Consider the following 63155-nt stretch of genomic DNA (forward strand, 5'->3'; position numbering starts at 1 on the left):
GATCCCAAAGTGTACATTAAGGATTGTGCGAGTCCCCAACGGAAGGTTTGCGGGGGGGTAGGATGTCATGGACTGACCTAAGGACGATGGAAAGTCTGATGGAGTCAAACTTCCAGATGTTCTCCCAGGTCAATTACCTGTCTAGTGTATTGAATGTTGCCCATGCTGCATGTGTTCCCTTTTGTACTGATATAGCTTGTCACTTATTTTCTTCTGCCCTCCTGACTTCTTCCTGGATTATGGCGCGCCTCTCTTTCTTGTCTGCTCGGCTCCAGAAAGGGGTTTTGACGCTCCAATCCTCGGACGTCCGGCAGCAGTAAATCCTAAAATGTCTCTTTGCTTGAACGAATGCTCAGCTTGACTCAGTCTGTGTAACCGACCGTATCCTGCTTCTCGGATCTGCTCATCGGGGAGTCTCTTAGGGTGAGTACCATATCGTCTTGGCTTGCTTGAATTGCTCCACCAGTGAGGACAGTGGGAGTCGATGCTTTTTGCTTTTTCGTTAAGCCTTACGATGAAGAAACTTGGGGGCATTCCTAGCCACTTCCTTCGGTGTCGGCAGGTGATCCGATCCATGGCTTCTATTACTGAGCTCGATACCTCATACAGTATCATTGGTCAAATAAGCCTTAATAGTTAGGCATGCTAGTATAGCCAGGCTTAGAACTTTCCAGGAAGGCTGATGCGGTTTTCTTGAGTCCCGTTTCTACCTTGGGTTCAAGCTTTTTGACGTTGTCGCAGTCCTGGTGGCTTGCGTCAAACCATTTCCCCAGACAATGGATAGGGCTCTTTATTATCGATGGTTCTGTACTCGGAGGGTGAATCTATATGTCGGTTTGCCCTTCTTGATAATCAGAGATCAATACTTTACTGCCTTGAATATTATACTGACCCATGAACCGTCCATCTCGCCTGCACGTGGGTAGTAGTTGTGAGAGTAAAGTCATCCATGAAGCGTCGATTGGATGGCTGGTAGATAAAAAGATCCACTCCATAATAAAGTGTACCACAAAAACTGCGCATCTGGTGACAATTACTTTCTCCAACTTCTGCCAGTCCGTCAGCTGGTTACCTACGGAGAACCGGAGTTTGATACCGTCCAGGTAGCTCGTGAGGATTTTCTGGGTACTGGCTGAAACATATAAACCCCTTCTTTATGGGTAGTAAATACGTACACTTAATGTAAAAGCGCAAAATATCAAAGAAAACGTATTAAAATGTTCAAATGGTTAGAATATATATAACAAGGAATCATAATTCTAATAAAATAGCTCTAATATTAAGGTCAGCAACTGTAAAGATATAACAACTGGAATTCTGGCGAGCCTTGACTGACTACACGCGAAACACAAACAAAATAAATAAACGTTTCCGGTGCTAGCTACAATGAAGTATTTTTTGACAAAATATTTTGTAACTTTAATAACGACCATTCCGATAAAAAATATCATGATTGGCGGAGACTCTAATACTGTGGTAAATCAAATATTAGGCAAGAATGTCAATCTATATGCACATCTAAAAAGGAACATTTTGAATAATATAATTGAATCCTGTAAATTATCAAATATTTGGCGTACATCAAACACATCAGAGTGCAAACTTATAAGGCATTAACACTCAAAACCAACAGAATTTTGTAGGTTTGAATATTTTTTTATATCAGAATCAATATGCAATATTATCAAAGAAGATTTCATGACCGATCATTCTCTTGTCGCACTTAACAACTTAGCAGTGTCCAGCCTGAATGAAAAATGGGATATTTTAATTAAATAGCATAATTTTATTAGATATATTACACAAGCCCAAAACAAACAGCAGATAACGCATACAGTACAAAATAACTCGGAGACAAACCCAAATACTTAATGGAAGATCATAAAAGGAAACGCAAAAAACAATAAGATACACCTCATTTAAACAACAACAAAAGTAAACCCGAATAAAAAATACTACATGATATAGAAATATAAGAAAGAAAAGAATATAACTCAAATACCATCGACACAACAACCATTTAATGTGAAATAATAATTTTTTATAAAAAGTTGTATAAGACATTTACCATGAACATCTTAATGGCATAACCCTATGATCTAGAGCAAAGCATATAGAACACAGTGACACAACAGCAAAATATTTTGCAAACCTTAATAACTATTGACAAAATAAGAAAATAAGGTGAGAAACGATTATCTAATGAAAACCTCTATAAGCTCAAGCGAATTGAAACGAAAAGAATAGCAATACTTCTAAATCTTATATAAATGATAACGAAAACATGTTCATTAAATATGAATGTTCGATAGCAATCAGAGAAATTCAAAATAATAAAAGCCCGGGGTCAGATGGTATGACAATGGAACATATATAATTTATTTTGCAATGATATTAAGACATATTTAATTAATTATCTGGATTACTCTTAAAATAATAGAAATTAAACTGTCCTGCAAAAACAAAGTGTTATATCACTTATCTATTTACTAAGCAAAAAACGTAGAAACCTTGCATAATATGCGCCCTATTTTCTGATTAAACAACAACTACGAAAATGCAAAACAAAACGTATAACGAATAGAATATTATAACATATTACCCTAAATTAGTTAACAATCCGGATAGTAAAGGTCATTATAACGATTGAAACAAGAATGCATTAGTTATCTGTATAACACACATACATCGGGTCTTATATTATTTTAATTTCAATTGGACATTCGCAAACAATGAAAATGAAAAATCTGAAATAAGTACCACTACAGAAATAAATCTCCGTACTAACTGTTCTCCCAAACACAGTTTTTTAAATCATTGATTACATAAAACGGCTTTGTGACTTCTTATGGGGTGTCGAACCCGACAAAATTAAACGAAGAAAATAATACAACCAGTTGAGCTTGAGGGTATCCAACTGACAATATATTCGCTCATAAACTCTATCAAATGCAATTGGGTCAAATGTATGTTAGATATCACAAATCATAGTAAAATTTGTTTTGTCAGAAAAGACTAGATATGATGTCTCATTATTTTTTTAATGTAATATTAGTGATTTTCTAATACTTGATATAGCAAAAGAAACTATGTTTATATCTAATATACTCCCCGCGTGCAGTCAAGCCACGAATAAGTTAGAAGAAAACAACAACAGTTAAGCAATTTTATTGAACAATAAACAGATAAACACCAAAAATAACACATTTTATATTGGCTGGTTTAAAAAAAGCATACAGTATGTCGATCTAATGTTTGAACGCCCAATAACAGATTTTTATTCCTTCGATAACATAATTATGCTACTTGTATAAAATACCTGCAAGAAAATTCCAGCTGTACTATAAATTAATACCATCATATATAAAATGTTATTTAAACGAAATTAACATACCAACTATAAGAACAAAATTTCTGAAAATATCTCAATCAAACGAACTTTTATACAAAAAACAAAAACAAAAAATCGAACCATCCAAATTTCAAAAAAATCGAAAAATATATTTAAAGCGAGACTATACGATTTTTATATGTGTTAAATTGTAATATATTGAAAAAAGTTACAATAACACATAATAGGAATGAAGAATTATACATTGTAGACGAATTTCATATAATGCAGCAAAGACAAATTAGCGCCCAGAGCCGATTGTGACGAAGATATAACCGAAGCATTCATCTTTTTATTACGATCGGATTTAGTGTTCGTGTGTCGTATGAATAGATATCGTTGCAGGAAATTAAAATGATCCGTAAAACTAAATTTAGATTCACATCTTACACGCATGATATACATGCTGGCGAATTCGACTGTACAGACATTTTCGATTTCAGAATTAAATATCTGGCTTATTTCGCATTTTTCGACACATGTTTTTCTTAGCTTTTATTTTAATTTATATTGAAATATATGTATAATAAGTTTTTAATATATTTTACATGGAATATAAATTCATAAATATTTGACAAAATCGTAAAGTCTCGCTTTAAGAGCATGAACTCAATTAGAAAGGCCTACTTAATATGTCTTACAAAACAAAATTCGACATAAAACAAAGGAACTTCCGGTAGAATTCATACAGTAATTTATCGGAATCAATCAGTATCTTTTTAAATGCAAATTATCCCACTCTAACTTAAGTTTCATCTGTGGTAAAAAAATCGAAAGTACAGAACATTTATCTTTAGAATGCAAACACATTCAAACTATCTGGATTCAGTCGACATCATTTCTTGAACAACAACTGCTACGGGTTAAACCATCCTTCGTTAACGTCACATTTGGAATTTACTCATTAATACCAAAATACGGTTATTATATTGTGAATTATGTTATTATATTTATGAAATGTTTTATCTCAAACATGAAATACAGTTAACAAATAGCGAAGTTTAATTGTTTTATATGCCTGAAACTAAACAATACGATTTAGAAAAAAACGCAAATGAAATGATTACAAAAGTAATATAAGGGTCTCTGTGGTTAGAAGAAACAATTTTAAACATATAATGGAATAGCACACCCTCCACAATGTAAATATTATTTAAAATGATTACAAAAGTAACATAACGGTCCCTGGAGTAAGAAGAAACAATGTTAAACATATAATAGAATAGAACACCTTTCATAATGTAACTATTATTTAATTTTGAAATGTAACTCATTTAGTTTTTACATAAATTATATTAAGTTTTCCGTTTAATCGTTTAAATTTATGTTTTTGACGATGCTGCTTCAGTGAAGCAGCTCGTCTGAGTTTTCATGCCATGACAAAATTCGTCACAATTGCGACCTATGTAAAAAACCGAGCCAGTCTGATTGAGTTAACTTAATTTTCTCAATCGGCATACCTCGCTGATTATCATTAATAAAGGTAAAGGCAGCTTGGTTCCCGTCCTCTTTCAAATTTATCGAGAGGTTCGGGACAAGAACCAGACACGAAACTGCCAGTGGCACTTCAAACGATGTGCCGCAAGGAAAAGCTCAAACGCAGATATTTTACCCGCCTCCCAGTTTCGCTGAATGGGTCAAGTTTATCACGGGTACTACTTTCCCGTACCAAAAAAAAAAAAAAATTTACCCAAAATTGTTCGATTCCAATTTTTTTCGTACCCAATTTTATTTCGTACTCAATTTTTTTCGTACTCAAATTTTTTTGGTACCCAATTTTTTTTGTTCGTACCCAATCTTTTTTTCATACCCAATTTTTGTTCGTACCCAAATTTTTTTCAAACCCATATTTTTTTCTTAAACATTTTTTTTTAAATAATTGTTTCGTAATCAACATTTTAATACACACTTTTTTTCGTACCTAGCATTTTCATACCCTCATACACAATTTTGGTGATGTAGAGAAACTTAAATTGATTCTTTTATATCCATCCTCTTCTAAAGCATCGTCACATCAGTACTGTCAGTACTTTGATTTTAAATGTTTATGGTATGCAGCAAGGATAAATTTCATTTGAAAACTAGGAAACTATGCGAGAAGAGTAGGTATCTGAAAGAGTATTAAATAAAAACACATGTTAAATAACAGTGTTTATTAGATCATACGAAAGTTATTTAAACTAAATGTTTTACACACAACACCGATAACAACTGCGTCGTTATAAATGTAAACGGTGCATTCGAATCGGTTAAATTGGCATTTTAGCCATCTGATTGATAGATTCAACCCGTCATCTGATTGATATATTCAACCCGTTTAATGTACCTACAAACTTTCTATTTTGTCGTTTTAACACCGTTAAAAATAAATTTGAGTCAAATGAAGCGCATCAACATAATTGATATACAATTGCGATCACTTTGCTATGAGAGTGACTAGACCATTTAAGAATTATGTGCACAAAACACACAATAAAGGCATAATACAACGTCAATTGTTTATTTACATAATTAACATGATGAATTTGTGTTAAGTGGTTAAATACCTGATAATGATGATTATATGTTTTAAGTTACATGTAGTTGCATAAATAAGCTTCATACATTTTAAATAATAATTTTAATTTAAATAATAGTCAGATTCTGTGATCATAAGTTATGATTCATATGAACGGTATATTATACCGAAATTGGATTGCTAACACATTACATATTTGAATTGGATTTTTTTGTGTTTTTTTTTCAAAATCACAGCTGGCAGGGGGTGGATCGTACGCTAGTAATTGGCGTGGCGTAAGTGAGAAAAATAGTAACTGTTGTTCAAAATGGCGGTTAACGAATGATTTTTTTAATGTTTTCGTCGGGATTTTTGAAAGGTTTGTACATTTACCATACTTATTCGACATTATACTTACGCACAGGATGATCTACTGATATCCAATTAACCTCGGTATAAATTCTAATGATTCATTATCAATATTTAAAAAGTTATTGAAGACTTAATATGCAAGTGCCTCGTTGTTTACGATTGACACGATGAATTGTATGTGCATTTTTAGACTGTATATAAGGTTTTCTCAGCAGTTTTCATGGAAAGGTGGACTCAAGAACCATCATAGTTTACCTTGCATGTGCCACAGGATGCATCTAACAGGCAAACGCTATATATGCATCAAAATTCGAAAATAAACCCCCATTTCCATAACTATTGAGCACAGTAACCTCACTTTCAGTAACTGGTATTTATGCAAAAGTCACAATGATATTGACCGGGCACACAATTGTGAACAGACGTACCGACAGACGGTGTAAAAACTATATGCCTCCCTTCGGGAGAATTATAAAACAGTATTTTAATTTAATTCCAGTTTTGGGATTTAACGTAATGCTAAAAACACTTATGTTTCAGAAATTATGAGTTTGACGTAAGGACTCAGCACAAAAGAAAGGTGGGAACGATCAGCAACCTCGGTGGAATTCCGAAAGACGTTCAGTCCATTCGGGAACATTACAACGTTAATGAAGCAAAACTTCTACATTCTTTGAGGCTTGACATTACATCAATTAATGTTTATTTAATAATCAGAAGTGTTTTCTTTATACATCTGTGAAACAGGTTGTAATGGTATCGATAATTTAAAGGACATGCTGAAATTTAGATTTCATGATAAAACCTTCGTGCCATTAAACGTTCAAGATATCTTGCTCCTAATTTAGGATATTTGGTCAGACACATTGGCGTGAAAGGAAAAGATACCTACATGTCAACAGACATTAGACCGACGATAAAGCTCAAATAAAAATGAGTTTTGTCAATTAAACAAAAAAAACACCACAGTACTCAATTTTATTACAAACAATTCAAACAATAAAATAGAAAGAGTTGCAGAGTGGCAAAAAATGTAGTTTTGCAACAAAAGGTGTTAAAATCACTCTTGATGTATTCCCGCACCACATTCCTTTATATGATTTTCACGCATGCTTACATTTAAACATATTTCCACAGACGTGGCAAGACACTTTCGGAGCATCGTGTTTATTCATTGCTGTTTCAACAGCCTTCGTGTCTTAAACGTTTTGGTTCATGTTGCACATGTATCCTTTCCTTTTCCATGTTCCGGAAAGCTGCATCAGTGCGTTCGAAGAATGTAAGGTATATTTTTTTAATCAGAATGTGTACTTAAATGTTGTTGAAGAGCGTATTTAGACAGACATGGCTTCGCACACAGTTTACACGAATACTTCGATGGATTGCCTAGATGACGCTCATATTCATGCTTGTTTAACCAATACGTCGTAGTAAAAACCTTCCCACACTTATATTACTACAAACTTTTGGACTATCAGTGTGGGAATGGGTGTGACGCTGCAGTAACTTTTTACAATTAAATGGTTTCCACACCTTTGCAAATTGCACACGTAGGTGGATCTACTATGAAGCTGCATGTGACGCTTTAAAGAGTATGCGAACGATAAAGCGACACCGCACTCTTCGCATGAAGGTGATCTTCGTTGGACGATGACATCTGAAATAAGACATGAAATCATTAGCCTAATAGCCTGATAAAAGGCTCACCGGTTTCGAAAATGACTTTGTAAGACTGCGTTGATTACACATTCAATGAATCCCACTATATTTGACCATGAACAATAAGTGTATCGTATCTGTGTTTATTATTAAAGGTTATAAAAAAAATGCATGATATTGATTTATATTGTATAATTGTAAGATTTAAACCCTTTTACGGCGGCATAGTGGGGACATTGGCTTTTTTATTTTGAAATATTCCGAAATATTCAAAAGTGATGTTCTTGCACAATTCTCACACATTTAAGAGATACTCGTTCTCATGTCTAACTAATGATAAATGTATGTATTAGCAATAATTGAACCAAGTGATATATGCGTTGAAATCAATTTGCTATAGGAAAACAACGTTAACCGTTTAGACTTATGCAGTATATTTTGTCTAATTATTTGGACTCCAATGAATAATTGCGCACGGAGGTGAGTATTAATGTGTAGGCATTTTCTAATTTAAACATGCGCACGTAAAACCAATATGTGCGTAATTAAAAGCACATGTGTGCGCACAAGAAAGAAATTCAGGCGCTTTTGATAAATAGATCAATGAAAAGGTAAAACGTGCGCACGCAGAACATCAACACGTGCTTCGCACAAACACGTTTATGCGTGTGCACGTATAGGTGAATATGTAAGCACTTATTCACTATTTTGTGCGCACGTGAATGCCATTCACGAGTAATTCGTGCGCAAATAAAAGCAATACTTTGCGCGTGTATTTGAAAATATAATGTCCATGTCTGCTCTACGCCCCCGTACCATTTATTATGACTCCAGAAATTATAGTTACTCATCACTTATAAGAAAAGCGGATCTAAACATGCGTATTTTTATTTTGTTTTCCTTTTTTATATTTGTACTCTGACTTTTGCATAAATACCAGTTACTGAAAGTGGGGTTACTGTGCTAAACAGTTATTGAAATGGGAGTTAAATTTCGCATTTTGATGAATATATTGCGATTGCCTGTTGGAAGCATCCTGACACTCATGTAAGGTAAACTATGATGGCTCTTTAGTCCACCTTTCCATGAATACTGCTGAGAAAACCTTCTATATGGCGTAAAAATGCACATACAATTTACCTTGTAAATCGTAAACAACGAGACACTTGCGTATAAAGTCTTCAATAACTGTGTTAATATTGATAATGCATCAACAGGATTTATACCGAAGTTAAATGGATATCAGTAGATCATCCTGCGCGTAAGTATAATGTCTAATAAGTATGGTAAATTTACTAACCTTTCAAAAATTCCGACGAAAACATTCAAAAATTATTCGTTAACCGCCATTTTCAACAACAGTTACTATTTTTCTCACTTACGTCACGCCAGTTACTTGCATACGATTCACACCCTGAACAAGGATTACGCGCATACTAAAAATAGACGATGACGAGTAATATATCGAGACATATAAATAGAACCCTCATAATCTCTCAAAAGTTAAAACGTGTCGAAAGAAATCGGAAATTGTAAGTAAAAGACTTAAATTTGAACAGTTTAGTACATTATTAAACTATGTGTGCTATAAAAACGAGTGTAAGGGATTATTACGATCATACAAGAGGTGACGCGATGTGATTAAAGTGAGTTATATTTTCATAAGCATTAGCTGGTAAAAAATCTAAAGTGACGTGCCAATAAATGACATCAAGTTGTTATCCCAACCTTTTGTCAAATTATATATGTTACAGGAATTGAGAGACGAAAGCAACACAACTTGAACACATTTGATCTTAGTAAGTTACTTATGATACTATTAAAGGGATCTTTTCACGCTTTGGTAAATTGACAAAATTGAAAAACGTTGTCTCAGATTCGTAATTTTTCGTTTTAGTTATGATATTTGTGAGGAAACAGTAATACTGAACATTAGCCATGCTCTAATATAGCCATTATATGCAATTTTGGCGATTTTAAAACCTAAAAATTATAAAGCGTTGCAACGCGAAACGATTGAATAATTTGGAGAGTTCTGTTTTTGTCGTTAAATTTTGTGCAACTACGAAGATTGCTTATATAAGGTATAAAATACGTCATAAATGTGTAGTCGGCGGAATAGCTCAGTAGGCAAGAGCGTTTTTACTTCAGGACTCTGGCAGGACTCCAGGGGTCACTGGTTCGAAACCTGCTCCGGGCAATGTTCTTTTCCTTTTTTTAATTTTTTTCTTGATTTTTTACTGGAGCTTTTACGATCCAATGTTTACATTTATCAATATAAAGCATTTAATGAATAAGTTAAAAAAAATGCCAAAATCTGTGAAAAGGCCCCTTAAATGCTTGTTGTAAACACTTCAAATCATCAAAAAGAAAGATTCCGATATTATGTTAATTTTTGTGCTTCAAGACAAACATGAAATTCATTTTGTTAGTTTTTTACTGTTTAAGGGTCATGAGAAAATGTTTCTGTCAACTAAAACAGTTTGTAATTTGTATGGTAAGATTTATTGTTTAAAAGATATATATGTACATCTGTTGATTTGGTTAGGGCTTAGCGGGGGATTAAACGATGCGAACATTCTAAATTAAAGGGACCTTTTCACAGATTTTGGCATGTTTTGAAGTTTGTCATTAAATGCTTTATATAGATAAATGTTAACATTAGATCTAAAAAGCTCCAGTAAAAAAAATCAATAATAACATTTTTTTAAGGAAAGAAAAAAGCAACCCTCACCAGGGCTCGAATTACTCACCCCTGGAGTCCTGGAGTAAAAAGTCTACGAATTAGACCACTCGACCATCCTTCCTGATACAATTCCAGATGTATTTTATACTTATAAGCAATCCGCGTAACTTCAAAAAATATAACGACAACAACAAAACTCCCCAAATTAGTCATTCGTTTCGCATTGCAACGCTTTATAATTTTCAGGTTTGTAAATTGTCAAAAGATGCATATAATGGCTATTTTAGAGCATGGTAAAATAAATGTTCAGTATTACTGTTTCCTCACAAATACAATAACTAAAACGATAATTTGCGAATCGGAAACAACTTTTTTTTCAATTTTGTCAATTTACCCAAACGTGAAAAGGCCCCTTTAACTGGTGTAAATCTGATTGCGTTCAAAAAATGAAACATGTGAATGATTTTATGGTGTTTTATTTTCATGTATAAATTATAAACATTCGTCGAGTTTCGATTTAAGAGTAAAGTCATTGAGCTGTGGCGACCATAGGCGGTTCCAAGGGGGGCGTACGCCCCCCCCCTAAAATCGCCAAAGTAAAGTCAATTTATTTGATGTTTCACACTTAAAAAGATCCTAATCACCTATTTAAACTTATTTTTCTTTTTTTTTTCGTACACAACATTTCCCACTTATCACAGACAGTCGCTTAATGTTTTAACTTTAGACTAAGCCGGCCGGTTTTTCAAGTCGAATTTTGCGATTCTGATGTATCCCTCTTTTTGCACATTTATTATCTTGTCGCTGCATTAATCGTGCATTAATCGTGGAGCTTCCTTGGGGCTTCGCCCCCTTGGACCCCCAAGCAGAGCTTTGCCTGGCACCTAACAGGGGACCTATCGGCCCCCTGGATCCCACCCCAATCTTTCAGTATCCTGCCCAACCCCACCCCCTATCTAAAAATCATGGAACCGCCCCTGGCGACGGTATACATTGCTGTACCGCTAAACACATAAACCAGCCTTTTGATAACAAAATATGCAGAAATGCAGTGTTGGAAAAAGCGTTCGTCAAAAATATATCTGTAGTTTAAATACGATAGATTGGTGTACAGTCAGCGCAAGCCGGTTCGTTAAGAAGATTGAGACGAATATCTTTAGATGCATTATTAGGGATGGGAGTAGACCGTGTGGTATATCCTTTATGATTTAATTTCAAAGATTTCAGTGAGAAGTAGACATTTAGACATGTCTGTTTTACTTATTCATAGATTTAGCCGTATTGAAACGAGAGCTATATTATCGTTTAATTACTTACTTTGTAGAATTTTTTGTTCAGCTATTAATATTCTGCCATCCTGACATGTATATACTTCCAGGGCGTATGTCACATCATATTACCGTCTTGTTATTGTAGTGAAAAGTTCTCCCTGGAACTTCAGCAACGAAACGATTTGAACTGATGAGTGTACATAGGCCAATCAGTTTCGTGTTTATTGCTTAGATTATATGTGCGTGTATTATATGCAATGCTTTTATAATCATTGTCATCATCAGGTACTTATCATGTTTGAAAAAACGTAGACCGCTACTTTTGTTTACAAAAAACAACACAATTTTCTTCTATTCGCACCAATTAATGTTAAAACCTCACTGAACGTAATGAACGTATAATTTTCAAACATGTGTCAACCCGTATATGCACTATGTACTATGTAATTTTGTGCGAAGCTAGATACATACGGGTTCATGTCACCATCCTAAAGGCCTACCGACATCATCAGTGACGCCACAAGCGATAACATCAATTACGCTTCAAGTGACAACATCAATGACTCCCCAAGTGGCTCGAATGGTGGTTGACCTTGACGTATTAATGCTCTTACTGGCTACGACAGTGCTTCTAGCTGCCGTTGGGATATTCGCCTTAGGCTGGTATTGCAGACGACAGCAAACACAGAAAACAAAGGAGGGGATCTTGCTCTTCGTTATGTGCTGGTATTGCAGACGACGACAGACAATGACAGAAAACCAATGGATCTTGAATGATGACGTAGAAAGGCAAACTCGTAAGTAAACGTGCTAGATGACTCATCATTTTCAGTTCCCTTTTTAATGTAAATATACATAAATTAATAACAAGCAAACGTCGCTCGTTCCTACTCTTTATAAGACCTTTACCACATGAAATCAAAAGTCACAAGCCATATATTCTATATTATTGGACAAATCCGACATAATTCTCCTGTTTTGCAACTAACAATTCATACTTATGGATTGGGGCGTTAACGCGTCTGCACATATTAACTCATGTAATGTAACCAAACGTTGATCTTCAAACAGGAAGACACATTTGAGACCCAAATCATTCAGTGTTTATTCTTACACCACAATCTTTTACTTTATAATATTTTGTTTACTAAAATGTATTCCTAAAAGCAATTTACAATCAATCAATTTTGAAATCTACTTCTTCTGTATATATTCATTTTGAAAGAATTTTTTTTTAATGAACGGAAAATGTCAGCCACTATTTTGTAAGAAATTAAGTTTTATAAAAATGATACCTTCGCATTATATTGATCTTCTTTTTAGATGACCCCGGGGGACCATATTGAAATTCACAGGCCCACGTCTCGTGAGTAAATTAGGAAAGTTCGGTTGTTCGGTTGTTTGACAAATAGTTTGTACATGCACTCTTTTTTGTAAATATATAGTTCTAAAACGTGTGAGCATATTTCTTTATAGTTTAGCATTTTTTCGAAAACATACTTATTTCGCACCTTTCGTCTATAAACATTTCTTATTATGAGGCAAATTATCAACACATATTTTTATGTAGAAGTTTTGCTCAAACATTTCTTAATGAACATAGCTCTATTGACCTCTTCGACAAAAGGCTTTCTAGCAGCTTACCTACTTAGTATTTGAGCTGTGCTCTGGGAAATAGGGGTTTAATGCATGCGCGTAATGTGTCGCCCCTGATTAGCTTGTGCATTCCGCATAGGCTAATCAGGGACAAGGCTTTCCGTTGTTATGATTTGTTTTGTTTAAATAAAGTCTCTTCTTAGCAAAAAGCCAGTTAATGCGGAAAGTGTCCCTGATTAGCCTGTGGGTACTGCACAGGCTAATCTGGGACGACATTTTACGCGCAAGCATTAAATCCATTTTCACAGAACATGGTTCATTTTTATGAGTAGTTTTCGGTTCGCTATTCGCAAAAATATTGTGTTCAATTGCAGAGTTAAACAAATATTTCCATTCAGTTTCAGCATCGTATGTAAAGCTAAGTCAGATCTTCCCAGCAAAAGAATTCAAGATGTACTTCCGGCAGTTGAAAATAGGTACATTCTGTTACAGTGTCTTCAGTAAAGTATTTATTTTGCACTCATTGTATGAACGAAATATTTATAATGTCGTTGAAATTGTGGAAAATGTAAATATGTGTTTGTGTTGTGTTCATGGATAAATCCACAGAGCATGAAAATAGGTATATTCTGTTACAGTGTCTGTTAAGTAAAGAATTTATTTTGCACTAATTGTATGAACGAGATATTTATAATGTCGCTGAAATTATGGAAAATGTAAATATTTGTTTGTGTTGTGTTCATGGATAAATCCACAGAGCATTAACCATATTAATACGTAGAATGCGGATCTGGTGTAATTCAGTGAGACTTACAAAAGTGTGACATGTGTCTATTTAAAAAAAAAACACTGGTGGGAAATGTGCTCCCTTTTCTTTTTAATAGTTCACTGAATATGTTAAAATGTGTTTTCAAACTGTGCTTGCATGACTATTTCAGTCTCATTCATTTTGTAGATGAATGCACCATTCAACGAATTGAAACTGAACACCCAGGCAACGTTCGGGAGCAGTGTTACAAGCTGTTTATTGAATGGGAACACAGGCGCACAAACAAAACCAAGATGTCGCACCTTGAATGGTCATTTGAGTTAATTCGAAAACTTAAACACCACCTTGACGAGCGGTTAACAGAAATGCCTGAGTGTTTGAAACAGCAATCTTATTCCATTTTAGACGCTCACTCACAAGAAATAACGAAGAAGATACCGAAACTTGGTAGTTTATAGTGAGTCAAATAGTATATTATCTATGTTTAATGTTTAAATTGCCATATATTGTTGAACTTATGCAAAGCCTGTTTTTTAACATTCCAGTTCCATTTACAAGTTTCCCACTGCAACAAGACTAAAATATTCGGCCTTTGTGTTATCTAAGAACAATAAATGCATTTTTCAAAAAAGATTGTTGACACTGTATTCATAATGATTTTATATATCATAGCGCTTGCAGTACGGTTTATATATTTAAGAATGATATCACTGCCTTAATTTTGATGTTTACACGAACACAAATAGTCCAGCAACTGTAATTACATCGCTAAGGTAAATAGGGACTTTAACAGAGTAAATCGAAAGCATTTGTAATGTATCTAAGTAGAAGGCCACACATGTTTAAAAGTTTGAAAGCGACGATTTCAGTTTAGATCCTAATTAACTGTATGAATATTTTCTTTCTATTTAAATGTGCAATGTGTTCTTAATTGTGTTCATTGATTTGTCACCATCCCAAAGGCCTACCGATATCACCAGTGACGCCACAAGTGACAACACTAGTGACCCCACACGTTGCAACATCACTGACTCCCCAAGTTGCTCCAGTGGTAGCCATGACGTATTAATGCTCTTACTGGCTGTGACAGTACCTGTAGCTGTCGTTAGGGTATTCGCTTTAGGCTGGTATTGCAGACGACATCAAACAAAGAAAGCAAACCAAGGGATCTTGCTCTTCGTTATGTGCTGGTAATGCAGACGACGACAGACAATTTTATTTTGAACTCATTGTATGAACGTAATACATGTATTTATAATGTCGTTGAAATCGTGAAAAATGTGAATATTTGTTTGTGTTGTGTTCATGGAAAAATCCACAGAGCAATAACCATATTAACAAGTAATATGCGGATCTGGTGTAATTCAGTTCGACTGGCAAAATCATGTCATTTGTCTATTAAAAAGGAACACTGGTGGGAAATGTGATCCCTTTTCTTTTAAATAGCTCATTTAAAATGTTAGAATGTGTTTATAAAATTGGCTTGCATGACTTTTTCAGTCTCATTTATTTTGTAGATGAATGCACCATTCAACTCAGGAGCAGTGTTACCAGCTGTTTATTGAATGGGCGCAAAGGCTCACAAACAAAACAAAGATGACCGCCTTAAATGGTCATTGGATTTAATTCGAAAACATACACACCACCTTGACGAGCGGTTAACAGAAATGCCTGAGTGTTTAAAACAGCAATGTTATTCCATTTTAGACGCTCATTCACTAGAAAAAAAACTAAAAAAAATACCCAGAAAAAAACAACACGAGAGTGAGTCAAACGTAATATTCTCTGTGTTTAAGTTTCCATATATTGTTGAACTGATCCAATGCATGTATTTAACATTCTAGTTCCATTTAAAAGTTTTCCAATGCAACAAGACTGAATTATTCGGCCTTTTTCGGCGTAGCTGTCTAAGCCAGCTTTTCACCTTACCTGACCTTTATAAGTGTCCAATAAAATTCAAATAAAATTTCCCGCGACATGATACGAATAAATACACTTCATTTATTCCATTGGCTGATTTGAGCATAATCCCCCAGACTATTGGAAAGATGCCCGCGTCTTTGTAATATAGCGTGTAACAATGTTTTACTGCGTGTTCAGCATGAAACAATTTTATCTCTAATGAAAAGGCTTGATGGATAGAACAGCTTTACACTCACCTCTTGACATCAATACAGTTTTGTGTGCCCCTTTATATTCAGAGGATTGTCAGCACCAGAGCGTTTGTACTTAAAGGCTATGCTCTCATCTTGAGTAATTACTACCATATTGCTGCCTATGTACTAGTATATTTTAGTTAATTAAAGTATCGTTTTTCCCTATCCCGATATTCGTTTTGGCCTAACCATTTTTAATTATTTTTGAAAATGAACATTATACATGTAAAAGTATAAAGTTTTAAACAAGCCGTCGTTCCAGAAGTGGAATCGTGACCTCACTTTAATGCATTGCATTCCAACCCGCAAGGTATCAGGGTCAGTTCGCGGCCAGTAAACGGATCGTTATATAATATAGGCGCTGTCGCGTTGACTAGGTGAACAGGTATTGTATTTAGACCAGAAATATCTTAAAATAATGAAGATATTCGGCGATGTAACTATGGTAGGTCAATCATAGTCTTAATGTGTTTTCAAAAATACCATGATAAATATTATTTTTGATTAATTAAACAATCATTATTACACCATTTTGACCAATTTGTTAAGCGTGAGCTCGATGATTCCCGATACTGTTAATAATCGAATCAAATAGCAATGCCCGACACACCACTAAAACAGGTTTGTTCGAAGAACGCGCGTATAAATATTTAAAAAATGTACGGATACTTCGCGTGTGGCCGGTTGACTTATATGTTTTAAATTTTAATTTCTCTTCCATTCTTCTTTTGTTTTTCTGGTTTGTATCTATAGATATATGATAAGCAATATGTAATAATGTTAAATTAGCCGCAAAAACTATGCGTAACATCCCGTTATCCGTGGTATGCAGCTAAGAACTGCATATAAAAAGGCATTCGCTATCTTTGATCGCATTCATTAAACTCTTTACCTTTCACCAAATCCAACCACAATCAACGCCGTATATCTTTTTAAAGATATTTCTTGTTGTTTTCTAAGAACAATTTATGCATTTTTTTAAATACAAGTGTTTACACTGTGTTCTTAATGATTTTATATATCATAGCGCTTGCAGTATGGTAAATTTATTAAAGAAAGATATCACTGAATAATTAAACTATATATACTGTTCAACTGCTGTTTACACAAATACAACTGCTCCAACAACTTAAATAACATGACTAAGGTAAACAGGGACCTTAACAGAGTACATCTAAAGCATTTGTAATGCATGTAAGTAGAAGGCCTTACATGTTTCAAAATCTGTTATCGACAATTTCAGTTAAGATCCTAAATAATTGTCTGAAAATTTTCTTAATCAATTTACATTTTGTCTTTTGTGTCAGTTTGTTTATTACTTTTCAATGATTGTAAAAACCTTAACATTTGTATATGTGTCCTTTTGTCAAATCATGTGAAATATGCTTTACTTTTTATGACTTTATGTTATGTCCTGTGTTGACAAGTTTTCCATATGAAGATTGTTGTACAAAATATTTATGAAATACAAACTTAGTCAAAGGATTGGTCTATATACTGTAGTAACTAGCTATATGTTACCTTAAATGTGCAATGTGTTCTAAATTGTGTTCATTGATTTACGGGCCTTTGTCTGTTATGTTATACAGCTGATAAACTGATCTCAAGACGTCGCTTGATGTCAATGTTTTCAATGTTTTAACATCGAATATATGTTTATATCCTGTTGGAATGTTGTACCATTGTAATAAAAACGTACAAAAAAAGATTGTTCAGAAAATGATATTCATTTAAGGGCTTAAATCTCCTATATCATTTGAGGTGTACAGTTTTTTAGATGGTCGCTTTAGCGACCGTCTAATGTGCTTGATGTAAAATTCAGGTCGATACGGCCTGGGTATGATTAGCCCAATTCCCGCTTACACTACGCGCGAAGAAAGAGTTGTATAATTTATGCAAGAGGTTTGAGTTCTCCAATTATGTTTATTCACAAATGGAAACATTATATTAATATCGTGTTAAATGCAATAGTTTCGAATGGTGTTTTATAGAAAAGAATAAAAAAAACAATGATCGTATTGCACGTGTCGCGGAGGAGATTGTTTATGAATGATTAAAATAGTCCACTTTCTGCTGCGTCTGCGTGACGTAGTATTTTCGCTCATCTCATTCATAAATCTGAGGCTGGCGATAAACAAAGGGGAGTCCGGGTGAGAATTACGCACTAGTATAAGGTTACGCTTGTTTATATTCACAGGTCTCAATTAATAACACGTTGACCACGAGTTCAACAATTATTACCGGGATACGATAGACAACATAAAAATGATTCATTATCGCTGAAACTGTTAAAAAACATTTAAATATAACAGGAATATTCTCTAAAAAATGTAGTCTTGCTGTTTTGAAATAAGGTTTGGAATTTTGGTTTCTAAATAACTTTATTAAAAACAAAAGTTTAATTATAGTGTTTTTTACTTTTAGTCGCATATTTACCGCATTATAATGTGTGTTATAATAGGCAAACCGTACATTAGTAAAATTCAATCTGCCTTCGCTCATAGAAGGAATGGGTCAATTAGGTGCTGCGTTTCCTTTGCTTACTTCAGTTAGAGGTCAATTCTTTACGTAAAAGCAATCACAAGGCCCCGGCTTCAGAGGAATTGCGGAGCGTTCTTACATAATTAAAGTCGTAGTCGCATGGTATTTGCGTTTAGCGTCCTATTTGGTCACGTGGTTCTTTTTCGCGGATGTTTTGGCATTCATGATATGAGGCTATTAATAGATGCGCCTGTCGATAAACAAAGGAAAGTTTACTGGCGATAACAACGCAATAGGTTACGCTCTCACATACAACTCAATGACGTAGTACAGGTTGTAAATTGAGAGATTTGGGAAAAAGTTGACGCAAATTTATATTCTCAATTTATAAAACGTTGAACATAAGTTCAACAATAACTTCAGCGATACGATAGACTAAAAAAAATCATAATCGCTTAACCCGAATATAACAAATAATTTATAATAATAATACGAATGACCTGTTTCATAACCTCGTTGAAGCTGCTACATCGGGTATTTCTGGAAAGCGTTCTTGGTTCTAAACACATAGCGGCGATCTTTTGTATTTACGGGTGCTAGCAACGCAATAGTAGAAGCTTAGTAGAAGGGTTAGCTTGTTTATATTCACAGTTCTCAATACATTGACAGTTGGATATGAGTTCATCAATTACTCAGGCATACTATAGGCAACCTCGAAAATGCTTTATAATCGCTAAAACCGAAAACAACTAAATATATTATATTAAATATATTTATAACAATACATGTCTTTTAAAAATGTAGTCGGCGTATACGCCGACTTTAAAATAAAGTTAGCAATTTACTTTTCTAAATAATTGAATACAATTAAACAAAAGTTAAACTATTGTGTTGTGTTTTTCACTTGTAAGCTGCATATTCACCGCATGAAATGTGTGTTAGCATTGTCAAACCACACATTAGTGTGAGTAAATAAAAAATATACTACGGGAGAGCACTTCATATGTGTCCTCATATGCCTTGTTATGAGTATCTTTCTTCATTATCGAAATATATCGTATGTTTATATTTGATTTAAACGCAGTTTTCTTTCGTCACATTTAAATCACACGTCAATAGCGCCGTCATGCGAAAATGGGTCTTATGCGTTTCGGCAAGCGTTTGTTAAACCCAACATGTGCTCTTGCGCAGTCAGGCCATAGGCGACGCTGTTCGCTTTAAAATCACTCAATATGTTATGTTCTCCTTACCAGAAGGAGGGATAGCTGAGTGGGCTATTTATATGATGGGCGCATATGGAATAAGACCCATTTTCGCATGACGAGGGTCATTACAAATCTCATTGCGAATTGAAAATCCCACATTTAAAAACAATGCTTTTTGATACAAAATTTAATTCAAAATAGCAAACTTGTTTATAATGGCAGCCTATCGACGCATTAAGGAATGATTTCCAGACGTGCTGACCAAGTACGGCAAACATTGTGGTATGATAATTAAACGATTTTCTCTTATCGTGACACTATACTATTTCGCTAATGATTGTTTTCTCATCTTGGAGGCGAAATTGAAATTCTGCGAGATGGATTGTAACGCGTAATTGTAACAGGGCCACAATTTGTGTCGTTTGAGCATACAGAGAGTAGTCCGGAATTCCTTACACTGAACAGTGCTACATCCTTTGAATTGAGCACATACGCAGTGATGTAGCAAAAATTCAGAGGTTGTATCTCGAATCAGCTTATTAAATATTCGAAAATATTCATGCGTGTCTGTTGGCGTTATGTTAAAGTCACTAAGATGAAAACTGAAACAGCTTCGCCTAAAAGCGCATTAGTGCTCTATACCTATGTTTATGTTAGCGTTGTTGACACCGTGTGAACTGCTCGGGTAACAAGTAAAGCATAAACAGCAATGTTTATATACTTTTATTCCTCCATATACAAGATACGAAGATTATTGTATATTTTGAATTTGTATATGGTGTCAAAAATCAAAAGTTTTGTACACGGAACTTTCATTATGAATTTATATTCTTGGTGAGATAGTCATTTGATATTAGAAAAAATATTCCTTTAATATGATGGTGACTGCAAATTTTCTTTATATTAAGTTCTCACTACCATTTTCATCATACTTTCTTTGCTTTCAGAACTTCCAAAAAAGCATGCTGTTTTTATTTTGTCTTAGTTATTTCTATGAAATAATAAGGATGATAAAAAGTGCACACAAAACTCGACCCGTGCGCTATGACACACACTTTTTAAAGTTGAATGGCGTGTGTTCATTTCAAACTTGCGATTGATTTTGAAAAATGAATTGCGTGTTAAATTATGCAATAGCGAACATCTTCAGTGCCTTCAGCGCTTTGATTATATCATGAATACTAACATAATCTCTAGTGTATGATTTCTACAGATAAGATAATCTCAAGTAGCCGAAAATAATTTCCTAACTACTTATATTATACTCATTTGATTGTGTAATATATTTATGGTGTTATTTGGTAGAAAATTTGTTTTAAACCTGTAAATAATTACTTTATGAAAACTGTTGTTTTTGTTATTATTTTTGTATATGTATTTGAAAGAATGTTTAATTACCGTCGTTTTCTAAGCGTAAGTAAGTGCGTGACTTTGAGTGATTAAATTACGTTTGAATTTCCAGCTTGTATCACCTCACTAGAATATAATAATGCCCGATATACAACACATGCGTACAGTTTAAGGCAAGGCATAAATAAAACATCCATTTGTAACTGCGAAAATATATTATATCGGTCTCAAATTACAGTATATACATTAGAAAAAATACTAAACGTAAACCGAAATCAATACGACATCAGTGACCAGTTGTAAAATAACAAAAGTAATTATCCAGTATTATTTTCTTGACTTCCAGTATGTTTCAAGTTAACATTGAACTGAGCACTTTAAACATCCCTTTTTAATAAACAATAATGCATGTAAGATAATGTATGATAATAGTATTTATAATGTTTACTTAAATACTGCAGATTTGGGTGTATTGTCATGATTTTATCGCATAATCTGCATCATTATTAGTTGTTAAATATGATGGCATATATACATGTATTAGTTGTTTATTTTATTTTGCGTAAAGTTAAGAAAACGAATAAAAACATGACGTGTATTGTATTGTTTTTTTTTTAATCGCCGTATCATTATTTATTAGTAATAACACAATCTCCAATAGTCAACATTGAGCAATCAAAACATACCAACTCCTACGGATTGTCCGCGACGACATTTGGACTAAATCGAGATCACTCGCTGCATGCTCGATATTCCACATACATAGCTGTTCTGAATATAGCCATATAATGACAAACAAATCGGAAAACTACTTGACTCCTCTTGTAGTAATTTTAATTCATGTGATTTAAGTATTTTGTTATCCACTCCAAAAGTATTGGGTAAACGATGCAACAGTTTAAGGCTAATGCGCAACAAATGACAATGGTTTGTATACGCGAAGGTCTTTGATCACAATTAATTGCGTTATACACATATTCAAACAATCGGCTATTTTCCACGTTTGCAGTGTAAAATCTGATGTCCCTAGTGTTGATGCTGTGACCTATATCTGAGAGGCCGCTTGTGTTTATGTTTTGACTGATGACCTGTGTCTAAATGGTCGCTAGTGTAGGTGATGTGACTGATGACCTGTGTCTAAGTGGTCGCTAGTGCATGTGCTGTGACTGATGGCCTGTGTCTAGATGGTTCTATAGTGCATGTGCTGTTACTGATGACCTGTGTCTAAATGGTCGCTAGTGCAGGTACTGTGACTGATGACCTGAGTCTACATGGTCGCTAGTGCACGTGCTGTGACTGATGACCTGAGCTAAGATGGTCGCTAGTGCAAGTGCTGTGACTGATGACCTGAGTCTAGTTGGTCGCTGGTGTGAGTGATGTAACTGGTGGAAAGGATCTTGCTTTAGTTGGAACTGCGACTGATGACCTGTGTCCAACTGGTTGCAAGTAAAGGCGCTTTGACTGATGACCTATGTCTAAATGGTCGCTACTGTTTGTGCTGTTATTGACGACAATGTGATTGTGTTTATATGATCATTAGTGTATGTCTTGTGACTGATGACCTGCGTCAACCTGGTCACAACTGTAAGTGTTATGACTGATGACCTATGTCTAATTGGTCACTACTGAAGGTGTTCTGACTCATGACCTGTGTCTAAATTTTCACTAGTGTAGGGGCTGTTACAGGTGATCTGTGTCTAGCTGGCCGCTAATGAAGTTGCTGTGACTGATCATCAGTGACTAGATGGTCACTATTGTAGGTGCTGTGACTTATGACCTGTATCTAAATGGGCACTAGTGTAGGAGTTGTTGTTGATGATCTCCGTCTAACTGGTCGCTAGTGAAGGAACAGTGACATATAACTAGCGTCCAAATGGTAGCTAGTGCAGGTGATGTGACTGAAGACCTGTGTCTAAATGTTTGCTAGTGTTGCTGCTGAGATTGATGGTCAGTGTCAAACTGGTCACTAGTTGTGTGTTGTGACTGATGACCTGTGTCTAAATAGTCGCTAGTGAAAGTGTTGTGACTAATAGCATGTGTCTTAAAGTCGCTTGTGTAGTTGCAGTGACTGATGATCGTGTATAACTGGTCACTAGTGTAGGTATTGTGTCTGATGACTTGGGTCTTAATTGTCGCAATCGTAGTTGCAGTGACAGATGACCTGTGTCTAACTAGTCACCAGTGTAGGTATTGTGGCTGATGACCTTTATCTTAATGGTCGCTAGTGTAGTTTTTTGTAACTGATGACCTGTGTAAATCTTGTCACTAGTGTAGGTTTTGTGACTGATTACCTGTGTCTGAACGGTCGAAAGTGTCGTTGCTGTGACTGATGACCTGTGTCTAACTAGTCACTAGTGTAGGTATTGTGGCTGATGACCTGTGTCTAACTAGTCACTAGTGTATGTATTGTGGCTGATGACCTGTGTCTAACTAGTCACTAGTGTAGGTATTGTGACTGATGACCTGTGTCTTAATGGTCGCTGGAGTAGTTGCAGTGACTGCTGACCTGTGTATAACTGGTCAGTTGTGTAGGTGTTATGACTGTTGATATGTGTTAAACTGGTAAATAGTGTAGGTGTTGTGATTGTTGACCTGTGTCTTAATGGTCGCTAGTGTATTTGCAGTGACTGATGACCTGTTTCTAACTGATCACTAGTGTAGGTCTTGTGACTGTTGGCCTGTGTCTAACTAGTCACTAGTGTACGTATTGTGACTGATGACCTGTGTCTTAATGGTCACAAGAGTAGTTGCAGTGACTGATGAACTGTGTATAACTGGTCGCTACTGTAGGTATATTGACTGATGGTCTATGCCTTAATGGTCACAAGTGTTGTTGCAGTGACTGATGAACTGTATATAACTGGTCGCAAGTGTAGGTGCTGTGACTGATGATCTGTGTCTAAATGGTCGCTAGTGTAGGTGCTGTGACTGAGGATCTGTATCTAAATGGTCGCTAGTGTAGTAATTGTGACTGATTACCTGTGTCTAAATGGTTACTAGCGTAGGTGCAGTGACTGATGACCTGTGTATAACTGGTCGCTAGTGTAGGTGTTTCGACGACTGATGACCTGTGTCTAAATGGCCGCTAGTGTATTTGCTGTGACTGATTACCCGTGTCTAAATGATCGAAAGTGTAGGTGTTGTTACTGATTTCCTGTGTCTCAATGGTTGCTTGTGTAGATGCAGTGACTGATGACTTGTGTCAAAACTGTCGATAGTGTAGTTGCTGTGACTGGTGATCTGTTGTTAAATGGTCGACATTGTCGGTGCTATGACAAATGAATTGTGTCGGAATGGTTGCAAGTGTAGGTGCTTTGACTGATGACCTGTTTCTAAATGGTCGTTAGTGTTGGTGATGTGACTGATTACCTGTGTCTAACTTGTTACGAGTGTAGGTATTGTGACTGATGAACTATGGCTAAACGTTAACTAGTGATGGTGCTGTGACTGATGATCTGTTTCTAACTGGTAACTAGTGTAGTTGTTGTGACTGATGACCTGTGTCTAAATGGTCGCTAGTGTAGGTGATTGATGATTTATGATTAACTGGTCGCTAGTTTAAGTGTTGTGGCTGATGAGCTGTGTCTTAATGGTCGCAAGTGTAGGAGCAGTGACTGATGACCTGTGTATAACTGGTCGCTTATGTAGGTGCTGTGACTGATTACCTGTGTTTAAATGGTCACAATTGTAGGTGGTGTGACTGATGACTTGTGTCTAAATGGTCGCTAGTGTATGTGATGTGACTGATTCACTGTGCCTAAATGGCCGTTAGTGTTGGTAGTATGACTGAAGACCGGTGTATAACTGGTCGCTAGTGTTGGTAGTATGACTGAAGACCGGTGTATAACTGGTCGCTAGTGTTGTTACTATGACTGAAGACCGGTGTATAACTGGTCGCTAGTGTTGTTACTATGACTGAAGACCGGTGTATAACTGGTCGCTAGTGTTGTTACTATGACTGAAGACCGGTGTATAACTGGTCGCTAGTGTTGTTACTATGACTGAAGACCGGTGTATAACTGGTCGCTATTGTAGGTGTTAGTACTGATAACCTGGTTCTAAATGGTCGCTAATGTAGGTGTTATAACTGAAAACATGTGTATAAATGGTCTCAAGTGTAGGTGTTGTGACTTATTACCTGTGTCTAATTGGTTCTAGTGTTGTTGCTGTGACTGATGACCTGTGTTGAAATGGTTTAACTCGTCGCGTGTTCATTTTCATTAATTCTTGAAATGGATCATGTCGGTCACAGGTTTAGATAAGTTTACTGATTTTATTGTGTCTAATTAATCGACCGCTGATTAAATTATTTCGAGTAATTGAACGTGTAAATCAAATTCTGCGAAAGAATGGTTGCTAGCTCCAATGCCTCTATACTCACAGTCGTTCATTCAGTCGTAGTGTTATTGTTTGCTGTCTTGGATAATAATGGTCGACAGACATGGTGTGTACTTGATATGTCATATCAAATTTACGCACATTAACTTGTTCAGTTGTTGTCACTGTCAATACTTAGCTAGTATTCTATTCCTGTAACCAACTTAGAACTGATGTTAGTAATTTCAGAGACGTAGTTAACGTTACATAGCTTGCTAAGAAAAGTAATCAGGTTCTCCAAGAAGCGAACACGCCATATGCGTAATAAGTTATAATCTTAACTCGAACATGCTCTATTATTTCATAGTAAGTGTTTCGATTAGAAATAAACAACAAAACGTTTGGGAGGCACTTTAGAATATTCTAGTTGTTAATTCGTTAAAAAAATCCCTATCGAATATCAACCTTTTCTACAGACCAGAGTGTGAAATACAATTGTATTTCGTAAACTTGTATTTCGAAACATAATATATTTTCACTGATAATGTTTGTATAATACACTTACTCTAAATATAATGAACAAAAAATTATATTTACAAATTAAATATACTTGTTAGGTATTGGTATTGGTCAAGCAATCCGCTACACGCATTGGTCAAGCAATCCGCTACACGGTTCGTCGAAAAACATGACCGTCAAGGGGCGCGCAGTTTTCAGTATATGGTTATAGTTTTACTTTGAGAACACTTATCAGATCTCATTTAATGTCAAATCTTTCTGAAACTTTAACTTGATGAGAACATTTGATTTTGTTCTCGTGATACCTTTGCCGAGTTCGAAAGTGATTGTGGTTCATCGAAAAAACATTGCCACCAATGGGGACAGTTTTTCTTAAATGGCAATAGTGAAACCTTGTTAACAGTCTAGAAGTAACAGTTTATAACGACCAATCTTCATAAAACTTAATCAGAAGATTAACTCTAAATATATATCGGCCAAGTTTGACAATGGCAACATTCAATTCTAATCTTTATGGAACTTGGAAGGAATATTTGAACCAATGAAATATCGGCAGATTTGAAACTGAATCATGCGATATAAAAAAATTAGACCATAATGTCAATTAAAAAAAAAAGCTTATTGAAGTCGCATTTTTGTGTGTCCAATCTTCCTGAAATTTGGTTAAAGCATGTTTTGTTATAAAATATCAGCCGAGTTTGAAAATGGTTCCGACCCGTTGAAAAATGGCTGCCAGGAGGTGAGAAAGTTTTCCTTGTTGGCTATTGTGAAGACTTGTTGGCACTCAAGAAATCACAGTTAAGTCCAATCGTCATGCAACTTGGTTTGAACATATATCCTAATGATATCTCGGCATAGTTTTAAACCGGTTCAGGTTAGGTCATTTCGTCACCCGAAAACAAAAGATTGTTAACACTCTAGAAGTTAAATTTAAAGTCTAATCTTTCTGACACTTGTTCAGAGCATTTGTTCTTATGATATCTTAGCCAATTTGGAAAATTTAATGTGCCTAGAAATTAAATATTTATGTTTTTTAAAGTACTTTTATTATTCTGAACTCCGCCTCCTGAGAATTGTTTAGAATGTTCTGGTCTCAGGTTAGCGCCTTAGAGCCCATGTCCCTCTTGTTTACTAATGTCATAAACACTACACTGATGGCTTTTTAAACATCCATTATCCTTCCATAACATTAAGTTTCACCTTATATAATGTCCTTGAGTACTTTTATCCATTGATAGCACATGTTGTTCATCCCTTATGGGACCAAGAGGCCCTAGCTTATTAAAGTATTGGACTACAAATCTCTGTATTGCAGTTTAAACCCTCTGTTCACTCGACACAAAGTTAAAATGGCATCTGCAAACAGCACTGAATTTAGTATAAACAAGAAATATCTTTAAAAAAGATATACGGCGTAAATAGTTTAATGAATGAGATCAAGTATAGCGAATGTCTTTTTCTGTGCAGTTCTTAGCTGCATCACACGCAGTACGGGATGTTACGGGGAGTTTTCGCGGCTTATTTTACATTATAACATATTGCTGGTCATAAACCTATAGATACAAAACAGAAAACCAAAAGAAGAATGGAAGTGAAATTTAAACATATGAGTCAACCGGCCACACGAGAAGTATCCGTATTTATAGGCGTGTTCTTCGAACAAACCTGTTTAGTGGTTTGTCGGGCATTGCTATTTGATTCGATTATTAACAGTATCAATTATCATCGTGCTAATGCTTAAAGTGATATTATGGGCATTTTGCACTGTTGAATTGAGCTGAAAAGAATTAACAGGTCAAAATAGTTAGTTAAAATGTGGTTACTGATTAATTATCTGCAACTCACCTTGCTACCAGTTGTTTATAAAAAATATATTTTATATTCGATATTCTTACGTGACCCACCCAGTCCTGTAAGCTGAAATGATCCGTAAAACAATTTCGTGTCTTTGTGTCGTATGAACAAATCTGCACTAAAACTAAATTTAGGTTCAACTCGTAAACGCATGATCAGTTGTCAAACGAAAGTACGGTTGATATTCAAATGCATTATTTTTCTCTTTCTGGTATATTGTTTTAGTATGATGATGCTGCATTAATTAATATAAGTGTATATGAAGTAGAAACATCAAAAATAATCAACGGTTGCGATAGACACCTATAAACTGTTAAATGCTCATAATATCACTTTAGTACATTAGGCAATATGGACGAATAATTATTGTTAAATTTATCAACAATAATATTTATCATTGTATTGTTGAAAACACATTAAGAATCTATTATTTACATACCATAATTATATTGCTGAATATCTTCATTTAACATATTTCTGGTCTAAAGAAAATTCCAGGTCACCTAGTTCACGGATAGCGTCTTTATTATATAACGATTATTTTACTGGCCGCCAACTCCGGTGATGACCTGTATATAAACTCTGAATGTCCGCGAATTGACCCGATATACCTCGCGGGTTGAAATGCAATGCTTTAAAGTGAGGCCTCGCTTCCATTGCTCTTTATACTTTTACATGTTAACATGTTGACAGGAATAAGGAAGTAAGTACTAAATATGAGAACATAGCCTTTTAAGTATAAACGCTCTTGCGCTGGTAATACTCTGAAAATAAAAGGTGTACGCACAAACTGTATTGATGTCGAGAATTGAGTGTAAAACTGTTCTATCTATTAAGCCTTTTCATTCGAGATAAAATTGTTTCATACAGTAAAACAGTGTTACAAAGACGCGGATATGTTTCCAATGTTCTGGTGGTATACTCAAATCAGCCAATGGAATAAATGAAGTGTATTCATTCGTACCTAGCCGCGGGAAATTTTATTGGAATTTTATTGGACACTTACAAAGGTCAGGCTAAGGTGAAAAGCTGGCTTATGCAGCTTACGCCAAAAAAGGTATTTAATTAAATTAAAGCGTCAAAATATGCATCTAAGAGATAAAGGGTTAAACTCACTGACCACCCAAACAACGCATGTAATGTACTGGTCACCACATTGGTTCAATCTCCTATCATTCAAGTACTGCATTTGTCAAATGCTTGCATCCGTATTTTGTCATTTTAAACCAGCTTGCCTAGAAAAGCTCGGTTGAATCTCCTATCATTCTAGTACGGCATTTGTCAAATGCTTGCATCCGTATTTTGTCATTTTAAACCAGCTTGCCTAAAAAAGTTCAAATATCTTCACAGACTGCTATCATACTATGAAATATTTGATTTTAAAGGGCATCTTACTGGCAAAGCTTGTATCCATAATTTCATCTGTAATGCAGGTTATCACAACAGCAAATATACTGTGGGCATCCTATATGTTTGGTGGAGCAAGATTTGTCGTTTTCGGTCTGACTGGATAAATTTAAGTTATACCTTATACTATCTTCATACCAAGTGGCACAATTCAATAATAAATAAAGCATTTCTATGAAATTTACCGCAAAAAGATCCTCACTAGAGGGTAGCAACAGGTAGTCAGTGTAAGTGCACACTAAGATACATATCAACAATGACCTATAGAATGTATTATATAGGTCTTTGCTATCAACAATGATGCAAATGTTCAATCGCCAATATTTCGTACAAGTTCATTAAGTAATGATCTACTAAAAAAACAGGAACAATGATTGTATTACAAAGATCTTTCAACAAACTGAATACAAGTTCTAGATTTGAACTTCAATAAAAATTATACTGGTAAAATTGTTTCCTTTGAAAGTCTTTTAGAGATAACACTTGTGCTTACCGTGGAAGGCATGAGTAATGTTTATCTCCCTTGCATAAATAAACTAATAAGCAAGAAAAACACATATATGGTCCTTTCTTTATATAAATGGGTAGATCAAAGATGGTAATATAACATTAGTCAATGACAATTAATATAACATGTCACACAAATTAAATGCATTTATTAACAAGAAACATTATTATGTTCAGAGTAAATGATATCTCATTTCAAGGTGTACAATTCCAGACTATGAAAAATATAAAAAATGAACATAAACTCCATATTTCCAAACAATTATAAATACTTCTAGCGAAGTAAAAGTTGTAGATACATATGTAATATGAGACAATGCAAATGTGTCTAAAATGTTCCATTTGAAATAAGTATTACTATTAAACAAAGACTTAATACAGTGAAACAAATAAGTTTGAATCATATTATAGAATATTGAGCTGCATGCATTTGCATGAGATTTTACATATAAAAAAAACAATATTGAATGACCTTTAAGACACATGTCCAGCAGTAAGTGATGTTTAACATCCTTCCAGAGACAGTATTGAGACACAAAAATACTGTTTTAGATCATAAAACTAACACATAACAGTCCTTCAATAATATGTCAAAAATAGATCTACTGAATCATATAGTCTTGTACAGCATAGAAACTAGGTAATACATGTAAACAAGCATTGTTGGTCTCAGATATGTTATGACCTACATGTAATCATCATTTTAACACTGTTAACAATCGCACATGTTGTACCGAGCAATACCGCATGTCAATAAACAGGCATTTTCCACTCATATGTTGCAAAACACACTGAATCCTGTATTAAGATAACTTACCGGTACACAGTACTTATTCCTCACGCATGTTAACAAAGGGTCTTATAACATTTGACTCTAGCGTAGCTAGCTCCAGACCAACCTGCGCATCTGCGCAGTCTGGTTACCGGCTTCACTATCTGGTATAATTCTGTTATGGTCTCATAACAGATGAGCTGCTGACCAAACTGCACGATTGCCAAGCCTGTTCTTAAACTACAGAGGCTGCATTTGGTATAAGACCTATTTTCGCATGACGCAGCTCATATATCTGTTCACTGACATGTTAGCATTACTCCACATGGATTTGTTTGGTACATGATGTGTTAATCCACTAATAAAATTATACATGTAATACAGTAATGACATGTCATAACTTAACAAAGTACATTCAGGTTTCTGGCATTAAATTATACAAAAATAGATATTGATTTTCAGGTTTCCTCATTTTTCTTACTTCGGTTACTTTCTCAGTTATTCTATCACAATCACGAGATCAACACAAGTTATTTATACTTCATTATAACAAGGCACTTAGTGCTGATATAGCTCAGACATCCTTTAAACACCTCTACCATCTTTAGTATGGGGTCAATAATGAGTTTACTAATTATTGCAGGAGAATGATTTGTCATTAAAAAAACTCATTCAACATTTTTCATTTTTGCCCATATTCAAAGAGGTATCATAGAACAAAATTTTTGTGAATTTAAGTCTAAAAGAAAGACAAACAAACAATAAATCAGAATGTCAATTAAATTCCATAATTTAAAATATCTGTTCATTCCTTAAAGATCTCGTAAGAGTAAATATATATTTACATACATGTCAATTAAGTACTGTAGATGTATTTGATCTGTTTACAAAAACTCTCAAACTTATCTATTGGTCAATGAAACAATGGATTTAAAAATACTGGCCAATGAAAACTGTTTCGAGCTGGATTCAGCTTAATGTCCAATGATAATGAATGTTAGAGCATGATTTTGAAATTTGGACCAATCATTATAATCACAGTAATGATGACCAATACTTATGAATGAACAAAGCTAATTTGAACAACGAACTATTGATAATGAATATAATGGTTGGATTTGAAACAATGGCCAAGAATTTTGACGATTAAAAATTGAAAACATTGGTCAATCATAATGAACATTTAAGTAAAGCCTTCATTTTCATCATCATAGAGTAAGAAAACAAATATGAGTATATATGAGTGTTATGATGATTTAAGTCAGATCTCATTCTTGTCATTTTAAGATAGAAAGGAATATTGTTAACAGTAAGCTTCACTGCTTAAGCATTGCTCCTTATTCATTTAATGATGTGTAACCAGCTGCACACTAAAGAAGTAGTTCCCTTAACATAGATGTCAGAAAATCTTCTATGTTAATTTAACCTTTCCCACTCAGAAGCAAAGTCAAAATGGCAAACAGCATAAAACCAGAACAGCCTGCCAGTAACTCGCAATCTGTTCAGGTTTTATGCTGTTTCCTGTTCATCAGTATCAAAGGATTGATGATGAAGCCTTTAAAACTTGAATCTAGTAAGAAAGCTCTTTTATTAAATTTGATATCCTAAAGGGAATACAAATGTGTAAAAAAAAACGTATCTAAGTGGTAAAGGGTTAAATAAGTAATGTCAGCTCAGTGTTACCACATTCTGAACAGACTGAATAGCAGATAAATTGGTAGATTACATCAACATAAGATAATAAATTGCAATTTTTTTATTTGAAACTACCGAAGTCCTGTCCCGAGATAGATATGCATGGCAACTTGTCTTTCTGAAAATAACAGACAAAGCCATGTATATATCTCTGCAATATCCAAATTAGTTGGTAATCCATTCAGGAAATATTTGCAAGCCTCCTTAAAAAAACATTCCCCAGTTATGCTTCAAAAAGTTTCATAAAAGTGAGAATATGTAAAAATGTCATCTATGCTGTTAAAAGGCCAGATATTATTTCAATCAACACTTTCATAAAAACTATATAAAAACTTGAAAACAAAACACAACAAATAAAGCAGGTAAAAGCTCTAAATTGGATTAGAGCTAAAAATAATTATATTGATAGAAAACTTTGTAAAATAAATAAAATATTAAAAAATATTTTAAAATATCTTGTATTAAAACTGACTAGAAATATTAAAAAATCTAGCAAAGAAACTAATCATGAAAAAACTAAATTTGGCACTTTATAAGAATCTTTGAAAAACTAATTGTTCAAACAACAAACACTACAAAATTTCTTTATCAGTAATTCTATAATTTTGTGTCAGTTTTCCTATATCTTTAAATAACAAATAGATGCGAGTTTTTCACCACTAAAAATGCTGCATATTTTCAAATATATTTTTGGTAAAAAATGTTCGGAATAATATTTCAGTTTAAGCATTCGGTTAATATTAGATTTCATGGTTGAATGGATCCATTCAACCATGAAATCTAATATTAACCGAATGCTTAAATTAATTCACAATATTTCATTAATTAATACCTCTTGACTGTACATGACTACAAGAATATAGCATGTAGTCATAATAAAAAAAATACACAGGTTTACTTAGAAATATAATACATAATTATTTTTTAAATCAGTGTCATATAATAATTTAGACTCTACCATGACAACCTTAATGAACAAAGAATCCTGATTGTTTTATTGAGAAATGTATGTCTGTATCAACTACATATTTAGAAATAATTCTTGAACATCAAATCCAGAGTTTGTCTTTTGGATTTTCTACCATTGTTTGTAGCTGTTAGTCATGTCATGGCTGTCATTTTACCTTTTCACACTTTTCTGGGCATCACAGATACAAGAAGTTAACCAGTACAAATTGCAAATAGTTATTCTTTTCCAACTCAGAAACAAAAGGAAAATGGCTATCTGCAAACAGCCTAAAACCAGAAAAGCCTGTGAGTAACTCAAAGTCTGTGCAGGATTTATACAGTTTGCTGTGGCTGGGTTGGAAATGAAGCCTTTAAAACTTTAATCTAGTAATAAAGGTGTTTAATTAAATTAAATGTTCTCATGGACTACATAAACGTCAAAATACGTAAACAGGTAAGTTAGGTAACTGATGAATGCCCCACTGGAGTAAGATCCAGAGGGAGAATAGCCCAAGAAACAATATGAATCTTGTTCTGGAAAAACTGGGCTTGTGCGTGAATTCTTACCCAAGATTAGCCTGGACACTTTGCACAGGCTAATAAGAGACAAAACTATCAACTTTTATGGAATTTTTCGTTTATTGAGTAAAAAATCCAGTTTAGGCGGAAAGTGTTGTCCATGATCAGCCTGTGCGGACTTCACAGACTTATCAGGGAAGACACTTTACACACATGCATTACGATAAATTTTGAAAATTTTTCTCAGTTTGTGAATACTCGCAAGAATTATGTGGCCTAGCCGGGTATCGAATTCATTATTCCCTGATTAACAGCCTTGCACTTTAACAACTGAGGAAGCCAGACACCTTAGAAATCTAAGAGCACTGAAAATCTGCATTATGCTGCTTTATTCAAAATGAATTGTAAATATAACAAGACTATTGCCAAGCAACAAAAGTCCCCTACCGGTGAAACCCCACCATTTTCAGCAATATTTCTAGTCTATTTGTTGCAATAGCAACCAGAATTCTTGACGTAAGAACAAAATGAAATGACGTGCATAATCTCCATATTTCCATCTGTCCATGTTTAAAGTTTCATGAAGAAATATGAAGAACTTTTAAAGTTATCGCAGGATCCAGAAAAGTGTGACAGACTGACAGACTCACAGACGCACAGAGCGCAAACCGGTAGGGGACTAAAAAAAGAAACAATAAACAGAAGTGTTTTGCAATTAACCAGTACATGAAAATGTACTTCATGAAAGTTTTTGGGTTTTTTAGAGGAAAACATATAGGCTTAAATTATGGGGTGAAAGAAGATCTATTCCGGATCATTCATTTTGGAATATAATTTACATGCATTTTACAAAGTCACTATCACATACACTTAGTTCAAATACTGAGATTTCATTCATAATAAGATATGCTATGCAAATTATATGTGAAAACAGGCATTGGGAGATAATTACACATACCAAAAAACTATATACTTGTTGAAGATGATGAACATTAACAAAGGAATAAAATGAAGGATATAAAAAGAAATCATCAGATATGTATCAAGATTCTAATTTATATACAGAGAATTGAATTGAATGCATATTCATTTTTTATTTCCAAAAAAAATGCCATTTGGTCAAGGTTTAATACAAAAAATACACGATTTGGTCAAGGTTAAATACAAAACATACACATTAAGACATCAATTCAACAGTAATGAGAATAGAAGTTTACACTTTGCATTGAAAGGCCTAAATTGAATTGGTTCATTATGACAAGAAAAACTCAAAAATAAACACAAACAATATTTAGCTTAAACTTATCAAGAATAAAAAAGGTTTAAAGGGAATGAGCAAGTCAGATGCATTGACTAAATGAGCAGCCAAATGAGCAGCAAAATTGGAAAACTGGGCTTATTGCATGTGCCTAAGTTAAGTCTAAGATTAGCCTGTGCAAGGCTGCACAGACTAATCAGGGACAAATCTTTTGGCCTAGACTAGATTTTTGTTTAAAAGAGACTTCCTTTAAATAAAAAATTCTGCAAAAGTCGAAATTGTCAACCTGATTTGCCTGTTTGTACTCCACATACTATTCTGGAAAAACACTTTAAGAACATGCATTTAACCCTGTTATATCAAAGCAAGGTTCAAATATTCACTTACATTCATTGATTTGTAATTTGCAAGAATTAGGCCAATGAATGGATGACCCATGCTACATGTGGATGTATGGGATGTCAATCAATGAAACTAAGGCGATAAAATGAGAGTGGAAAAGACTACATATGTCAAAGCAAGGGTCAGGCCCCAGCCATCATGCCGACGTACAGCATTTCTTTTTGTGGTATTCTTCAATCTGGTCTGGGGTTTCCCCTGGACGTATAAGATCGTTTCTCAGCGTCATTTTCTTCGCGTTCTCCCTGTGTAACACGCGGGCCATGTCCGTGAACATTTCCGTGACGCCTGTCCGGTCTTTACACGAGACTTGGTAAGAGCCAGACAAAACATTACCGCACTCGCGTGTAAAATTCTCAATGTCTGTCTCGTTGACACGATCGCTGCTTTCACAGTCTGCAAAGTTCCCGCACAAGAATATCTTAGCACCTTCTGCGTTCATAACAATGTCAAGAATGTACTGTGATAAAATTGCGAACGTTTCCTTGTTGGTCATACTGTAACAGAGCAGGGCCGCGTGTGCACCCCGGTAATAGCTCTGTCCAATGAAACTCATGCGCTCCATCCCGCCAGTGTCCCATAACGTCAACTGAAAATACAGCATGTAACAGCATAAGAAGTATTCACTAAGTGCGCTAGCTAATTTTAGCTTAACGAAAGTATACAGAAAGTGCTCTGGATTATTTTAAGTTCTTACATAAGTGTACACAAAGTGACAAACATTATTTAGTGAATACCGCAAAACGCTGTGTATAACGCGCATTTATGTATAACGCGCATCTACTTTTAGAAGCAAAAAATCGGGAAAAAAGTTTTTGAAGCAAAAAAAAATTAAGGCAAAATTTCCGTACCGTAGGCTCACTGAAAATCATTTTATTTATATTGAAGATCTCACGTGTTATTTTATTTTTCAATAATTAATTATCATAAAGACGATAACGATAAAGATACAACTTGTTTGTGGGAGTTTTTTTAATTATAATATTACGCGTAAATGTTTCCATTTAAATGAATAATGCATGAAATGCACAATTTCCACAAGGATACCATCGAGGTTTTCATCATAGGTCTCCGAAGTAACTGTCCACGATTTTATCGTGGAGGAGTACACATTGCGGACCGATTAGTGTGCTTGGTATAACTAAGACACTGAAATTTTTTATTGGTATTGGCACAGGGTTATTCACACATGACTAATTCACAACCGCGCATTTTATTTACATTTCCCATCTCACGCGTTCTTTTCGAGCTTCTATTATTGACAGGAGACTTTAACGACTCAAACTTCTCAACACCATTACTGACATTACCGGCGTTAAACAAACAATGGAGGTGTGAAGTCGTGTGCCGGTTCGCATGTTTTGATAATAGCCCAGCTACACAAAACTTGACAGGTGATGCAAATTGCTCGATAATCACAACCCCAATCTTGACAAGATGTATGAAAACTTGTAAACAAACACAACATCAATTTTATTAACACATTTAAAAAGCAAGAAAAATAATAATAAATATATCGGGAAAGACCTTGCCGACATACTATTGTAAATCGACAAGTGCCCCCAAATAAATTGTGTAACCCTTGTACAGTAGGGTATAATATTGTGGGAAAAAACAATAAAGTTTAAATGAAAATGGCTTCCTTGTTTTTCATTTTCTTTTTCAAATTTATTTGATTTCAATGCTCTGTATGTACCTGAATAAGATAGAAAATATTAATGTTAACTTTATAACGTTTGTCGTTTGTCCATCTATATTCAGATCGTAAATATAACACAATTATTAACATAGTTACAGTTAAAACAACGGGGAACAGAATGATGCGAGTTACCGTAACTGGGTAACTGACAGGTAAAAAATGTCTTGGCATGGTTGTAGTTGTGCATAACGCGCAAAATGTGCGCCTTATACAACAAAGTTTTTCCCACTAACAAATAACACAAGTTATGCATTTAAATAACTTTTTTCAATGCATAATTTCATTTTTGACCATTGTACAAAATTGGAGGGGGGTCCTGTTCTTGGTTTTAACCCATTTATGCCTAGCATCTGGAAAAAAGGCCTTGGCAAACAGCGTAGACTCAGATGAGACGCCGCATCTCATCTGAGTCTGCAGTTTGCTTAAAGGAATTTCTGTAAAAAATATTCTTAATATAGAAATAAATATACTAGACATCCCTAATTTTGGAAATAAATTGATCCAATTTTGAATGATAGGAGAGTCCACTAGGCATAAATGGGTTAATGTCATTGTTTTTGCTTTTAGATTCTTTTGACTTGAGCTTCTTTACCTATTGAAGTTTTATGTGAGATGACTGTTGCATTGACGTTTCCCAGGTGGAAGCACCAGTTTTATTCCTCCGTGTTATATTTTTGTCCCGTTTTATTACTTACATCACATAAAGGACCATCAAAAAACGGTAAGAATGATCGCCTGATGTTGCAAATGAAGTTAAATTCAAACACACAAATTTGTTGCATTGATATCCCACACCAAATAATTTTTATATATGGATGGGTGCAAATCCTTTGATATATGGTATAAATCTAAAAATATAATAAAGTGTAGGGTAATTGTTTATTGCATTGCAATTCTCCTCATTGATATGTTTTACATTCATGAAGTTTCATATTGAAATCTTGTGGCGTATCTGAGATATTGCCCTGAAAAGTAACATCATACAAAAACAACAAAAGGCAATAACTCTCATTTAAAAAAGTGTAGGATTATATTTCTTGTGCATGCCACTTCTTCCAATTGATTTCTATACACTCAGAAAGTTTCATGTTGAAAAGTTGTATCTGAGATATATTCCTAAAAAGTTACATCATACAAAAACAGCAATAGGCAATAACTCTTATTTAAGAAAGTGTAGGATTATGGTTCTTGTACATGTCCAATTGATTTTTACACACTCATAAAGTGCATGTTGAAATGTTGTATCGTATCTGAGATCTAGCTCTAGAAAGTTACATATTAAACAAGGGCTTTTTGTAAAACATGCATGCCCCCCATATGAGCTGTCAGTTGCAGTGGCAGCCATTGTGTGAATACGTTTTTTGTCACTGTGACCTTGACCTTTGACCTAATGTAAGTTATCATCCGGAAACCATTGTACTATTTCGAGTCACTGTGACCTTGACCTTTGACCTAGTGACCTGAAAATCAATAGGGGTCATCTGCCAGTCATGATCAATGTACCTATAAAGTTTCATGATCCTAGGTGTAAGCATTCTTGAGTTATCATCCGGAAACCATTTTACTATTTCGAGTCACTGTGACCTTGACCTTGTGACCTAACAAGAGCTGTCAGAGGACAGCGCGCTCAACTATTCGAGTGCTTGACAGTATAACGTAAGCCATGGGAAAATTGTTCATATGCAATAATTTATTAGACGATCTTTCAAAAATTAAAAAAGGGAAAAACAAAAATTTGGGGGGGGGGGGTAGGGGGGGTAGGGGGGGGTAGGGGGGATAGGGGGGGGGGGTGATGAGAGGGGGGTATAATGTGGGGTGGAGTAATTTTTAGATGCTTAAAAAAAATTGGGGGAGTGGGGGGTAGGGGGAGTGAGAGGGGGTTATAATGTGGGGTGGGGGTAATTTATTAGATGTTTTTAAAAAAAAAATGGGGGGGGCGGGTGGGGGGTAGGGGGGTGCGGGGGTGAGAGGGGGTATAATGTGGGGTGGGGTAATTTATTCGATGTTAAAAACAAAAAGTTTTTTTTTGGGGGGGGGGGGTGGGGGGGCACTTTAAGCAAAATGTTCAATTATTTAAGTGTAAAAGGGGCCCTAATTTTTTCAAAATGCTTGATACAGTGGACTGCTCTTGTTTATATGTTGGGGTCATGTTGGTAAACAAGTATGCAACATATAAAAGCAATATGTCAAAGGATATAGGAAATATTTGGGGTAGTTCGCAAACTTTAACATAGATTTATCAAATATATGCATATTCTAAGTATAAAAGGGGTGTAATAATTATGACAAAATGCTTGATAGAGTTGTCTGCTCTTGTTTATAGGTTGGGGTGATGTTGGTAAACAAGTATGCAAAATATAAAAGCAATATGTCAAGGGACAATGAAAATAATAACAAATGATCTCACACTGACATGAACAAATATCCTCTATTTATTAAACATGAAATTTAAACTTATTGCATTTGTTTTCCCTGTATATAAGAAAGATATAATAGTGTATTAACTCCCCTGTCCTGCTTATATTTATATTAATCAACAAAATTAAACATTAACACAATATTTAATTTACAAAATATACAAAAAAATCTCATATTCTGATAATATTTTTACTGATCCACTTTATTTTACTCAAATGATGATGTTTCATTGGACTGATAATTATAGATTTAGGTTTACAGACCAGTTGCTTCATTTATATTGTTCAGAGTTCGCACTGTTGGCCGCGTATGCGTTCTTGAGTTATCATCCAAAAACCATTTTACCATTTCGAGTCACCGTGACCTTAACCTTTGACCTAGTGACCTCAAAATCAATAGGGGTCATCTGCGAATCATGATCAATGTTCCTATTAAGTTTCATGATCCTAGGCCCAAGCGTTCTTGAGTTATCATCCGGAAACCACCTGGTGGACGGACCGACAGACCGACCGACCAACCAACATCTGCAAAGCAATATACCCCCTCTTCTTCGAAGGGGAGCATAAAAAACAGCAATGGGCAATAACTCTTATCTTAAGCATGGCACTTCTCCTCATTTATATCAATACACCCATGAAGTTTCATGCTGAAGTCTTGCATGGTATCTAAGACTTATCCCTGAAAAGTTACATCATACAAAAACAAACAAAGGGCAATAACTTTTATTTAAGACAGTGTTTGGTTTGGTGTCTTGTGCATGACACTTCTCCTCAGTGATATCTATACACCTATGAAGTTTCATGTTTATATCTCATATGTTTCTGAGATACAGCCCTGAAAACTTTTGTGACAGATGAACAGACAAACTGACGGATTGACGGACAACGCCAATTATATATCGCTCCGCCTTTGTCGGGGGATAATAAAGGACATGGAAAACTAAAGCTAGAATTTAAAAAAATTGACAAAAGAATTCTATTAAGAAGTGGGCGATGAAACACCTACAGTGAATAATTAAAAGGAATTCATCCTTTTCAGTGAATTAAATGTTTTCCAAAGAATCATTGTCATTAAGTCTCCATGGCAACAATTAAATATGTACAGACAGAAGTTGTTTAAAATTGTGAGACTTGTTTTATGAAAGCACTTCAGCATGTCTAGTACTCCAGTCTTTTGTTACCAAACTAATTAGATTACAAAATTACAAACTCTAGTGAATAAATAACTCCTTCAAAGCCATAAAATGAAAGAGAGCTGGTGACAAGATTGCATTTCAATACCCCGATATTTCTTTCCACCACATATTCTCAAATAATCCCTTTTATACCAGCATGTTGAACTAAAAGCATCTAATTATACGGTGTCAATGACAAAGGAATGGTTGCGCAATTCAGAGGAGTTAATTAATTTCTGTAGCAGCAGCAATGAGCGAATTTCAGATTAGCAGTCTTCTTCACTGATATCTTTACACGCTCAAACTTAATGGAAAAGCTCATCATTCCAGGGTTTCATGCTTAACCCTTTGCATGCTGGGAAATTTGTCACTGCTAAAATGTCGTCTGCTGAATTTGTAAAATAAGCATTTTCTTCATTTTTTTTCAAAGAATACTATCAGAATAGCAAACACTTTGGATCTAGATGAGACGCCACGTTCTGTGGCGTCTCATCTGGATCCAAACTGTTTGCAAAGGCCTTTAAAATTCGGTTCCCGCACTGAAAGGGTAAACCCTCTTCCCTTTGTAAACGAACTTTGATGAAGGCTTCCTTTCCAACCAAGATTTTGATGAGAGTAAACAGCATAAAACCTTAACAGACTGCGAGTTACTCGCAGGCTTTTCTGTTGTTTTTTTTGCTGGTTGCAAAAGCCATTTTCACATTGCTTTTGATGGGGAAAGAGTTAAAATTTGATAATCCAAGAATCCTTTGCTTCAGAACTGCATCAAGTAACACAGCATTTGTGGGAAGTGACTTCATAATCAGTTTTAAACTGGGATTCTCAAATACTAAAAAATACATATTTTTAATTATGTTTACATACGGGCTGTGCTCTATGAAAAAGGGGTTTAATGCATGTGCATAAAGTGTCATCCCAGATTAGCCTGTGCAGTCTGCAGAGGCTTATCAGGCACAACATTTTCCGCCCAAGCTGGATTTTTACTCAGAAAAGACTATCTTTACACAAAAATACCATAAAAGCAGACTGCACAGGTAAATCTGGGACAACCCTTTATGCACATGCATTAAACTGCCTTTACACAGAGCACAGCCCATATTGGTTTGACAGTATTCTGATTCCCAGACATAATTAATTGTGTACATTACCTGACAACTGATAATTGATGAGCCATGAGAAGCTGTGAAACTGTTTAATGTTATCACTTCACAGAGTAAATATGTCAGCAGTGCTACATTATCCACCTGAACACTGTAAGCCAGTATTGGGCTTATCAGGAACATGTAACATAAATTGTATATGGTTTATAGGCATGGAACTGTTGGATATATAAATGTTCAGCAGATAGGAAAGTTCCACACTCTATTATGGAAAATATTTTTAAGATCAGAAATATAAATGGGATGGAGAATAATAATGTATTATCTGCTGTAGGTAAAATTGAAGATTACCACAGTTTTGCCCTTAAACATGAAGTAATACTATCACTCTTCACTGACAATCAGGCTATGCTTATTAGATGTGATCAAGAAAATATTCAGGTGCTGACTGATATCCCAACTTTTCTGCAAAACAGTATAATTGGATACATATAACAACAGGGGCATAATGGGCCTTAACTGTTCACCTGAATTCACAGACAACAACTGTTGAATACTTGACCACACTTATCCCAGCGTAAAACATGGCCTTCTTATTGTCTGTATAATCATTCTGACCAAGATTTATCCAGACTGAGACATGCATGTGCCCCCTTTAGTTGTGACAATCAAATTTTACCTCTTGACCTAGTTTTGGGACGCACCTGACACAGATTCAAACTTGGGTTGGATATGTTTATGATAATTAATTGTAAGTGTCATCAAGCTTGAGTTATAAATGTTGCCCAAACAGTGGTCAAAATTTGACTCAAGATTTGACCTTGTGACCTAGTTTCTAAACACCCTGGGATCACCTTTCAAACTTTGTCTCAAAAAGTAAATAAAACTTAAGTAAAAAATGTTGCGCCTTAAGTGGCAAGAATGGTTTCCATGATTAGATCTGTTGACCTACTTTCTAAACACCTGTGACAAGAATAATGTAAACTTGGCCTAAATATTGTCAAGAAAAGCATTCTGACAAAGTTCCATCAATATAGAGTCATATATGCAGCATCTAAAGTGGTAACAAAGTTATTTTTAGATTTGACCTAGTGACCTAGCTTTTGGATGCACATGACCTAAATATTGTCATGATAAACATTTTGATAAAAATTACATCAAGATTTACTGGTACATGTGGCTTCTAGAGTGGTCATCATTTGACCTGGTAACCTAGTTTTTGAAAGCACATAACACAGATTCAAAATGGACCTTGTTATTGTAAGATAAACATTCTGACCAGGTTTTATTGATAGATAGATAGATTGGATGCAACTTATGTGGACTCTAGAGAGGTAGCAAGCTAAAAGGTGCCGACAGACTACAGAGATGTTGCACAACGCTGGACCTAGAGTGACCAAAATAGCTCACTATGATCACTAAATGCTCAGGGGAACTGAAAAACTTCATTTTTAAATGGATTCACTACAAATGTTACATTATATTATTAAAACAAGAGATGTATTTGTCAGAAACGCAATGCCCCCTACTGCGCCACTTTGATTTATTTTGTTTTTATCATTTGGCAGGTACAGATAATTATCTCCCTTTAAAGCTTATAACTTAACTTGGATTTGTTTTTTTACCTTTGACCTTGAAGGATTACCTTTACCATGACCTTTTACCACTCAAAATGTGCAGCTTCGTGAGATACACATGCATGCCAAATATCAAGTTGCTATCTGAAACAACATAGAAGTTAATATGAGCATTTTTCGAAACCTAAATGCAAAATGTAACGGACAGACAGACAGACAGATGGATAGACGGACAGTCCGATCACTATATGCCCTCCTTCGGGGGCATAAAAATACAGTATACAAAAAACACTTTCTTTTCAACTAAAAAATCTATCCAACAGAAATCATCCAACTAAAAAAGTCTTTAAAACAAATTAAACTACTGAAAAGAATTTTAACCAGTCTGGTTCACAAAGGTTTACAAAGACATCGGCAATCAGCATCAATGAGAAGCCATTAAAAGAGTCCTGAACCGAAACCATTAAAACCCTGCTGAGTGTAGATAATCTCTAACACATGACAGATAATCTCTATAACAGAACATACTTATCTCAGGTGAGAAATCAGTGCAGTCTAACCAGGAAAACTGTGATCTGAATTTCATGGCTCCCCATGTTAAGATGGATGATAAAATTTGCGTTTATAAATACAAAAGACCCTGTTTCAATCAGTAAGAAGTTTGTTGCCTCAAGCTTGAGAAAGTGTACAATTTTGAACAAGAGAGCCATGGGCACTAAGGTGCTCACCTATAGGAACACATATTCTGAGATTTTTTTTAATTTTGCTGAGATATAATTTAAACAAATTTAAACAAATGTTTAGACCAAGTTTCCAGAATATTTGACTATAAATGAGACTTCTCCAGTTTTAACATGCTGTTGTTTTTTTACTTTGAACAAGTGACAACCAGGCTTAATGAATGTCTTTTAAATATGGACCCCCCATAAGTTTGCACAGGTAATCAGGGACTACACTTTCCAGGTTTATGAAATCTTTTGTTTACAGATATTGAGACTCTTCTTAAAATCCAGTCCATTTTAAAGATAATCCTCCCAGATAAGCTTGTTCCGACTGCACAGGCTAATCTGGGACGATACTTTACACCCATGAATTAAGCCAGTTTCTCCAACAGCTCAATTATTATTTACTAAACAGTTCACTATTACCAACCATCTTAACCCAAGACTATCTTGACATATTTAGATAATATTTACTAATATGTTGAAGTTTTTTATTATTATTTACAATCCATAAGATTTATGCAAAGGTGAAATATAAATCCTGTCTGGCCTGTAACAAAGAGGTCCCAAGTTGTTTCAAGAAATGGTCTCTAGGGAATCTCCAATAGAAAATGGCAACAACCAGAAAGACCAACCAATTGAAACACAAACAATATATTTAATCCCTAATATCATGTTCTTTGTGCTTGTTGTTGGATTTACAGCATTCTGACCATTATCAATGATGTTGATTCCCCATGAAATGATTGGATTAATTGTTAAATTAAATATCATAGGAACCTTCATAGAATAGTTAAACATATACCTGCATTTCCAATATCAAAATCATCATATAAGCGAGAAGCACTTATTTTGAGAACATCACATTCCTGTTCTATATACAGTTCTATAAACATTTGCCAAAAACATTCATGGCGAATAATTTATACATCTAACCAGGCCTCTATGTCATACATGTACAAGCAATCAATTCCACAATCTGCAGATTCAATTATTACATTGCCAGCGAAATGATTCCAATAAAAACCTCAGAAATATTGATGCATTTTCAAGCTCTTTCCAAGGTTAACATCTGTTTCCTAATTGCCAGGCACAGTTTGTTGTTTAAGCATCAAACATATGTCGCCCTGTCATAACACTTTAAGCCCAGGCACAGTGGTACTTCATTTCTCTAAGTTCATAACTGACTCATCATCGGGACTATTATAAATTCACCAGCTATATTACAGGAAAGAAAAAAAATCTCTTTCTTTTATCTAATGTAATTACCGACAGACTGAGAGCATTAGCATGAAAAGTAAGATGACAGTTGTGAATAATTATTTGTTGAAAGCAGTAAAATGTTGAGAAATAATGGGAGTTCTACACCATAGCAACAATGATTTAATATTATATACATTGGGACTTTTCAGTTTCAACTGTCATTGAGTATTTTGGAAGAAAATGAGAACTTTTACCAAGAAATATTTAATGTAACAAAACCTGTGCAGGCCCAGAGACGTCTCTGGCAGGCCTTACCGATAACTAGAGCTTTGTCACAGACGTGACGTATACCCCCACGTGCCGCATTGACACAGACTATTTTGCATGCTGTCTTCACAAAACAAGAGAATCCAATTTATGGCGATTTTTAAGAATTATAATGCCATTATCATTTATGGCCATTTCGACCTTTGAACTCTTGAGTTCTTTCGCATGACATGCCGTCCAAATTTATGGCCATTTTTTTACTTTTGAACTCTGAGTGTGACCTAGACCGTGGAGTTATCGACATAATTTGTTCGCATGTTACATCGTCCAATGATTGTGAACAAATGTACCAGGTATTTTTAAAATCTCACAATTAATGACATAGTTTTGCCCTGACAAGATAATTTATGGCCATTTTTGACCTTTGAACTCACAGTGTGACCTTAACGCTGCAGATATAAACGTAATTCTTTCGCACGATACACCGTCCAATAATGGATGAATAATAAAAAGACAAACTTTCGGTTATAAACGCACTAAGTGACCCTGTGACCTCGTTTTTGACCTTACATGACCCATATTTAAACTTGACCTTGACATCATCTAGATACAACTTCTGTCCAAGTTTGGTGAAGATCGGATGAAATTTTCAGGACAGACAGACCGACAGACAGACCGAAAAGGTGACTCCTTTATAGCCCCCATTACCAGTAATGGGGGTATAATTACAGAAGACAAAATACTGGCAAATGGCGATCACAAAAGCATACCACAAACACATTGTTATCACTGTAAACACCAAACAAAATATTTTAATGAACAATAAATTTATGATATATATAGACAATACTCTGTGAAAAATGGGTTTAATGCATATGCATAAAGTGCAGTCCCAGATAAGCCTGCGAAGTCCACACAGGCTAATCAGGGACGACACCTACGGCTTTTATGATATTTTTCATTTAACGAAAGTCTCTTCTTAGCAAAAATCCAGTTTAGGCTGAAAGTGACGTCCCTGATTATTGAAACCCTCTCGAGTCTGTTTCCTGGGCCTAGAACCAGTACTTGTTGTCTTTGGGGAAGATTTAAAGAACGCCCCGACAATGTGGATCAAACACGTGACCTCCTGGTCTCTAGGTGGACACCATAACAATTACACCACAGGGACCTTTTCACCAGTCTTCAAACGGATGCAGCATCAAAATAACGCAGATGCAAATTACACAGACATGTGTTAAATAAAGGTTTATATTCAATATTGAAATTTGCTGCCATAAAATTATGACTGCACCCAATGTTCTACAATTATAACCACTAAACAATGAAACTGCAGTATAATAGGACCCACCGTGCCATGTTTCAATTAGTGTAATGTAACCCAGGCCAATTTCAACTAATTTGGCATTCATATGCAAATAATTAGCCAACCATGATGCAAAAACTCCCTAATGCATGCCAAACAAACTGGTTGCAAATACAATAAACACAGGAAATTATTCTTATATCATAGATCAACTATAATGACTATAGTAAATATTTGCTCACATACCAACTATTATTACTTGTAAATATTTGCTCTCAAAGTCCAGTCATATGCAGGCGAATTTGTTATATCTAATTTTGAACGTTAACGAATTTGCAAGCACGGATTAAAGAATAAAATTTGCATAAGAATTTAACCACAAGTGCATTAACCGAGTGGGTTAATAATGCATCAGAACAAAAAATTATTGCTAATTCAAATGATTAACTGAGAGAAATCTTGAATTCCATCATCGCAACAGTGAAAACAAACATGTATATTTGAACCCAGTTCATGCTATCCAAACACTACAAACAAGTAATATCTTTAAACAAGAGGGCCAAGATGGCCCTAGTTCCCTCGCCTGAGAGGAGACGGTTCATTCAATCTTTACCAAATGTCAAACCTGACCTAGATATTGTCCAGACAAACATCCTGGTCAAGTTTCATCATAATTTCATATGCGAGTCATGATCAATGTACCTATGAAGTTTCATGATCCTAGGCGTAAGCATACTTAAGTTACCATCCCGAAACAATTTTTCTAAGTTGAGTCACCGTGACCTTGACAGCCATTGTGTAAATATGTTTTTTGGCACTGTGACCTTGACCTTTGACTAGTGACCTGATAATCGATAGGGGTCATCTGCGAGTCATGATCAATCTATGAAGTTTCATGAACCTAGGCATAAGCAGTCTTGAGATATCATCCAGAAACCATTTTACTATTTCAGGTCACTGTGACCTTGACCTTTGACCTGAAAATCAATAGGGGTCATCTGCGAGTCATGATCGTTGTACCTTTAAGTTTCATTATCCTAGGCATAAGCGTTCTTGAGTTATCATCCAGAAACCATTTTACTATTTCAGGTCACCGTGACCTTGACCTTTGACCTAGTGACCTGAAAATCATTAGGGATCATCTACAAGTTATGATCAATGTACCTATGAAGTTTCATGATCCTAGGCCTAAGCGTTCTTGAGTTATCATCCAGAAACCATTTTACTATTTCGGGTCAACGTGACCTTGACCTTTGACCTAGTGACCTGAAAATCAATAGAGGTCATCTACAAGTCATGATCAATGTACCTATGAAGTTTCATGATCCTAGGCCTAAGCTTTCTTGAGTTATCATCCGGAAACCATTTTACTATTTCGGGTCATCGTAACCTTGACCTTTGACCTAGTGACCTGAAAATCAATAGGGATCATCTACAAGTTATGATCAATGTACCTATGAAGTTTCATGATCCTAGGCCTAAGCGTTCTTGAGTTATCATCCAGAAACCATTTTACTATTTTGAGTCATCGTGACCTTGACCTTTGACCTAGTGAACTGAAAATCAATATGGGTTATCTGCGAGTCATGATCAATGTATCTATGAAGTTTTATGATCCTAGGCATAAGCGTTCTTGAGTTATCATCTGGAAACCATTTTACTATTTCGGGTCATCGTGACCTTGACCTTTGACCTAGTTACCTGAATATCAAAAGGGGTCATCTGCGAATCATGATCAATGTATCTATGAAGTATCATGATCCTAGGCATAAGTGTTCTTGAGTTATCATCCAGAAACCATTTTACTATTTCGGGTCATCGTGACCTTGACCTTTGACCTAGTTACCTGAATATCAATAGGGGTCATCTGCGAGTCATGATCAATGTACCTATGAAGTTTCATGATCCTTGGCATAAGCGCTCTTGAGTTATCATCCGGAAACCATCTGGTGGACAGATGAACCGGAGCAAAACAATATACCCCCTCTTCTTCGAGCCCCTCCCAGCAGCCATGTTATTTAACTGACCGGAACCATTTTTGAACTCAACTCTCGTATCAATTAAACAAATGTTCTGAGCAAATTTCATGAAAATTGGGCCAAAAATGTGACTTCTAATGTGTTCACATGTTTTCACTTTATACATATAGAGAAAAATGCCCCACCCACTGGCTGCCATGTTATTTTCACCGATCCCGACCATTTTCAAACTTGTCCGAGATATCAATAAAACCAATGTTTTGACCAACTTTCATGATGATTGGGAAAAAATTGTGACTTCATGAGTGTTTACAAGGTTTCTCTATAGCCAAATAAGGAAAACTGCCTCGCCCACTGTTTTTCAACGGATCAGAACCTATAAAATGCGTTAAATAATTCATCATATAAGTTGGTTTCAATACAGTGCTTAATTTCCATGCAAGCTGTAAATATTTCTAAATTATTAGACCTTTATTATTTCGTTCATTATACAAGACTAATTTACCTAAAATGTATAACCCTATCTGTGACATAAACCACAAGACACCAAATTAGTTTGCACCACCCCCTCCCCTCTGTGCACAAAATGAGACAATTATAACTGTTAGTAATGTATAACAAACTGATCCCCCGGGCCCCCCCTACCACCACCATCTCATTCCAATTACATCATACATGTACTTATTGCAAATATGTCATTCAATTAGTGTGTACCTAATGCAAATATTCATCCCAATTATGATGCACTTATCTGGTCTTATCTTTATGTACACACTGACCAATCTCTCATCCTGTTGTGGATACATCAAGATACATTATAGATAGCGCCACCCCTTGTGTACATGCACCTGTCAATCATGGACCCCAGGTTACAAATCACCTGGTTTGGATTATGCCCAGTATGTTTGAACACCTTGCAAATTATAGAGATAACATCTACACCCTTGTTTTTGTATACAGAGCATTCTTTCATTACAACAGATTAAAAGATAAGGTATCATGGTAGAAACTTGTAAGTACATTATTAGTTAAGTATAATATTACGGCACATTTTCATATTTCTTTCATGTACAATGAGTACACTATATAAACCAATACATGATGTTATTGTTAGAAAAAAAAACTTCAAATTTCAACACCTGTTATACAAAATTCAGCAAACAAAAATAGGACTGAATGATACAGCAACCACTCAAAACAATATTCTCTACTTGATGCAACCTGGAGAAAGTGGACAATAAATAAAATAAACAAAGGATAGCATCAAGTTATCGAAATGACAACTTCAAGGAATGCTGTTGATAATTTTCTCAAATAAAACTAAATTCTGGTTCAAAATCAGCTATGCTCAAAACCCTGCAAGACATTTCAGTGCTTGGTTTTAACTGCACATTAAATTAATGTCATGTTGAATACAAACTGCTTCACACACAATTTATGCATTTTTAACTAGTAAGAATCCGGTTTACTTTTGTTCGTCTTCCCTTTCCTACTTAATGTAAGCCCATGTACTTATAAAATGAGACATGTACATGTAATGAAATGTATACTTTATTCATGAGTCAATTTTAAATAAGGGTTATTAGGCGATGGGACCAAATATGGAACCATCACAGCTCCTGACCTTTCTTTCCAAATAGAGTACTTAAATATAATTATATTTGAAGAACTTATTTCCTATTGTCATAAAAGTGAAGGAAAAGATGTGTCAAATCTCCCATCATCAAAACTCGGATAGCATGCAAAAACTGATAGTAGAGAAAAACCCAAATTATAAACTAAAGAAAATAAATGGTGCACCGATTTTAATACAGAAACACATTTTATTTAAGAGTACGTTCTGCAATAATGTTTTGCACAGAACAAAACATAATTTTTATTACCTCATGCTGTTAAATTTTCCATCCTAATCTTATTGCCTTAAATTTTGAAAAATTGATAAAATTATATTAAAATTTATTTATGCAAATTTTTTATATTAAAAGCCTTTTATCCCAGTCTCATGACATGCTTTCTTCTTAACAAGCTGAAATAGCAGATTGCTCTCTTAACAAGATCATTTATGGCCATTTTTGACCTTTGAACTCACAGTGTGACCTTGACATTGCAGATATCGACGTAATTCTTTCGCGCGACACACTGTCCAATGATGGTGAACAAATGTGTCAAATGATTTTTAAATCTCACAATGAAAGACATAGTTATGGCCCGCGGCAAGCTCATTTATGGCCATTTTTTACCTTTGAACTCAAAGTGTGACCTTGACCATGGAGATATTCAGGGCTAGCGCTGGCCCAAAATTTCTTTGAGCCAACCAGTTTCGTTTTTCAGCGCGCAAACACTGGTTTTGAAATAATAATATATAATATCAATTTGTTTATATTTCTTTTATGACAACAAGGGCATATCACATATCATAATATAACATACAGTTTTCAATATAGAAATAATGATTAAGGTACTTGTCAAAGTACACACATAAGTTATTTTATACATGTACATATAACATTAGTGTCGATTGTTCCAAAGTTGAAATCCTGACAATTAGGTCGGGGGTCTTGGAACCGCAGCCATAGGAACCCAAAAGGAATAAAAGGCAGAGCCTCCCCCCCCCAGAGCCCTTACTTATTGTTATTTTTATAGTCTTTCCAACTGCAATTTCAGGTGAATACAATTCGAAATATTATAAACCACACCGTCCGTATCACCGCATGTTTATTCGTCATTCTATTTCTTCTATAAAGAAAATTAATGTGTCTGAAAACGACCATCCGAAAAAGTGTGTGCCAAAACTGAGAAGTGTTACATCATCGACACAGAACTAATTATTTAATTATCATCCTTTAATATAGATCAATAGTCGGTAGAAAGGTGTAAAGTGATCAGCATTGAAATTATTTATTAATTGTTTTGCTTCTTTTTCATTTGTTTATCTTCAAATACGGCGTTTGCCATCGGCCGCTATATTGTTGGCAGACGACAATATAAACTGTGTATTTCAAGTATACAGTGTCCGCGCATGAATGACCCAATATTATGTGTGAGCGAACTCAATGTTGATTGGCCAGCTACTGGGCTCGACAAATCCACTCGCCCGCTCGTAATTGCGAGTAGAAATTGGCTCCGGGCGAGTGAATATTCCGACAGCGCTCGTCCTGCAGGGTGAGAAGCATTTCTGGTCGAAAAGATTAAAATTTTAATTTTTAACATATCTTTACCAAACAAAACAACGTTTAATCGGCGATTAAAATTTAACCGGATGTTGATTATTGCACACTGCGCTAAAATTAGTCCTGTTCCCATTACGTGCCGATACCGGTATATTCTGTGAATGTATCCTAGTATACAGTGCGGTACACGGTCTTTCAATACTGCTTAAAAAATCGTCTAAATTATTCACATCTTTAGATTTAAAGAGTGGGTATCGGCAAGTTTTAATGGACGAAAATGACAAAGAGAAAACTGCCTTTTGTACACAAAGAGGCTTGTTTGAGTTTAACAAAATGCCATTCGGACTATCCAATGCTCCAGTCCTAAAGTTTAATCATAATGATTGTGACCATGAAGACAAAATGAAAAAACAAACATGTTAAAAGTGTGTTAAAACGGCTTATTAACTTTATTTAAGTTCATGAGTTAACAGGTCTAAATGATAACAATAGAAAATCACAACAACTCATATTAGTTACTGATTTATTGCATTTTTTCATAAAATTGCAGGGCAAGTACATATTTCAGCAGGGCAATTAAAAATTCTTAGCTACTCGCCCTGCAGGGCAAGTTGCTGAAAAGAAATTTGCCAACCCCTGAGCTACCACGTGGGCTTCAATAACAATAAGGTCAAGCGATGGCTCATGTTTTGGTGCAGACCTGTTATCGTTTATTGTTCAAATTGCGAACACTTTTGTTGAAACAAAGAGAACACAAACACTTTCTTTGAAACAAAGAGAACACTATAGAAAACCAGTCTGGATTGAAATGGCGGATGTTTTCAATGAAATTTTACGAGATTTTAGCATTTTCGCAATTCAGATTTTTCTTGAGCCAAATTCTCAATATTTTCGCAAATGGCTCGAATGGCGAACAACAGCGCGAGCCCTGATATTGACGTAATTATTTCGCGCTGCACACCGTCCAATGAAAGTGAACAAATGTGCCAAATGATTTTAAAATCTCACAATATATGACATAGTTATGGCCCGGACAAGCTCATTTATGGCGATTTTTTATCTTTGAACTCAAAGTGTGACCTTAACCTTGGGAGATATTGACGTAATTCTTTTGCGCGACACATCGTCCTATGATGGTGAACAAATTTGACAAATGATTTAAAAATCTCGCAATAAATGACAAAGTTATGGCCCGGACAAGCATTTGACTTTTGAACTCCAAGTGGGACCTTGACCTTGGAGACATACATGCCATAATTTTTTAGGTCCAAAGCGGGACATTCCATAAAAAATTGTCGGGACATTTGACCCAAAGCGGGACACCTAAAACGATTTATCATTCCACCTTTACTGTAGTCAGTATAGTACTAACAAATACTCTTGATACTTTTATTCAAGACATAAAACATCTGATATGAAGCATGGAATCTAAAACATAACAATAACAGTTTTATAAAATAAGACAATAGCAAACAACGAGGATAATATTCATCTTTTTAGAGTACAAAATCTAGAACATTACGACAGCAATACTCATTATATTAATTTCAATGGCAAACATTAATGCAGGGGAAGCTATCCAGTACACTGAAAGTACAGGTTACAGTAAACTATCTACCAAACAGTTACATCAGTTACACACGGAATGCGCGGCCGTACACAATTCAGAGGTAGGTTTTTGGTGGAAGCAAACCGTCTTTGTGTTCATTTTAACTCTTTAACAACGCCTCAACTGTTTTTACGCCAACAAAAACAAAAGGACAAAAGAAGTCTATGGATGCTTTACTCGAATTATTTTTCTCTAATGTTAATAATCATATTTTGTTTTCTTCTTATATACACAGATTAAACTGAATTGTGAATTGTCAGGCGCTGTATTGAGGTAGTGTCAAACTGTCATGAATAACAACACGTTGTTTTTATTACAATAACACAAGACAAGATGGGTTACCACTTTACTGTTTGTTGCGATGTTTTTTTAAGCATGTATCCATGCGCAGTTGTTTACTTGTCAATTGTCGCGGCTTAATTGGAGTAGGGTCAAACTGTCATGCATAGCACCTCGTGGTTTTTAGCTTAATTGGAGAAGGGGCAAACTGTCATGCATAGCACCTCGTTGTTTTTATTACAATTACACCCAATTACACTAGACAGGATGGGTATCACTTATTGGACTGTTTGTTGCAATTTTGGTATATTGCACATTCGGATTATCACGCTATTTATGAACTAAACATTGAATGTAAAAGACTCATTAATGACGTAGAGTTAATTTTACAAAACAATTGTTTTGTAAACCGTTTCAAACAAATAAAAAAATACACACATTTTCAACATTTATTTCATTATAATACAACTATCGATAGCAATAAGCGACCACTATCTTGAAAACCACCATGGTGTGAATGCCTGATGAAATCAATAATTAGCCGATAAATCGCTGATAAGGTGTCATAAACAACACTGGTACACACGATAAGTAGAATCGGATTGTTTATTGGGGGCAATAAAGGGATTAGCGGGGGTAAGTGTTAGCGAAACAGAGCTTGAATAGCGAATTTATTTTATCGTTTTTACGAATGTCGGGACAAAATCGTCTCATATCAGGACGGCGGGACAAAGGGCCCAAAAGCGGGACTGTCCCGCCGAGATCGGGACGTATGGCATTATGCTTGGAGATATCGACATACTTTTTTTGCATGACACACCGTACCATGATGGTGAACAATGTACCAGGTCATTTAAAATCTACTGCTAAATGACATAGTTTATGGTCCGGACAAACTTTCGTTTTAAAACGCACTAAGTGACCCAGTGACCTAGTTTTTGACCCGGCATGACCCATATTCAAATATTCAAACCTGACCTAGACATCATCTAGATACCACTTGTGACCAAGTTTGGTGGTGATCGGATGAAATATTGGGACAGAACCGATAGACCGACCGAAAGACAGACCGACAAATTGACTCCTATATAGCCTATATATAGCCCCCTGAGTACCAATGGTCATGGGAGTATAAAAACACAAGGAGGTCACTACCTTCAAATTGTTGTAATTGAATAGGGACAGCAGGCTGTCCCACAATTTGAGCCTTGTCTTGGAAAACTGGGCTGAATGCATGTGGGTTAAATGTCATCCCAGTTTTCAGTTAACCCTTTACCACTTAAGATACATATTTTTACGCTTATGTATTCCATTAGAAAGTTAAATTTTATTAAAGACCTTTCTTACTAGATTCAAGTTTTTAAGGCTTCATTTCCAACCCTGAGATACTGATGAGCAGCAAACAGCATAAAACCTGCACAGACTGCGAGTGACTCGCAGGATGTTCTGGTTTTATGCTGTTTGCACATAGCCATTTTCACCCTATCTTCTAAGTGGATAAGGGTAAAATGCACAGGCTAGTCGGAGACAACACATTCCCTCTTTTTTTAATAATGAAGTCTATTCTTAGCAAAAATCCATTTCGGATGGAAAAAGTCCTCCCTGATTAGCATCTAATCAGTGACAACACTTAACACAAAAGCATTAATCCCAGTCTTCCCAGAACGTAGCTCATTTAATTACTGAAATGAAATTGCATAATACCTTCACATCCTCTCCGTTCACATGGAAACACTGCGACGCCTGGTCCAGTCCAATTGAGGATTTTTTTCCACGTTCTTCTGAGAATGTGTCGTTCATAAATCGCCTAAAGAGGGAGCTCTTTCCTACGCCGTATTCCCCGCACAGTATTATCTTGTAGTTTGGGGCTCCTGTGGCCATAGTCAATCTTAAAATAGAAAACATTCACCTTGTTACGATTGGAAGTCAAACAAGGCTTTTTACCAGATGTGACCTATTGTAAAATGTATTTGTATTAATACCCCGCTTACATGTATATGTTGTTAAGGTGTTAAAATGGTACGAAAATTTGCCATTTTGCATATGTTTACTTCATAAGGCAGGTCAAAATTACATTTTATTTTCTACTACAACAACAACAATTACCCAGAGGAAAATTAGGTCAATGTCATGGTCAAGTATAAAAGCTTTATAGCAAGTGGTGTTGATGTTAGAATAAACTTTTAATTTTAGGTAAACCAAGACTTTGGACTTTCTTAATTAACCCTTTACCACTATGATACGTATTTTGAGGCATTTGAAGTCCCTTAAAAAGTTCTTTTAAATTAAAAACCTTTCTCACTAGAATTAAGCTTTAAAGGGTTCATTTCCAACCCTTAGATACTAATGAGCAGCAAACAGCATAAAATATAAACAGCCTGCAAGGTACTCGCAGGCTGTTCTGGTTTTATGCTGTTTGAACAGAGCCATTATTACTTAGCCTCTGAGTGGTAAAGGGTTAATATCCTTACAGGCATTGAAAGGTTACAGAACAGAAATACTTATAGACAATATTTGACCTTAAATGTGACCTTGAACTTTTTCCAAGGAGCATGGCAGTTATAGACATTAACACATTGTCTGACAATATCAAATTATAATCCCAAAAAATCATAAAATCCTCCAATTTATTAAACAGTGTAAGAGCAAACGAAAACAAGAGCACCGCCTTGCGGGTGCAGACCGCTCATCTATTTTCTTTTTAAAGGTGAAGGGACTCCATTTTCAATCACAAAGGAGGGAGGAGTGGAGTGAAGAGGGGTGTATAGTGTGGGGTTGTGGACATTTATTACATTATCTTCCAAAAAAGCGAAAAAAAAAAAAAAAAAAAAAAAAAATCGGGGGGGGGGGGTATAGTTTGGTATAGTGTGAGGGTTGTGGTGATAATTTGTGAGATGATCTTAAAAAAAAAAAAAAAAACAAAAAAAAAAAAAAAAAAAAAAAAAAAAAAAAATCAAAAAAAAAATTGGGGGGGGGGTGGGGGGGGTGGGGTGGGGTATAGTGTGAGGGTGTGGTGGTCATTGTGAGATGACTCTTATAAAAAAAAAAAACCCAAAAAAAATTAGGGGGGGGGGGGAGGGGGGGAGAGGGGGGGGAGGGCCCGGGGGATGTTTGGGTGAAGTCTATTGTGGTATGTCAGGTAAGAGTAGTTTCATCAAAGTATCAATCAAATCTAATCATAAATAAAGAAGTTATGGCAATTTTAGCAAAATTTAATAATTTGACCTTGAGAGTCAAGGTCATTCAAAGGTCAAAGTAAAATTCAAGTTGCCAGGTACAGTAACCTCATGATAGCATGTAAGTATTTGAAGTTTGAAAGCAATAGCCTTGATACTTCGAGTGGATCGAAACACAAAATTTAACCATATATTAAAAGTTACTAAGTCAAAAAAGGGCCATAATTCCGTAACAATGACAACCAGAGTTATGCAACTGTCCTTTTACTGTACCCTTATGATAGTTTGTGAGTGTTCCAAGTATGAAAGCAATATCTATGATACTTTAGGGGTAAAGTGACCAAAACATAAATCTAACCAAATTTTCAATTTTCTAAGTATAAGGGCCCATAATTCCGTCCAAATGCCAGTCAGAGTTACATAACTTTGCCTGCACCGTCCCCTTATGATAGTTCATAAATCTTGCAAGTATGAAAGCAATAGCTTTGATACTGTAGGAATAAAGTGGACCTAAACACAAAACTTAATCAAATTTTCAATTTTCTAAGTATAAAAAGGGCACATAATTCTGTCAAAATGCCAGTCAGAGTTACATTACTTTGCCTGCACAGTCCCCTTATGATAGTTAGTAAGTGTTGCAAGTATGAAAGCAATAGCTTTGATGCTTAAGGAATAAAATGGACCTAAACACAAAACTTAACCAAAATTGTCAATTTTCTAAGTATAAAAAGGGCACATAATTCTGTCAAAATGCATGCCAGAGTTATCTAACTTTGCCTGCCCCAGTCCCCTCATGATAGTAGTAAGTGTACCAAGTTTGAATGCAATAGCATTGATACTTACTGAGAAAAGTGGAACTAAACGCAAACTTAACCAAATTTGCAATTTTTTAAGTACAAAAAGGGCACATAATTCTGTCAAAAATGCACGCCAGAGTTATCTAACTTTGCCTGCCTAGTCCCCTCATGATAGTAAGTAAGTGTACCAAGTTTGAATGCAATAGCATTGATACTTTCTGAGAAAGTGGACCTAAACGCAAAACTTAACCGGACGCCGACGCCAACGCCAACGCCCAACGCCAACGCCAACGCCAACGCCGACGCCAAGGTGATGACAATAGCTCATAATTTTTTTTCAAAAAATAGATGAGCTAACAAGAGATGTGTTTGTCAGAAACACAATGCCCCTATTGCGCCGCTTTGAAGCCATATATTTGACCTTTGACCTTGAAGGATGACCTAAACCTTGACCTTTCACCACTCAAAATATGCAGCTCCATGAGATACACATGCATGCCAAATATCAAGTTGCTATTTCAATATTGCAAACGTTATGACCAAGAACGACAATGAATGACTGTCTGACTGACACAGTGACAGACAGACAGGCCATAAACAATATACCCCTCCCATAATAATAATGTGAAGCATAAAAATAATAACATTTGACCTTTAATTGTGACCTTTGACCTTTCACATAGGAGTATGGAAATATATAAATAGGTTAAAACTAATGTGTGTGGGAAGTGGTGTCTGTTTTGTGACTGAAAAGTTCTATCAATAATCTGGATCATTAGGAAGATATTTTCAAAACACTTTCCAAGAACTGGTTTCTTCCATAAAATGAGACTTGAGCATTTTAATGATGCAAGTATATTTAAGCCTAAGGTATTGAGACTTGACCCTTTAAATGATCATATGTAAGTATATAAGCATTTTGATGTCATCAAGCTAAAGTAAATAGAAATACAAAACAAACTAGAGCTTTGTCACAGACGTGACGAATACCCCCACATGCCGCATTGACACAGAATATTTGCATGTTGTCTGCACAAAAAACAGCAGACACCATGCTCAATGTATCAAACGCACTAAGTGACCCCATGACCTGGGTCTTGTTCGAACTTGACCTACACAACATCTAGATACAAACTTCTGACCAAGTGTGGTGAAGATCGATGAAATCTACTGGAATTAGAGAACAGACACCATGCTGAATGTGTAAAAACATACTAAGTGACCCAGTGACCTAGTTTTTGACCGGCCTGACCCATATGCGAACTTGACCTAAACATCATCTAGATACAACTTCTTACCAAGTTTGGTGAAGATCCGATGAAAATTACTTGAATTAGAGAGCGGACACCATGCTCAATGTTTTAAAACGCACTAAGTGACCCCATGACTTAGTTTTTGACCTGCCATGACCCACGTTCGAACTTGGCCTAGACATCATCTAGATACAACTTCTGACCAAGTTTGGTGAAGATCTGATGAAAAATACTTGAATTAGAGAGCGGACAACATGCTGATGTTAAAACGCACTAAGTGACCCGTGACCTAGTTTTTGACCCGGCAAGGATCATGTTCGAACTTGACCTAGACATCATTGAGATACAACTTCTGACCAAGTTTGGTGAAGATCGGATGAAAACTATTTGAATTAGAGAGCAGACACGGACCGACCGACAGACAAGCTCACTCCTATATACCCCCCTAAACTTCGTTTAGTGGGGGTATAATTATTTATTACTGGTTCATTTCAGACCAGGACAATTGTTCAATAAATGCTCATTCATCAGAGAAATTATCTTGTAAATGTCATCAGAACCCTCTACTAGCATCACATCTGTCAGCATCTGTCTCGCCTGACAAAAGACTGACATGGCTTTGATGTCATATTGCTTTCCAAATAACTCCATTCATTTATCTGTAATATTAACCAAGACTTTGTCATTGTTCATTTTATGAATTTCTCATAAATAGTGATTAGTCTGTCATACCCTGTAGTACAAGTACATGTACTATAATTTTCATTGCAAATTCATCTAAAACACTTACAATTTTCTAGATATAACATTTTCAAGTTTACCTATATGATCAATGATAATAATTAGTGTTTTATAGTTCTTTTTTAACCTATTTATTTAGCTTGATTGCATGAAAAGCCTCAAGCTTATTGAAATACTCTCGAGTCCGTTTCCTGGGCCAAGAACCAGTACTGCTGTCTTTGTGGAAGATCAAAAGAACGCTCTCACAGTGGGGATCGAACCGTGACCTACTGGTCGCTAGGCCAACACCATATCCATTACATCACTGCAATCTTCAAATGATAAATATTATGCCTTTGTACAGAAAATAATTTGTACTTGTGTATCATATATTGAGAAAATTAACGTAATAAGCTTTTCATGTACTAGTATGTGCAAGATACAGTCATAGATATATTGTGAGGTTTACCGTAGTACATAAGGATTTCATTTATGATTTACTTGTACCACAATAGCTGATTCAACAAACATTAATCACATGCAATTTACAGACACTTATACACAATCAGTGGGGTACTTGGTATCAATTATTCAAAATGAAACTACCAATATGTTGTTTTCTTCACAGGAAAAGTCATTACTATAAAACAATGCAGAAAAGTTAAGAAAGCTTGGTTTTCATATACTGTGTATGTTTATTATGCAATACATTTAAAAGTGAATATTGAGAGCATTTACCTTTTTTTAAATTCCTGTATATTCGATGATGAAACTCAATTATATTGACCGAAAACAAAAATATTATCATGTTTAACCACCTTATAAAAAATTCAAAAACAAGAACAGAAACTGTTTAAGAGCACTTCTCGCCCATATGTGGGTGTTTGCATTTGGTATCTTGCAACATCCCCACATCATATCATGTTTTGTGAATTACCTTACCACGATACTTTCCAACAGAAAATTGAAGTCAGACTGTGTTATTATTAGCAAATGTAAAGACGTCATTAGCCTATTCTGGCTTCCAGAAACGATTTCTTGACAGGCTAACCCTAAACTGACCGTGATATCCTTCATGAAGGAATGTTTTATGTTTGCATGAATAAAGTGCACTATGTCTGTGCTGGAATGCTGACAGGTATGCAAAACCCTATAATTTAAATGAGTCGCGTTCTGAGAAAACTGGGCATAATGATGTGCGCAACGTGTCGTCCCAGATTTGCCTGTGCAGTACGCACAGGCAAGTCAGGGACAACACTTTCTGTTTAAACTTGATTTTCGGTAAGGAGCGACTTCCTTGAAACTAAAAATACCATAAAAGCGGAAAGTGTCATCCCTGATTAGCCTGTGCGGACTTCACAGGCTAATCTGGGACTACACTTTACGCACATGCATTAAGCCCAATTTTCTCAGAACAAAACACAAATTGCATTTCAATATGAAACTGTATAACATGAGTTTTCATTAGTATATCAAGGTTGGGAATATAAAGGAATAGAAATTATCACACGATATAAAGCATATCACGCAATGCAATGCAATATGAAGGAAATTGTTAAATACAAGAAAGAATACAGTCTCTAAGTACTAGTATATGCTCTGCGACTAAAAAGGGGCTTTAAGAGTGTTAGGCTTTCGATTCCATAGAGCTGAAATAAATAGGTTAAAAATAATAAGAGGTCCTGAAATGCCCAAAGTTGCTCACCTGGGATACAAAGGAACCTTTTCTATGCAGCCCAAGATATAATTAGAACAAATGATCTGACTGAGTTTCATGAACAATGAACTATAAATGTAACTTTCAGATTGCTCACAAGGTTTTACTATAGCCATATAAGGATAACTTCCCCGCCCCCTGACGGCAATGTTTTTATACAGACCAAAACTATTTTCAAACTCATCCAAGATATCATTTAAACAAATGTTCTGACCAAATTTCATGACCATTTGACAATAAGAGTGACTTTTAGAGGTTAACAAGATTTTAACAAAGCCATATAAGGAAAAATGCCCCGCCCCCTGGTGGCCATGTTTTTCAATCAACCTTAACCATTTCCTAACTTGTCAAAGATATCATTGGTACAAATCTTCTGACAAAGTTTTATGAAGATGGGACTGACAATAAATGAGGCCTCTATAGTGTTAACAAGGTAAATGTTGACGACACACGACGGACAACAGACAATAAGTTATCACAGTGCTCTGACCATGAGCTAAAAATGTTAAAACCTGGGTAAGACAGCTACACTGTGGCATATTTTAAATTATAAAAGTATATTGGCATAAATGTTTTATTTCACATCAAATTTCATTTTAAAAAGTATTTTAGTTCACAACTTAAACAAGGGCTGTTTGTAAAACATGCATGCCCCCCATATGGGCTGTCCGTTGTAGTGGCAGCCATTGTGTGAATACGATTTTTGTCACTGTGACCTTGACCTTGGACCTAGTGACCTGAAAATCAATAGGGGTCATCTGCGGGTCAGGATCAATGTACCTATGAAGTGTCATGATCCTAGGCAAAAGCGTTCTTGAGTTATCATCCGAAAATCATTTTACTATTTCGGGTCACCGTGACCTTGACCTTTGACCTTGTGACCTCAAAATCAATAGGGGTCATCTGAAGTAATGATCAGTGTAGCTTGAAGTTTTCATGACCTAGGCGTATGCGTTAGGAGTTATCATCCGAAAAAAATTTTACTGATTTGGGTCACCGGGACCTTGACCTTTGACCCTAGTGACCTGAAATCAATAGGGGTCATCTGCAAGTCATGATCAATCTACCCATGAAGTTTCATGATCCTAGGCGTATGCGTTCTTGAGTTATCATCCCGGAACCATTTTTACTATTTCGGGTCACCGTGACCTTGACCTTTGACCTAGTGACCTCAAAATCAATAGGGGTCATCTGCAAGTCATGATCAATCTACCCATGAAGTTCATGATCCTAGGCGTATGCGTCTTGAGTTATCATCCGGATAACCATTTTACTATTTCGGGTCAACGTGACCTTGACCTTGACCTAGTGACCTCAAAATCAATAGGGGTATCTGCAAGTCATGATCAATCTACCCATTGAAG

General features: G+C 35.4%; 1 protein-coding gene and 1 long non-coding RNA gene across 3 annotated transcripts; one reads left to right on the forward strand and one right to left on the reverse strand.

The window, feature by feature from the left end:
* Positions 1–9399: 9399 nt before the first annotated feature.
* Positions 9400–17301, forward strand: LOC127845699 (uncharacterized). The gene is made up of 8 exons (XR_008033324.1): positions 9400–9451; positions 9674–9718; positions 12336–12673; positions 13200–13242; positions 13871–13948; positions 14428–14698; positions 15204–15431; positions 15759–17301. It is a non-coding gene; the product is annotated as an uncharacterized LOC127845699 (long non-coding RNA).
* Positions 17302–30089: 12788 nt separating this feature from the next.
* On the reverse strand, positions 30090–56040 carry LOC127845291 (ras-related protein Rab-35-like). 2 transcript variants are annotated; one of them, XM_052376120.1, is made up of 3 exons: positions 55833–56040; positions 35782–36217; positions 30090–32622 (listed from the first exon to the last, which is right to left on the reverse strand). In XM_052376120.1, coding segments are annotated over exons 1-3 (639 nt in total). In that variant the 5' UTR covers positions 56034–56040; the 3' UTR covers positions 30090–32620. The 2 variants fall into 2 exon arrangements, with proteins under 2 accessions (XP_052232080.1, XP_052232079.1); XM_052376119.1 differs by having other exon boundaries at positions 30090–36217.
* Positions 56041–63155: the final 7115 nt, after the last annotated feature.

This window comes from Dreissena polymorpha, chromosome 9 (genome assembly GCF_020536995.1).
Source record: "Dreissena polymorpha isolate Duluth1 chromosome 9, UMN_Dpol_1.0, whole genome shotgun sequence".
NCBI classification, from domain to species: domain Eukaryota; kingdom Metazoa; phylum Mollusca; class Bivalvia; order Myida; family Dreissenidae; genus Dreissena; species Dreissena polymorpha.

Coding starts and splice junctions, on each gene's coding strand:
- LOC127845291 (XM_052376119.1), bottom strand. CDS start 56,033: ATGTTTTCTATTTTAAGATTGACTATGGCCACAGGAGCCCCAAACTAC. Junction 36,218..55,832: donor TGAACGGAGAGGATGTGAAG/GTATTATGCAAT, acceptor CTGTATTTTCAG/TTGACGTTATGGGACACTGG.